Source organism: Nicotiana tabacum, chromosome 11, assembly GCF_000715075.1.
Source record: "Nicotiana tabacum cultivar K326 chromosome 11, ASM71507v2, whole genome shotgun sequence".
NCBI classification, from domain to species: domain Eukaryota; kingdom Viridiplantae; phylum Streptophyta; class Magnoliopsida; order Solanales; family Solanaceae; genus Nicotiana; species Nicotiana tabacum.
In genome coordinates this window covers 153,896,433-153,968,521 of record NC_134090.1, presented here as the reverse complement: position 1 = coordinate 153,968,521, position 72,089 = coordinate 153,896,433, and the positions used below count along the sequence as shown (strand labels likewise).

The 72,089-nt window shown below is 39.6% G+C and overlaps 2 protein-coding genes across 3 annotated transcripts; both read right to left on the bottom strand.

Moving 5' to 3' along the window:
• Positions 1–23,226: 23,226 nt before the first annotated feature.
• Positions 23,227–23,838, bottom strand: LOC107766269 (uncharacterized). Its single transcript, XM_016585019.1, has one exon. It carries the CDS (start codon positions 23,836–23,838, stop codon positions 23,227–23,229), a length of 612 nt encoding a protein of 203 aa, XP_016440505.1.
• A 14,144-nt stretch (positions 23,839–37,982) lies between these two features.
• Positions 37,983–44,063, bottom strand: LOC107803040 (small ribosomal subunit protein bS6m-like). 2 transcript variants are annotated; one of them, XM_016626636.2, is made up of 3 exons: positions 43,862–44,063; positions 39,787–39,999; positions 37,983–38,448 (listed from the first exon to the last, which is right to left on the bottom strand). In XM_016626636.2, exons 2-3 carry the CDS (start codon positions 39,967–39,969, stop codon positions 38,179–38,181), a joined length of 453 nt encoding a protein of 150 aa, XP_016482122.1. In that variant the 5' UTR covers positions 39,970–39,999; positions 43,862–44,063; the 3' UTR covers positions 37,983–38,178. The 2 variants fall into 2 exon arrangements, with proteins under 2 accessions (XP_016482122.1, XP_075081691.1); XM_075225590.1 differs by having other exon boundaries at positions 39,787–39,995; positions 43,862–44,000.
• Positions 44,064–72,089: the final 28,026 nt, after the last annotated feature.

The window sequence follows — 72,089 nt, the reverse complement described above, 5'->3', positions numbered from 1 at the left end:
TACATTTCTATGGTAATATTTCATGGATTAAGACTGAAATTAAAGGAGTTAAAGGGCTAAAATTGAAGAACTAGGGCTTGAGAAATTGGACTTTTGATTTGGGATTTGGAAAACCATTTGGGGTCGGATTTGAGAACTTTTGATATGTATGAACTCGTGGGCCTTCGAGAAGTGGGCCCGGGGCTCGGGTTTTTGCTAATTTCGGGATTTTAGGTATGTTTCGATTGTTTTCGCTTGGGCTTTGTTCCCTTAGCATATTGTGACATATTCATTCTGATTTTGGATAGATTCAACGTGTGTGGAGGCCGATTTGAGAGGCAAAGGTATCACGAGCTAGAGATTTAGCCTGATGCTCTAAGGGTTTGAAACCCCGAATTTACACATCGTAGTGCTATATTGATGTGACGACCCGGCCAGTCGTCTTAAGAATTAATGCCACAATCCCCTATTAACTGCTTTCCCCAAGTTTAATTCTGCTAATTTGATTCACCGGGATGTTCGGTTGTGAGTTTCGGAGAGTTTTGGGACACTTAGTCCCTAAATGAGAGCTTAAGTGTTGGGAAGTTGACCGTAGTCGGAACAGTGTGAAGACGGACTCGAATGGAAATCCGACAGTTTCGTTAGCTCCATTGGGTGATTTTGGGGTTAGGAGCGTGTTCAGAATGTGTTTTGGAGGTCCGTAGCTAATTTAGGCTTGAAATGTCGAAAGTTGAAATTTTGGAAGTTTCCGGTTTGATAGTGAGATTTGGATCCGAGGGTGGGAATGGAATTTCGAAAATTGCATTAGTCCCGTTATGTCATTTTGGGTGTGCGTGCAAAGTTTCAGGTCATTTGGACGAGGTTTGGTAGACTTTTCAATCGAAATTGTGTTTTTAGAGTTTTTGGAATTTTAAGCTTGAATTCGATGAAAAATAGGTGTTTTGATGTTGTTTATGGCTTTCCGAAGGTTAGAACAAGTTTGAATGATGTTATGGGATATGTTCGTAGGTTTGGTTGAGGTCCCGGGGCCCTCAGGTGTGTTTCAGATGCTCAACGGGTCATTTTGAGTTGTTAAAGAGTTGCAGAAATTCAGGTTCAGGTGTTGCAGACTTTTCTTCATCGCGATCGCAGCCATCCATTCGCGATCGCATAGTGTAATTCAGGGGAGGGGGGTTTCCAATTCCTTCTCCGCAATCACATCACTTGACTCGTGATCGCATAACACTGCCTCATTCCTCTTTCGCGTTCGCGTGGTAGAAACTGAGCCGGTGGCACAGTAGCCCAATTTCTTCTTTGCGTACGCGTGTCTTCAACCGCGATCGCGTAAGGCCATCTCTTCCTCTTTCGTGAACACGTGCCTCCTGTCACGTTCGCGTAGGCCATTTCCTGGAGCCTTCATTTTTACTCTTCGCGATCGCAGGCCTTCTTTCGCGATCGCGATGTACAATACACCTAGGCAGATATAAGATTTCAAAATCGAGGGTTTAGCCATTTTTATCAAAACTTAAGCTTGGGAGCTCGAATTTGAGGGATTTTCATAGATATCGATTGGGTAACGATTCTAAACTCCTTTTTGCTTGTAACCCACTAATCTAAGCATGGATTCCTCCTTTAATTTCGGATTTTGAATGAAAATTTGATAAAACTTCTTAGGCCAAATTATTGGGTTTTGATGGGGCATTTGACATCAGATTTGGATAATTTTAGTCTGGTTGGACTCGATAGAGTACGAGGTTTCTGAAAATATAAATTTCACCCAATTCCGAGACGTGGTCCTGAGAGGCGTTTTGGTCATTTTACATAATTTCGTGTATTAGCTTAGAATTTTATTGTAGAATCGGCTTATTGAAGTGTTATTTACATTATGAAATGGAATTGAATAGAGTTGGGCCATTTGGAGTCGGATACTCGTGGCAAAAGCATGGTTTCTAGTTGATTTTGAGCCGGTTCGAGGTAAGTGGCTTGTCTAACCTTGTGTGGGGGACCTTCCGCTTAGGATATGATATATTTGATAATTGAAATGCCTTGTACGTGAGGTGACGAGCGCGTACTTGAGCTAATTATTGAAAATCCGGTTTTTTCCTTAAGTGTTTCAATTGAGTTCTTTTTCCTATTTTATTCTACTTGTGAATTCAACCTGTTGCTAGTTTAGAGAAGCATGTTTAGTTGACCTAATTGCCTATTTGCTTAAATTGCCTTAATTGCACTATGTGGAGCATGTTAAGCTAGAATTAACTGTTTACTTGGTACGAAATTTATCTTAATTGGGTATTCTTGTATTGTTGCTGTGTGTTTTACTTTGGGACTACAGGACGGTATCCCGAGAGATCCCCTGTACATATTTATGATCTGGACTGAGGTGCGGGATACCAAGAGATCCCTGACACGTATATTGAGGATACCAAGAGATCCTTGGCACATATATTGAGGATACCAAGAGATCCCTGGTTATCATCCTTGTTGTGAGCGGTATTTCCTTGTGTTTGCCTTATTTCTGTTTCCGTTACTGTGTCCTTATTATCCTGTGCGGATTCTTACTATAGATTCTCATTTATACTGTTTATTATCTTGTCGATTTATTATTTATTTATCTCAGTAGGGCCCTGACCTTCCTCGTCACTACCCGACCGAGGTTAGGCTTGACACTTATTAAGTACCGTTGTGGTGTACTCATGCCCCTTTCTGCGCATGTTTTTTTTCATGTGCAGATCCAGGTACCTCTGCATAGGTTTACCATCCTTGAGGCAGGGAGAACTTTTGGAGACTTCGAGGTACATCTTCCGCGTCCGCAGACCGAAGAGTCTCCATCTTTATTCTATCTTGTAGTGTTAGCCCTTCTATCATACTGTTGATGTAGACATTCCGGAGTTAGAGCATTTTACTATATTTCTTCTAGCTTGTGTTCTCGTGAGTTTTCGGGTTTTAGGGATAGTGATGTAGAAGTTGAGATGTTGTGCTGTATATGTCGAGCGACATCCTATATACCGCTTTCACTTGGTTATTCTTAGCTTTTAATTTACCTTTCCACAAGTTTATATTTACTTTTTCGCATTGTTAGGCTTACCTAGTCGTAGAGACTAGGTGCCGTCACGACAGTTCACGGAGGGCGAACTGGGGTCATGACAAGTTGGTATCAGTGCCCTAGGTTCATAGGAGTCACGGAACACAAGCCAGTTTATTATAGTCTCGCTGATCGGCACGAGGATGTCTGTACTTATCTACGAGAGGTTGTGTAACTGTTAGGAAAAATCTTCACTTCATTTGATTTCCTTGTCGTGCGATATTTTGACATCACAATTCTAAACTTCTATATTCTATCCTCTCACAGATGGTGAGTACACGTGCTACTCGAGATGATCAGGCACCCGCGCCCCCTACTGCAGCCATCAGAGGCCAGGGCCGGGGTAGAGGCCGAGGGCGCGCACGTGGTGCAGCGAGAGCACCTGTGCGAGCTGCCGCCGAGGTACCACCAGCAGATCCAGCCGGAGTCTAGGCACCTGACACACCTACTGCTACTACTACTCTAGCCCTTCAGGAGACTCTATCACAGTTCATGAGTATGTACACCACTTTGGCTCAGGCAGGGTTGCTTCCCCTTGCTGCAGCCACATCCCAAGTGGGGGGATGAGCACAAACTCCCGCCGCCCGCACTCTTGAGCAGCGAGTGCATGTTGAGCAGGTCCTTGAGATTATTCTTGCACCGCCTGTACTGCCGGTTCAGCCCGAGGACAGGGCAGCTGCTTCCGAGGATGAGCAGCTGAGGCTTGAGAGGTTCAAGAAGTACAAGCCTCCTGTATTCAGTAGTCTAGCATCAGAGGATGCTCTGGGATTTCTTGATGAGTGTTACCGCATTCTCCGTACTATGGGTATTTCTGGATCGAGCGGGGTTTCTTTCACTACCTTCCAGCTTCGAGGAGCTGCCTATGAGTGGTGGTGCACCTTTGAGTTAGACAGTCCAGATGAGGCTGCTTCACTGACTTGGGCTCAGTTTTCAGATCTGTTCCTAAGGGAGTATGTTCCTTAGAGCCTTAGGGACGCATGGCGCGCAGAGTTTGAGCATTTGCGCCAGGGTGCTATGACTGTTTCAGAGTATGCTGTTTGTTATACCAGTTTGGCTAAGCATGCACCAGCCTTGGTTGCTATTGTTCGCGAGAGGGTTCGCCGGTTTATTGAGGGCCTTATTCCTAGCATCAGATCTAGCATGGCTCATGAGTTGGAGATGGATATTTCTTACCAGCAGGTGGTGAGCATTGCTAGGAGGATTGAGGGTATGCATTCTAGGGAGAAAGAGGAGAGGGAGGCCAAGAGGTCTCGAGAGTTGGGCCATTATTCTAGTGCCCGTACCCCAACTGCAGGTCGTCATGGTAGGGGTTATATGAGTCGCCCTGTTCCTTCAGCTCTTCCAACAGCCAGTGGTATTCCAGCTCCTCCTAGACCTCAGGAGCCTTATTATGCACCTCCGGTTTCTAGCGCGCCTCCTGTGCGGGGTGTTTTCAGAGGTCAGTCCAGCAGATCTGGCCCTAGCCAGTCACATCCACCACGTCCTCCCAGAGCTTGTTTTGAGTATGGTAACACACACCACGTGGTGAGGGATTGCCCTAGACTTGGGAGGAGTACACCTCTACAGACTTCTCAAACACAACGTGCCTCGCAAAGTTCTCAGGCTATGGTTACAGTTCCAGTTGCTACCCCACCTGCTCAGCCAGCTAGAGGTGGAGGTCGGGGAGGTAGAGGTCACCCTAGAGGGGGATGCCAGGCCAGATACTATGCCCTTCCTTCCCGTATCGAGGTTGTTGCCTCCGATTCTATCATCACAGGTATTATATTGGTTTGTCACATAGATGTATCGGTTCTATTCGATCCAGGCTCTACTTACTCTTATGTGTCTTCTTATTTTGCTCCGCATTTGGGTGTACCTCGGGATTCTTTGGGTTCCCCTGTTTTTGTTTCTACTCCTATGGGAGATTCTCTTGTTGTGGACCGCATTTATCGGTCGTGTTTGGTTGCTCTTAGTGGTTTTAAGACCAGAGCCGACCTATTGTTACTTAGCATGGTTGATTTTGATATTATCTTGGGCATGGACTGGTTGTCGCCCCATTATGCTATTCTTGATTGTCATCCAAAACCGTGACGCTGGCTATGCCAGGTGTACCACGTATTGAATGGAGGGGTACTTTAGATTACACTCCTAGTAGAGTTATTTCTTTTCTTAAAGCTCAGCGTATGGTTGAGAAGGGGTGTGACGCGTATTTAGTTTATGTGAGAGATATCAGTATTGATACCCCTTCAGTTGATTCAGTCCCAGTAGTACGGGATTTTCCCGATGTGTTTCCAGCTGATCTTCCAGGCATGCCGCCTGATAGAGATATTGATTTTGGCATTGATCTATTACCGGGAACTCGGCCTATTTCTATTTCTCCATATCGTATGGCTCTTGTTGAGTTGAAGTAGTTGAAGGATCAGTTACAGGAATTGCTTGATAAGGATTTTATTTGACCCAGTGTTTCACCTTAGGTGCTCCTGTCTTGTTTGTGAAGAGAAATGATGGTTCTATGTGTATGTGTATCGATTATCGCCAGTTGAACAAGGTTACAGTGAAGAACCGTTATCCTTTGCCTCGCATTGATGATTTGTTTGACCAGTTTTAGGGTGCACGGGTTTTTTCTAAGATTGATTTACGCTCATGGTACCAGCAGTTGAAGATTTAGGAGCCAGATATCCCGAAGACTGTCTTCGGACTCGGTATGGTTATTACGAGTTTCTTGTTATGTCATTTGGGCTGACAAATGCCCCAGCATCTTTTATGCATTTGATGCACAGTGTGTTCCGGCCATATCTTGACTCGTTCGTCATTGTTTTTATTGATGATATTTTGGTGTATTCCCAGAGTCGGGAAGATCATGAGCAACACCTGAGGATCGTGCTTCAAACTCTGAGAGAGAAGAAATTATATGCGAAGTTCTCGAAATGTGAGTTTTGGTTGGATTCAGTGGCATTCTTAGGCCACGTGGTATCGAGTGAGGGCATTCGGGTAGATCCAAAGAAGGTAGAGGCCGTGTAGAGTTGGCCCAAACCATCCTCAGCTATAGAGATTCGCAGTTTCCTTGGCTTGGCGGGCTACTACCGTCGTTTTGTGGAGGGGTTTTCATCAATTGCAACCCCTATGACTAGATTGACCCATAAGGGTGCTCCATTTCAGTGGACAGAGGAGTGTGAGGCGAGCTTTCAAAAGCTCAAGACAGTAGTAAGCTTTGACTACTGCCCCAATTTTGATATTGCATACTGGTTCAGGGTCTTATAAAGTCTATTGTGATGTCTCGAGGGTTGAACTTGGAGCAGTGTTGATGCAGGACGGTAGGGTCATTGCCTACGCGTCCAGACAGTTGAAGATACATGAGAAGAACTACCCTGTTCATGACCTTGAGTTAGCTGCCATTGTTCACGCCCTAAAGATTTGGCGCCATTATTTATATGGGTTCCCTGTGAGATTTATATTGACCATTGGAGCTTGCAGCATTTGTTCAAGCAAAAGGACCTAAATTTGTGCTAGAGGAGGTGGTTGGAGTTGCTAAAGGATTATGAAATCACTATTTTATATCACTCGGGCAAGGCCAATGTGGTGGTCGATGCTTTGAGTCACCGAGCAGAGAGTTTAGGGAGTTTGGCATATTTACCAGCATCAGAGAGGCCTATGGCGATGGATGTTCAGGCCTTAGCCAGCCAGTTTGTGAGATTGGATCTTTCGGAGCCCAGTCGGGTTCTAGCTTGCATGGTTTCTCGGTCTTCCTTATTTGATCGTATCAGGGAGCGGCAGTATGATGACCCTCATTTGCTTGTCCTCAAGGACAAGGTTCAGCGTGGTGATGCCATAGATGTGACCATTGGCGAGGACGGAGTATTGAGGATGCAGGGTCGGGTTTGTATACCCAATATTGATGGGCTTCGGGAGCTGATTCTAGAGGAGGCCCACAGTTCGCGGTATTCCATTCATCCGAGTGCCGCGAAGATGTACCAGGACTTGAGGCAACACTATTGGTGGAGGCGGATGAAGAAACTTATAGTTGGGTTTGTAGCTCGGTGCCTCAATTGTCAGTAGGTGAAGTATGAGCACCAGAAACCGAGTGGATTGCCTCAGCAGATAGAGATTCCGGAGTGGAAGTGGGAGCATATCACCATAGATTTTGTATCTGGACTCCCACGAACTTTGAAGAAGTTCGATGCCATTTGGGTTATTGTGGATCGGCTGACCAAGTCCGCTCATTTCATTCCTGTGTGTACCACTTATTCCTCGGAACGGTTGGCAGAAATTTATATCCACGAGATTGTCCGTTTGCATGGTATTCCAGTTTCCATCATTTCAGACAGGGGTACTCAGTTCAAATCATGGTTCTGGAGGGCCTTTCAGCAGGAGTTAGGTACTCGGGTGGAGTTGAACACGACATTTCACCTTCAGACGGACGGGCAGTCCGAGCGCACTATTCAGATTCTTGAGGATATGCTCCGTGCGTGTGTGATGGAGTTTGGGGGTTCTTGGGATCAGTTCTTGCCATTGGCAGAGTTTGCTTACAACAACAATTATCAGTCTAGCATTCAGATGGCACCATATGAGGCTTTGCATGGTAGGCGGTGTAGATCTACGGTGGGTTGGTTCGAGCCGGGTGAGGCTAGATTATTGGGCACAAATTTGGTTTAGGATGCTTTAAAGAAGGTTAAGGTGATTCAGGATAGGATCCGTACAGCCCAGTCCAAACAAAAGAGCTATGTGGACCGGAAGGTTCGTGATGTTTCCTATATGGTTGGAGAGCGGGTTCTACTTCGTGTTTCGCCTATGAAGGGCGTCATGAGATTTGGGAAGAAAGGGAAGTTGAGTCCGAGGTTTATTGGCCCTTTTGAGATATTGAGGCGTGTTGGGGAAGTTGCTTATGAGCTTGCCTTACCTCCCAGCTTAGCATGAGTTCATACGATATTTCATGTTTCGATGCTCTGGAGATATCACAGCGATCCGTCACACGTATTAGATATCACGGCGATCCGTTGCACGTATTGGATTTAAGTTCAGTCCAGTTGGACAAGGATCTATCTTATATTGAGGAGCCAGTAGCTATATCGGACAGGCAGGTCAGAAAGTTGAGGTCAAAGAGCATTGCATCGGTGAAGGTTCAATGGCGGGGCCAACCGGTCGAGGAGGCGACCTGGGAAACCAAGCAGGATATGCGCAGCTGTTACCCTCATCTTTTCACTACTTCAGGCATGTCTCTATGCTCGTTCGAAAATGAATAAATGTTTAAGTGTAGGAGGATGTGACGACCCGACCGGTTGTCTTAAGAATTAATCCCCCGATCCCCTATTAACTGCTTTCCCCAAGTTTAATTCTGCTAATTTGATTTGCCGGGATGTTCGGTTGTGAGTTTCGGAGAGTTTTGGGACACTTAGTCCCTAAATGAGAGCTTAAGTGTTGGAAAGTTGACCGTAGTCGGAACAGTGTGAATATGGCCTCGGAATAGAAATATGACGGTTCCGTTAGCTCTGTTGGGTGATTTTGGGGTTAGGAGCGTGTTCGGAATGTGTTTTGGAGGTCCGTAGCTAATTTAGGCTTGAAATGCCGAAAGTTGAAATTTTGGAAGTTTCCGGTTCGATAGTGAGATTTGGATCCGAGGGTCGAAATGGAATTCCGATAGTTGTAATAGTTCTGTTATGTCATTTTGGGTGTGCGTGCAAAGTTTCAGGTCATTCAGAAGAGGTTTGGTAAACTTTTCGATCGAAATTATGTTTTTAGAGTTTTTGAAATTTTAAGCTTGAATTTAATGAAAATTAGGTGTTTTGATGTTGTTTATGGCGTTCCGAAGGTTGGAACAAGTTTGAATGATGTCATGGGATATGTTCGTAGGTTTGGTTGAGGTCCCCGGGGCCTCGGGTATGTTTCGGATGCTCAACGGGTCATTTTGAGTTGTTAAAAAGTTGCAGAAATTCAGGTTCAAGTGTTGCAGACTTTTCTTCATCGCGATCGCAGCCATCCATTCGCGATTGCATAGTGTAATTCCAGGGGGGGGGGTTCAATTCCTTCTCCGTGATCGCATAACACTGCCTCATTCCTCTTTCCCGTTCGCGTGGTAGAAACTGAGCCGGTGGCACAGTAGCCCAATTTCTTCTTCGCGTTCGTGTGTCTTCAACCGCGATCGCGTAAGGCCATCTCTTCCTCTTTCGTGAATGCGTGCCTCCTGTCGCATTCGCGTAGGCCATTTCCTGGAGCCTTTATTTTTACTCTTCGTGATTGCAGGCCTTCTTTCGCGATCGCGATGTACAATACACCTAGGCAAATATAAGATTTCAAAATCGAGGGTTTAGCCATTTTTATCAAAACTTAAGCTTGGGAGCTCGGATTTGAGCGAGATTTTAAGGAATTTTTAGAGATATCGATTGGGTAACGATTCTAAACTCCTTTTTGCTTGTAACCCACTAATCTAAGCATGAATTCCTCCTTTAATTTCGGATTTTGAATGAAAATTTGATAAAACTTCTTAGGCCGAATTATTGGGTTTTGATGGGGCATTTGATATCGGATTTGGATAATTTTAGTATGGTTGGACTCGTGAGAGTACGAGGTTTCTGAAAATATAAATTTCACCCGATTCCAAGACGTGGTCGCGAGGGGCATTTTGGTCATTTTACATAATTTCGCGTATTAGCTTAGAATTTTATTGTAGAATCGGCTTCTTGAAGTATTATTTACATTATGAAATGGAATTGAATAGAGTTGGGCCATTTGGAGTCGGATACTCATGGCAAAAGCATGGTTTCTAGTTGATTTTGAGCCGGCTTGAGGTAAGTGGGTTGTCTAACCTTGTGTGTGGGACCTTCCCCTTAGGATAATTGATATATTTGATAATTGAAAATGCCCTATGAATTATATTTGAAATGCTACTTATGAAGGCATATAAGCAAGTATATTATAATGGAGAAGTTGAAAATAGTGGAAAATTGCTATGTAGAACAATTTAATGAAATTAAATAATTTAATATTTTTGTTTCATGTATATTACACTGGAGGTATATATTTTTAAACCATAATGTCCAGTATTTAATAATGCACGTGAATAATCCAGAATATTTTATCCTAAATTCGTCCAATTTTGGTTACTCCCTATAAAATTTGCTGGAAATGCTACTTTTGAAGGGATATAAGACAGTATATTATGATGCATAAGTGGAAAAATGGTGGAAACTTGGTATCTAGAATAATTTACTGGAATTAATTAATTTAATATTTTATTTCCTGTATATTACACTGGAGGTATATATTTTTAAACATTAATGTTCAGTATTTAATACTGGACATGAATAATCCATATTTTTTATCCTAAATTCGTCCAATTTTGCTTACTCCCTATGAATTATGCTGGAAATTTTGCTTATGAAGACATATAAGCAAGTATGTTATAATGGAGAAGTTGAAAATAGTGGAAAATTATTATGTAGAACAATTTATTGAAATTAAATAATTTAATATTTTGTTATACTAGAGGTATATATTTTTAAACCATAATGTCTAGTATTTAATAATGCACGTGAATAATCCAGAATATTTTATCCTAAATTCGTCCAATTTTGGTTACTCCCTATAAAATTTGCTGGAAATGCTACTTTTGAAAGGATATAAGCAAGTATTTTATAATTGAGAAGTGCAAAATAGTGAAAACTTGGTATCTAGAACAACTTACTGTAATAAAATAATTTAATATCTTGTATCTTGTATATTACACTGGAGGTATATATTTTTAAACATTAATATCCAGTATTTACTACTGGACGTGAATAATCCAGAATTTTTTATCCTAAATTTGTCCAATTTTGCTTACTCGCTATAAATTATGCTGGAAATGCTACTTATGAAGGCATATAAGCTAGTATATTATAACGGAGAAGTCGAAAATAGTGGAAACTTGGTATCTAGAACAATTTATTGGAATAAAAATAATTTAATATTTTGTTTCCTGGAGGTATATATTTTTATGGCATATGATATAAGTCACTCTACTATAGCTGCCTATAATATTTAATCATTTCGTCAGTACTTCATTACTATTGGGTACAGTCTTTTATGCATTTTTAGCCACAAATTATATTATACGTTGGGAGTTGTGTTAAACTAACAATTATATTTATAATAAGTTGGATATCATAATTTTACAGGATTATACTCATTAAGTATACTGGAGTCTAATTTTTATTTATTTGTGTAATTTTAGTTCATGTATATTATGCTGCATCTATATCAAATACAAGTATTTTCTCCAGTATTTTTAACCAGAATGTATACAATAAATTATATTATGCTGCAGATATATCATATGCAAGTATATTGATTTATGCATAACCAATTTTGCTTACTCCCTATGAATTATGCTGGGAATGCTACTTATGAAGGCATATAAGCAAGTATATTTTATTGGAGAAGTTGAAAATAGTAGAAAATTGGTATGTAGAACAATTTGTTGAAATTAAATAATTTAATATTTTATTTCATGTATATTACACTGGAGGTATATATTTTTAAACCATAATGTCTAGTATTTAATAATGCATGTGAATAATCCAGAATATTTTATCCTAAATTCGACCAATTTTGATTAATCCGTATAAAATATGCTGGAAATGCTACTTTTGAAGGGATATAAACCAGTATTTTATAATTGAGAAGTGCAAAATAATGAAAACTTGGTATCTAGATCAATTTACTAGATTTGAATAATTTAATATTTTATTTCTTATATATTACACTGGAGGTATATATTTTTAAACATTAATATCCAGTATTTAATACTGGACGTGAATAATCCAGAATTTTTTATCCTAAATTCGTCCAATTTTGCTTAGTCGCTATAAATTATGCTGGAAATGCTACTTATGAAGCCATACAAGCCAGTATATTATAATGGAGAAGTCAAAATGGTGGAAACTTATTATCTAGAATAATTTACTCGAATTAAATAATTTAATATTTTTGTTTCCTGTATATCTCCAGTATTTTTAACCCAAATGTGTACAATAAATTATATTATGCTGCAGATATATCATATGCAAGTATATTGATTTATGCATAATAAGTTTGATTTCATAGGTTGCTTCCTGGAAATTCTAATTATGAAGCGATATAAATCAGACTAGAGCAATTAGTATTTTATCATATAATAGCTATTATATGACATTATTATATGAGGTGACATACAATTCACTCTAGTGTACTTGCCTATAATATTTCATTATTAGCTATAATATTTCATCATTACCTATGAATTTCATTAAGTAACCATTGGGTGCAGTTTTTCTATGCATTTTTAATCACAAATTATATTATATGCGTGGGAGTTGTATCACAGTAATTAGAGCATTTATACTTATACATTATGCTCTAATTTTGATTTTTTTTCTATATCTTATACTGGAGTTCTAAATATATAATAAGAAATATGGAAAACTCGGAATTTTTTTATCCAAAATAAATTGCTGGAATATCATACACATTGCTTTGTGTTTCGTAATAAATATGGTATTTTATGACGAAACATGCACATAAATCTAATTTAGTTTTCTATAATATTTTATTATTTCGTCTATATTTAATTACTTTATTAGGTGCAGTGTTTGATGCATTTTTAACCACTAAAATTAATTTATATTTTACATTGGGAGTTTTGTTACAGTAATAATTACATTTTCACTCTTTTCATTAAATTGTGATTCATGAATCTTTATGTTTATCCCTGACGTTCAATTTGCCTTCAGTCTTTTCATATACAGTTTAAAAAAATTCCGCTATATAAGGAGGGTATTGTTTCCCTATTTATTCACACAAACTCATCTGGTTTTATACACAAAACAGAAAAAACAACGAAAAATGGATGCCGCAATCAAAACAATAATTGATGAAATGAAAGAAGATATCATTGAAGCATTTGAGATCAAGTTTGATGAGTTCATTGAGAAGTATGAAAGAGATTTAAGAAAACTCAAGGACAAGCTCGATAGGCTGGAGAGGATTGTACGATATGGGGTTAATGGTGGCAGTATAGACGATAGTTCCTTTGACTCTAATGACATGGGGATGATTAGTTTTTTATTTTTATGCTTTTTTTTGTGTTTTTGTGTGTGATGACGGGTCATCACTTGTTGTGATATGAAATTTTGTGTTCTAAGGCCTTAAAAACCTCTTTTAGCATCACCTCGATTTGGGTGTGCAGTCCGGGTGCGTAGCCGAAAAGCCTAGATGTGAAAATCTGTGAAAAATGATAAATTTTGACTATAAAATGAGCTAATTTGACTTCAGTCAATATTTTGGGTAAACGGACCCGGACCCATAATTTGATGGTCCCGGAGGGTCCTTAGGAAAATATGGGACTTGGGCATATGCCCGAAATCGAATTCTGAGGTCCCAAGCCCGAGGAATGAATTTTCAAAGAAAATTATTTTCTGAAAATTGTTTAAAGAAATTTGAAATGAAAATTTATTAGAACGTGATGGTATCGGGCCCGTATTTTGGTTCCGGCGTCCGGTACAGGTCTTATATATGACTTAAGATATTTCTGTAAAATTTGGTGAAAAACGGATGTCATTTGACGTGATTCGGACCTAGATTGCTAAAGTTGATGTGTTAAGAAGTTTGAGAAAATTCTTTGATTTTGAGGTTTAATTCGTTGTTATTGAGGTTATTTTGGTGATTTTATTACATGAATAAGTTCGTATGATGTTTTTGAGGTTGTGTGTATATTTGGTTTTGAACCCCGAGGGCTCGGGTGAGTTTTGGATAGGCCACGGGTTGCATTTTGAACTTGGAAATTGCAGAAAAATTTTGCTGGTATGAATAGGCCTGCAGGCTTCGCATTGGCTCGCAAATGTGAGCTCGCAAATGCGAAGGCTGGATAGCAAATGCGAAACCAGCCCAAGCCTGCCTTGGCTCGCAAATGCGAGGTTTTCTTCGCAAATGCGAAGGTTTGCCTATTGGCCAGAGATCGCAAATACGATGTTTTCTTCGCAAATGTGAAGGTCACAAATGCGACAATAGTTTCGCAAATGCGAATGTTTGGGATTTCTGAAGGGTTCGCAAATGCGAACTCTGTTTTGCATTTCCCAGTTTATCAGAGGTCGGGGTTCGCAATTCCCATACCTGCAACCTACATCTTTTGTACTTAACCGATTTTAAAACCCATTTTTCATATTCCCTCAAACATAAACACACTTAGGCGATTTTTCAAGGATTCCTTCTTCTCCAAATCAATTGTAAGTCATTTTAAACTAGTTTTCTTCAATCATTAACATCTTTTAACATGATTTCAACTTAAAATCAAAGATTTTCATGGGGGAAATTGGGTGTCTTGGGTAGAACCTAGGGTTTTCAAAAATTGGGGATTTGGACCTTGATTTGAGGTCCGATTTCAAAATGAATCATATATTTGGGTTCATGGGGGAATGGGTAATCAGGTTTTGGTCTGAACCTCGGGTTTTGACCATATGGGCCTGGAGGCGATTTTTGACTTTTTGGGTAAAACTGTGGAAAACTCACTTTCATTCATTGGGGTTGATTCATTTAGCGTTTATTGACGTAATTAAACATTTTGTGGCTAAATATGAGCGAATTGGCGGTGGAATCAAGGGGTAAAACTATAATTGAACTTTGAGTTGTGTTCGAGACATCGAGGTAAGTGTTTGGTCTAACCTTAGCTTGAGGGATTAGGAGTTGTGTCCTATTTGCTAATTGCTTCTTGTTGAGTACGACGTATGGGCATGGTAACGAGTATCTATACGTTGGTGTCGAGCATGACTGTGAGTCTTAAATTGATATTTGTTGTGTTCCTAAATGATTCTACAGATGCTTTAATTGATGATTCTCGATATTGGGCAAGAATTTAGTTTATTTTTCGTGGAATTTATTTATGACTGAGTATCATTATTAATTGAGCTGAGTAGAAGTTGAGTTAAGATTGGTTATAGCTGATTTTCCTTTGCCGGGATGTTTGTTTCGATATTGTTGTTCCCTTGCCGGGAAGTTATTATACTATTTTGTTCCCTTGCCGGGAAGTTATTATATTTCTTTGTTCCCTTGCCGGGATTTCCTTGTGCTTTTGTATTGGCTTGAAATGGGAGCGAGTGGTACGCCTACCACAAGTTGTAATGAAATGGGAGCGGGTGGTACGCCTACCACAAGATTTAATGAAATGGGAGCGGGTGGTACGCCTACCACAAGATTTAATGAAATGGGAGCAGTTGGTACGCCTACCACGAGATATGAGAAATGGGATCGGGTTGCACGCCTGCAACAAGATGTGAACCAAAAATGAAGTCTGCCACTGTTTTCTTTATTCTTGTTAGAAGTAACTTTTGGCTTCTTTATAATTCCCTTGATATTTTGTTTTTATCTGTTATTTCCCCGAAGCATGTTTCCCCCTTCCCAGCTTTTATTGCTTGTATTAGTTTATTTCCCGCTATATATATATATATATATATATATATATATATATATATATATATATATATATATATATATAACTGCTCCTGGTTTATCTGGAGTCTGGTCCTAGCCTCGTCACTACCTCGTCGGGTTAGGCCAGGCACTTACCAGCATATGGGGTTGGTTGTGCTGATACTACACTCTGCACTCTATGCAGATACCGGAGCAGTACTTGGTTAGCAGCAGTAGGGGAGCCAGCCTACAGTCCACCGAGACTCCGAGGTAGCCCTGCCGGGGTCTCTTTTATCAATTTTTATGTTTTGTTAGCATTTGTACTCGAGACAGACTATGTTCTTTTCTTTCAAACACTTATTTGTAGTAATCATAGATAGTCCGTGAATGTTGTGACACCAGTTTTTGGGTAGAGGCATATGTGGAGTTTCTTATTATTTTTGGTTCATTTTATCTAAGTCTTCCGCTTAATCTCATATTCCGCTGTTTAAATGTTATTATATCGAAATTGTTAATGAATATAAAATAGGTAAAAAGATAAATTGTGCAATTGATTGGCTTGCCTAGCTCGTACTAATAGGCGCCATCACGACTCCCGAGGGTGGGAATTCTAGTCGTGACAAGTTGGTATCAGAGCCCTAGGTTACATAGGTCTCACAATTCACGGACAAGCTTAGTAGAGTCTGAGGGATCAGTATGGAGATGTCTATATTTATCCCCAGAGGCTACAGAGTTAGGAAAACTTCACATTTGTACTTTCTTGTCGTGCGGTTCTGTTTCTCAATGCTAATTGAACCTCTACTCTATTCTTTTGCAGATGGCTAGAACACGTGCTTCCTCATCCACCGCTTAGCAGCCCGAGCCCCCAGCAGCAGCTCCCACGAGGGCAAAGGGCGAGGCTGTGCTAGAGGCCGAGGTAGGGGCATATCTCAGCCCCGAGAAGTAGCACCAGTAGCGGAGCCTCAGGTTGATTTTGATGAGAAGGTTCCGGCCCCAACTGTTCTGGTGGCCCAGCTCAGGTCCCAGAGGGGTTTATTGCTACCCCAATTCTTCAGGATGCTCTGGTCCGATTAGTGGGCCTCATGGAGAGTGTCACCCGAGCAGGCTTGCTTCCTATAGCACCAGCCATCTCTCAAGCTGGAGGAGGGGCTTAGACTCCTGCTACTCGCACTCCAGAGCAGGTAGCTCCTCAGATTCAGACTCCAACGGTTCAGCCAGTTGGAGTAGTACAGCCGGGTGTGGTAGCTCAAACCGGTAATGAAGCAGCTATGTCTGCTGATGCTTTGTGGAGGCTGGATAGGTTCACCAAGCTCTTCACATCTACTTTCAGTAATGCATCTACTGAGGATCCCTATGATTATCTAGACAGTTGCCACGAGGTTCTCAGGAACATGGGTACTGTTGAGACCAATGGGGTCGATCTTGCTACATTTCGCTTGTCTGGATCCACCAAGACCTGGTGGAAGGATTTCTGTTTGGCTAGACCAGTCGGATCACCATCTTTGACTTGGGAGCAGTTTACACAGTTATTTCTAGAGAAGTTTCTCCCCATTACTTAGAGAGAGGCCTATCGGAGGCAGTTTGATCGCCTCCAGCAGGGTTCCATGACGGTTACCCAGTATGAGACCAGATTCATCGACTTGGCTCGCCATGCTCTTATCATACTTCCTACCGAGAGAGAGAGAGAGAGAGTGAGGAGGTTTATTGATGGACTTATTCAGCCGATTCATCTTCAGATGGCTAGGGAGACTAGGAGTGAGATATCTTTTCAGGAGGAAGCCAATGTGGCCAGGAGAGTGGAGATGGTTCTGTCACATGGAGGTGGTCATGGGTCGGATAAGAGGCCCCGTCATTCAGGAAGATTTAGTGGTACCTCGTCTGGAGGTAGAGATTCGTATGGTAGAGGCCATTCCCCTAGGCCTTTCCAATCAGCACTTCAGGCTTCTCACGGTGCTTCAGGTAGTCGTGGTCCTCAGATGTAATATCCTGATTAGTAGTCCTACAGTGCACCACTAGCAGCTATCAGTGCACCACCGCTTCAGAGTTTCTAGGGTCGTCAGCCCCAGCAGTCGAGGGCTTGTTTCACTTGTGGCGACACGAGACACATTGCTAGGTATTGCCCTCGAGCTTCGAGCAGTTCTCCGCATCAGGGTTCCCGTGCTATGGATCAGGAACCAGGTGCCCCACAGGCCGCCCAGCCAGCTAGAGGTGGGGGTAGAGGTACTAGAGGTGGAGGTAGAGGTGCTAGAGGTGGAGCTCAGACCGCTAGAGGTGGAGGCCAGCCAGCAGTAGGTCGTCCCAGAGATGTGGTTCAGGGTGGTGGGGCCTAGCCCCGATGTTATGCTCTCCCAGCCAGGCTTGAGGCTAAGGCTTCAGATGCAGTTATTACAGGTACGGTTTTGGTTTGTGATAGAGATGCTTTAGTGTTATTTGATCCAGGGTCTACATATTCGTATGTGTCATCTTATTTTGCACCGTATCTAGTCATGCCTAGTGATTCACTAAGTATTCCTGTTTATGTGTCTACACCGTTGGGTGATTCTATTGTGGTTGATCGAGTTCATTGTTCGTGTATTGTGGTGATTGGGGGTTTTGAGACTCGTGTAGATTTGTTGCTTTTATACATGGTCGATTTCGATGTTATATTGGGGATGGATTGGTTATCACCTTACCATGCTATCTTGGACTGTCATGCCAAGACAGTGACCTTAGCTTTACCAGTTATGCCCCATTTAGAGTGGAGAGGGACTTCCGGTCATTCTGCTCATAGTGTTATCTCTTATGTGAAGGCTCGGTGTATGGTCGAAAAGGGGTGTTTAGCCTACTTAGCATATGTTCGTGATTCGAGCGCTAAGGTTTCTTCTATTGATTCTGTGCCCATTTTTCGTGAGTTTCCTGATGTTTTCCCTTCAGACTTGCAGGGTATGCCGCCCGACAGGGATATTGACTTTTGCATTGATTTGGCTCCGGGCACTCAGCCTATTTCTATTTCGCTGTATCGTATGGCCACGCCTGAGTTGAAAGAGTTGAAGGAACAGTTGCAAGACTTGCTTGAGAAGGGTTTTATTAGACCTAATGTTTCGCCTTGGGGTGTGACCGTGTTGTTTGTTAAGAAAAAGGATGGTTCGATGAGAATGTGTATTGATTACCGGCAGTTGAACAAGTTTACAATCAAGAATAAGTATCCATTGCCGAGGATTGATGATTTGTTTGACCAGCTTCAAGGTGCCAAGTTTTAAAGATTGATTTGAGATCTGTCTACCATCAGTTGAGGATTAGGGCATCTGATGTCCCTAAGATAGCTTTTCGCACTCGGTACGGGCATTATGAGTTCTTAGTTATGTCATTCGGGCTGACAAATGACCCAGCAACTTCGCCGGAAAGCCTAGATGTGAAAATCTGTGAAAAATGATAAATTTTGACTGTAAAATGAGCTAATTTGATTTCGGTCAACATTTTGGGTAAACGGACTAGGACCCATGATTTGACGGTCCCGAAGGGTCCGTAGGAAAATATGGGACTTGGGCGTATGCCCGAAATCGAATTCCGAGGTCCCAAGCCCGAGGAATGAATTTTCAAAGAAAATTATTTTCTGAAATTGTTTAAAGAAATTTGGAATGAAAATTTATTAGAACGTGATGGTATCGGGCCCGTATTTTGGTTCCGGCTCCCGGTACAGGTCATATATATGACTTAAGACATTTTTGTAAAATTTGGTGAAAACGGATGTCATTTGACGTGATTCGGACCTAGATTGCTAAAGTTGATGTTTTAATAAGTTTGAGAAAATTCTATGATTTTGAGGTTTAATTCGTTGTTATTGAGATTATTTTGGTGATTTTATTACACGAATAAGTTCGTATGATATTTTTGAGGTTGTGTGTATATTTGGTTTGGAGCCCCGAGGGGTCGGGTGAGTTCTGGATAGGCCACGGGTTGCATTTTGAACTTAGAAATTGCAGAAAAATTTTGCTGGTATGAACAGGCCTGCAGGCTTCACACAAATGCGAAGGCTGGATCGCAAATGCGAGGTTTTCTTCGCAAATGTGAAGGTTTGCCTATTGGCCAGGGATCGCAAATGCGAAGGACGCAAATGCGACAATAGTTCCGCAAATGCGAATGTTTGGAATTTCTGAAGGGTTCGCAGTTTCGCATTTCCCAGCTTATCAGAGGTCGGGTTTCGCAATTCCCATACCTGCAACCTACAACTTTTGTACTTAACCGATTTTAAAACCCATTTTTCATATTCTCTCAAACATAAACACACTTAGGCGATTTTTCAAGGATTCCTTCTTCTCCAAATCAATTGTAAGTCATTTTTAACTAGTTTTCTTCAATCATTAACATCTTTTAACATGATTTCAACTTAAAAGTAAAGATTTTCATGGGGGAAATTGGGTGTCTTAGGTAGAACCTAGGTTTTTAAAAAATTGAGGATTTGGACCTTGATTTGAGGTCCGATTTTAAAACGAATCATATATTTGGGTTCGTGGGGGAATGGGTAATCGGGTTTTGGTCCGAACCTCGGGTTTTGACCATGTAAGCCCGGGGGCGATTGTTGACTTTTTGGGTAAAACTTTGGAAAACTCACTTTCATGCATTGGGGTTGATTCATTTAGCGTTTATTGATGTAATTAAGTAATTGTGGCTAGATACGTGCGAATTGGCGGTGAAATCAAGGGGCAAAGCTATAATTGAACTTTGAGCTGTGTTCGAGGCATCGAGGTAAGTGTTTGGTCTAACCCTTACTTGAGGGATTAGGAGTTATGTCCTATTTTCTAATTGTTTCTTGTTGAGTACGACATATAGGCATGGTGACGAGTATCTATACGTTGGTGTCGAGTATGACCGTGGGTCTTAAATTGATATTTGTTGTGTTCCTAAATGATTCTACGGATGCTTTAATTGATGATTCTCGATATTGGGCAAGGATTTAGTTTATTTTTCGCAGAATTTATTTATGACTGATTATCGGTATTAATTGAGTTGAGTAGAAGTTGAGTTAAGATTGGTTATAACTGATTTTCCCTTGCTGGGATGTTTGTTTCGATATTGTTGTTCCCTTGCCAGGAAGTTATTATACTATTTTATTCCCTTACCGGGAAGTTATTATATTGCTTTGTTTTCTTGCCGGGATTTCCTTGTGCTTTTGTATTGGCTTGAAATGAGAGCGGGTGGTACGTCTACCACAAGTTGTAATGAAATGGGAGCGGGTGGTACACCTACCACAAGATTTAATGAAATGGGAGCGGGTGGTACTCCTACCACAAGATTTAATTAAATGGGAGCGGGTGGTATGCCTACCACAAGATTTAATGAAATGGCAGCAGGTGGTAAGCCTACCACGAGATACGAGAAATGGGATCGGGTTGCACGCCTGCAACAAGATGTGAACCAAAATGAAGTCTGCCACTGTTTTCTTTATCCTTGTTAGAAGTAACTTTTGGCTTCTTTATAATTCTCTTGATATTTTATTTTTATCTGTTATTTCGCCGAAACATGTTTACCCCTTCCCAGCTTTTATTGCTTGTATCAGTTTATTTCCCACCATGTATATATATAACTGCACAAGTTTATCTGGAGTCTGGTCCTAGCCTCGTCACTACCTCGCCGGGGTTAGGCCAGGCACTTACCAGCATATGGGGTCAGTTGTGCTGATACTACACTCTGCACTCTGTGCAGATACCGGAGCAGCACTTGGTCTGCATCAGTATGGGAGCTAGCCTACAGTCCACCGAGACTCTGAGGTAGCCCTGCAGGCGTCCTCAGGCTCGACGTCTCTTCTATCAATTTTTATGTTCTGTTATCATTTGTACTCGAGACAGATTATGTTCTTTTCTTTCAAACACTTATTTGTAGTAATCATAGATAGTCCGTGAATGTTGTGACACCAGTTTCTGGGTAGAGGCATATGTGGAGTTTCTTATTATTTTTGGTCCGTTTTATCTAAGTCTTCCGCTTAATCTCATATTCCGCTGTTTAAATGTTATTATATCGAAATTGTTAAATAAAATGGGTAAAAAGGTAAATTGTGCAATTGATTGGCTTTCCTCGCTCGTACTAGTAGGCGCCATCACGACTCCCGAGGGTGGGAATCCGGGTCACGACATTGTGCCAGTAGACTATGTTTTTTGTGGAAGTATTTGGTATCTAAAAGACGGCAATGTAATATTATTTTATATTAATATAAAATATTTTTGTTTAAGCCTTTATCTACCTTATTTTTTATCATAATTCCTCTTCAAATTCAAGAAAAAGCTAAATAATGACTATACTTTTACGGTTAGATATGTGAAAAAATCACAATCCTACATATACTATTGGAAGCTATATAACCCAGTGTATTATAATGGAGAGAAGTCTAAAATAGTGCAAAATTGGTATCTAGAACAAGTTAGTGGAATTAAATAATTTAAAATTTTGTTTCATGTATATTTTGTTGGATGTGTATATTGCAAAATCATAATGTCCCTACAAAAGATGTGCACAATCCTGATTTTTTACCCTAAGTTTGACCAATTTATTAATTGAAATAAAGTTGTAAAGATTGAAGATTATAATTTTGATGGTGTGTTTTTAAGTATAATATGTTAAATTTAATAATTTTTGCTGATGCAACTCTTGTTGGAGTTCTTATTTTGCTTGTTCCTGTAAATTATGCTGGAAAAAGTACTTATTAATCCATATAGGCCAGTATATTATTATGGAGATGTGTAAAACAGTGAAAAATTCCTTCTTGAAATTCAAGAAATAGCTGAATAATTACTAAACTTTTACGGTTAGATTTATGAACACAATCCAACATAATGGAGAGAAGTGTAAAATAGTGCAAAATTGGTATCTAGAACAAGTTAGTGGAATTAAATAATTTAAAATTTTGTTTCCTGTATATTTTGCTGGATGTATATATTGCGAAACCATAATGTCCCTACAAAAGATGTGCACAATCCATATTTTTTGCCCTAAGTTTGACCAATTTATTAATTGAAATAAAATTGTAAGGATTGAAGATTATAATATCAATGATGTGTTTTTAAGAATAATATGTTAAATTTAATAATTTTTGTTGATGCATCTCTTGTTGGAGTTCTTATTTTGCTTCCTGTAAATTATGCTGGAAAAACTACTTATTAATCCATATAGGCCAGTACATTATTATGGAGATGTGTAAAACAATGGAAAATTTCCTCTTTAAATTCAAGAAAAATTTGAATAATTACTAAACTTTTACGGTTAGATATGTGAACACAATCCAACATAATGGAGAGAAGTGTAAAATATTGCAAAATTGGTATCTAAAACAACTTACTGGAATTAAATAATTTAAAATTTTGTTTCTTGTATGTTTTGCTGGAGGTATATATTGCAAAACTATAATTTTCAGTATTTTATACTGGATGTTCAGAATCCAGATTTTTAACCTAAGTTTGCTGATGCAATTCTTGTTGGAGTTTTATTTTAGTTGTTTTCTGTAAATTATGCTGGAAAATCTAGTTATTAAGCTATAAAGGCCAGTATATTATAATGGAGATGGGTAAGACAATGGAAAAATTGTATATACTATAATTTGCTTGAATTAAATAATTTAAAAGTTTGTTTCTTGCATATTACTCTGGAGGTATATCGCTTGAAAGTATAATCTATCGTATTTTCTACTGAATGTGCACAATGCAGATTTTTTTTAGCACCAAATCAAGAAACAAAAAAAATAGACTAATAATATTTTGAAAAACAAGAATACCGAACAAATTATTCGGGATTACAATCAGTTTTTCGTATGGGCCAATGCAACTTTATTGTATATAATCAATCATTTGTTTCCTGTATTTTCTTGCATAAGGATGAACTACAACAGAATTTGTGCAATTTATTTTGTTATGCCCATATCTTTTGCAACGACCACATCTTGGTTCCTTCTTGAATTTTGTACTAGAAACATGTCGATTCTTCTCTCTTCTTCCTAGCATTACTTTTGCATCTGGAGGCTTAGTGATTTCTGATTTAACATTGTCTGGTATAACCCATGTTGTTGAATCACCTACCGAATTTACTTGTCTTTCATATGTTTTCAACCAAAAGTCCCTTGAATAATAGGCTGAGCAAAAGGCCGATTTCTTTTGATATATACTGTCAATTGCAGCAATTGCATGTCCACAGGGTATCTCATCTAGCTGAAATTCAGAACAATCACATGTTCTTTTGTCTAGATCAACAATAAATTCCATACCCCCTTCTTTGACATTGAATTTTAGTCGATCAATAGGCAATACTCTAAATGTAAAAGCTAGTTTAATTTTTTCTTCCAATGTTGCTTCTACCCAATTTGATATCTCACGGAATATTCCTTCTGCAGTTGTCCTTCTTTCATAGAACCAACTTTGCAATTTTTCTTGTATAAAATCCATCATTGTTAAAAGTGGCAATTCTCTTGCACATCTCAAAACATTATTCATTGACTCAACAATATTTGTTGTTAACATATCATATCATCGTCTCGGACAATGTGAATGAACCCATCTTCCTGGTGGTTCCTCCATCAAATAATTGAATGTTTTCTTATCAACAACAGCTATTTGGGACATGAAGTCATCAAATTCTGATTGAAGATATACTCTTGCAGCACTTTGAAAGAGGTTTATTACAGTGTTTCTCACTCTTCTTTGCTTTAGATTCTTTTCTAAATGATATATGCAAATACCATGATAGCACTCAGGGAAAACTTTTGCAATTTCATTTGCAATGGCCTTGTGTCGATCTAACAAAAACATTAAATCTTTACGAATCCCAATTACTTTTCTTAATTCTCTGAAATACCATTCATATGATTTGTTATTTTCTGAATCCGCTATGCCAAATGCTATAGGGAATATTTGGTTATTTGCATCTTTTGTAACAGCCACTAACAGAACACCTATATATTTATTTTTTAGAAATGTTCCATCAACAACAATAAGTGGTCTACAATACTTCCACCCAGAAATTGATGCCTCATTCATAAAAAACATGCAAAGCAAACCTGTTAGATTGAAAAGTAAATAACATTCAGTTATACCATATGACAAGCTGAATAGTAATAACATAGTGGACAACAAGCTTAAAGACGACAAACTTCCATTAAAATATACTGAAATCAAAGAAAACTCAAGTATTATATACTGCATTAAAAATCATAATAAAAAAAGAAGACAAATAATCACTCAAAAAAAGTAATGACAAATAAAACAAAGTTCTAGGTTAAACAAGAATCATCCAGTATAATATACTAGAGAGAAAGCTTACACACGGCAGACGTCCAGTAAAATATACTGGAATCAAACAAAACTCAACTACGTTATAATATTCATCCAGTATAACATACTGGAGGACCTACATTTACATGAGATTTCAGTATAATATACTGGACAAAATTTATTACTAAATTTAATAAACAAAAAACATTAGCAAAAACCATACTCAAAAGACAGATTTCCCGTAAAAAATATTACACCATATTTATATATGAAGGCAACGATATTTTAATCAAACATAAGAAATACCTCTTTTCTGCATCTCTCTGAATATTAGTATATGATCCTGGATTTTTTTGTTCGATCATATACAAATATGATGGCAGCTGCTCATAATTCTGTTAAGTTGTTCCTTTTAATAAAGATAACCCTTTTTGAATAGCATGCCATGCTTTTCCATAACCAACATCTATTCCATGTGCTCTTTTCATTTCTGAAATGACAAATTTAGGCTTTACTTCAGTAGCTATGTCCCTTAAAATGTCAATCATATAATCCCTAATTACATTTGAAGTTGCTTGTCTTTGATGTGACTTTCTAATATCAACCGAGTACTCATGTGTTCTCTGAAATTTAACTATTTTAAAAAGTGTTGATTCCTTAATTCTTGAACCTCGAACAGTCCAACCATACTTTTCATCAGTACATACCAAAGAGTATCTTGTGTTACTTGACCTCTCAACATAGAACTCAAAGTGCTCCTTTATAGCTGCTAAGCATAAACATCTAATCAAAGCATTTTTGTTTGAAAAACAGATCCGAGTTTTACATCATCCAATGATGCATTTTCCTTTAGTATTATTGATGGGGATTCTTTTGCTTTTCCTTTTGCTTTCCTTTTTCTTCCTTCAATAGTGTCTAGTGATTCAACGTTTTGATCTTCCACAGGAATTACAATTTCATTTTCTATTGTAATGTCATAAATTGGCATTGTGACGACCCGGCCAGTCGTCTCATGAGTTACCGCTTTGTTTTCCCCTATTTTAGATTCTTTATGCTTTGTTATCCGTATTTTATGTGATCGGGTTGATTAGTTCGAGTTCGAAGAGGATTTAGTAAGAAATGAGACACTTAGTCTCTTTTAAGAAGGCTTAAGTTGGAAAAGTCAACCGGATATTGACTTATGTGTTAGAAGGCTCGGAAATGATTTCTGATGGTTCGGTTAGCTTCGGGAGCTGATTTGTGACTTAGGAGCACGATCGGAATGGGGTTTGGAGTTGTAGAGAAGATTTAGGCTTAAATTGGCGAAGTTGATATTTTGGCGGTTCTGGTTGATAGGCGAGATTTTGATATAGGGGTCGGAATAGAATTCTGAGAGTGGCAATAGCTACGTTGTGTCATTTGGGATGTGTGCGCAAAATTTTAGGTCATTCGGATGAGATTTGATAGACTTTTCGATCGAAAGCATAATTTAAGAGTTCTTGGAGTTCTTAGGCTTGAATCCCCTGTTAAATTGGTGATTTGATGTTGTTGTGAGCGTCTCGAGGTTTTGAACAAGTTTGAACGATGTCATGGGATGTGTTGGTACAATTAGTTTGAGGTTCCGGGAGTTCCGGGTAGGTTCTGGGTAGGTTCCGAGATGTTTTAGGCCGAAAATCATAACTGTAGCAGGTCCAGAAGGGTTGCAGGCCTCGGAACTCACCCGCACGGACCGCACAAAAAGGAGTGCGGCCGCGGTATGTGCGGCACGAACCGCACAAAATGAAGTGCGACCGCGGTGGTTTTGTGCGGGCCGCGGTGGTTTTGTGCGGACTGCGGTGCTTTTGCGCGGACCGCGGTGGTTCTGTGCGGATCGTGGAGGCCGAGATCTGAGGGGTACTCTATAAATATGAAGTTTTGGGTTTTATTTAATATTTTGACCTAGAGAGCTCGGATTTTGACGATTTTTCGAAGGTTTTACAAGAAATTCATCGGGGTAAGTGATTCTAACTCAGATTTGGCTAGAGTACATGAATCTATCATTGAATTCATCATTTAATTCATGATTTGGGATGAAATTTGGGAAAAAAATTGTGAAACTTTTCAAAAATATATAATGATGATTTGAAGGACCAAATGGTATCGGAATTGGATAATTTTGGTATAGTTAGACTCATGAGGGTATGTGGATTCTGAAAATGTAAATTTTACCCAATTTCGAGACGTAGGCCCAGGGCTCGGGTTTTCCTAATTTCGGGATTTTTGATATTTTTCGAATGTTTTCGCTTGGGCTTTGTTCACTTAGCATATTGTGACGTATTCGTTCTGATTTTGGATAGATTCGATGTGTGTGGAGGCCAATTCGAGGGGCAAAGGCATCGCGAGCTAGAGAATTAGTCGGTTCGAGGTGAGTAATGATTGTAAATGATGTACTGAGGGTTTGAAATCCCGGATTGCACATCGTAGTGCTATATTGAGGTGAGACACGCGCTGGATGATGAGTGTGAGGTCTTTTACTACTGAGGATTGTGACTTGGTCCGTCCCGATTGATGATTTTACCGCGTATTTGACCAAAATTTATTTGTTATCATCACAATTTGAGCTTATTGCCATATTTGGGCTTCGTGCCAACTATTTGAACCCTTCGGGGATTTTTATCACTATTTCCTCACTGCTTTGACTTATTATTTGAACTCACTCCTGTTGATGTCTATTGTTTTACAAACTCAGCCACTTTTACTCAGATTTGAAAACTTATATGATATTTCTAAATGATGCTTTGGGCTGAGAACTACTGTTTTACTAATTCCCGAGGGGCTTGTGATGATTTTCGGACTGAGTGAGGTCGAGGGCCATATATGAGGATATGTTGAGTGATGTGAGGCCGAGTGCCGAGTGATGATGCCACGAGGTGGCTTGATATAACGCTTGAGCCGTAAGCGGCCCCTCCGGAGTCTGCACACCCACAGTGAGCGCGAGTACCCATTATGATCTGAGAGTGAGCCCGAGGGGCTGATACTGTTTTGAGCGATTGATATTGTGCCCGAGGGGCGGATTTCTACTTGTTATTTACCTGTTAATTTACTTGTTTTACTTGTTTTAAAAAGGGATATCATTTGATTTCTTCATTGATTTACTGCTCTAAGTGATTTTACTGCTTGATATGGAATTGCTTTGTGCCTTTACGTGTTTTCATACTTTCAACCATTATTTATAATTGTTACTCACTGAGTCGGATGCACCATGTGTGCAGATTCAGGCATCGCAGAGTTCGCTCCTAAGTGCTAATTCTCCCAGTCCAGGCAGTGATTCGGAGACTACGAGGTAGTTGTTGGTGTTCGCAGCCCCGTGCCTCTCTTATCTTATCATTTTCATGTTTGTTAGAACTATTGTATCAGATTTAGTATTCAGTAGACTTGTATCCGAATTTCTTAGTTGCTCATGACTTGTGACACCCCTGTTTGGGCTATGCCGGAATGGTTCTTACTAAGGTTATCGTTAATTCCGCAAATTATGGATATTATATCATGCTTTAGAACTATTTATGATATTTAACTATTTAAAAGAGGTGTTGTTTGGTTTGGCTGTCCTTGTCTTCATGAGAGGCGCCATCACGACCGGGTTCAGGAATTGGGTCATGACAAGTTGGTATCAGAGCCTAGGTTACTTAGGTCTCACGAGTCATGAGCAGGTTTAGTAGAGTCTCGCGGATCGGTACGGAGACGTCTGTATTTATCCTCGAGAGGTTGCAGAACCTTTAGGAAAAACTTCATATTCTTGAAATTCTTGTCGTACGAGCTTGTGGTCCGAGTACTAAACTTTTGTTATCTTATTCTCTCACAGATGGTGAGGAGGTGAGCTACCAGACGCGGTGGGCGACCACCAGTGCCACCAGCGGAGGCCACCAGAGGTCGTGAAAGCGGTCGTGGTCGTGGCAGAGGCAGAGCAGCAAGGAGAACACCTGTAGATCCACCAGCTGCCCTAGCTCCGCATCAGGCTCCAACTATGGATGCTCCAGCAGCACCAGTTCAGGCACCAGTTGTGCCCATCGTGATTCCGGGTCTTCAGGAGGCCTTGGCTCAGATCTTATCAGTTTGCACTGGCCTGGCTCAGGCAGTTTCATCCACTACAGCAGGAGCTACTTCACAGGCCGGGAGAGGCAATCAGACCCCCGTTGCTCGCACACCTGAGCAGGCAGTGCAGGGACTACAAACACCTGGGGCACCTCCAACTCAGCCGGTTGCACCAGCTCAGGGGTTTGTTGTGCCAGTTATGCCGGATGATGAGCAACGTCGTCTTGAGAGGTTGGTAGACTCCAACCTCCATCATTCAGTGGTGCTAAGGGCGAGGATGCCCAGGGTTTTCTTGATAAGTGTCAGCGGATGCTCCGTACAACAGGGATTCTTGAGACTAGTGGTGTGGCATTTATCACCTTTCAGTTTACTGGGGCTGCTTTCATATGGTGGGAGGCGTATGAGAGGCGTAGGCCGGTTGGAGTAGCGCCCCTTACTTGGCATGAGTTCTCCACTCTCTTTTTAGAGAAGTATGTACCGCGGTCTCACAGAGAGGAGTTGCGTAGGTAGTTTGAGTGGTTGCGATAAGGGGATATGACTGTGTCACAGTATGAGTCGAGGTTTCTGAGTTGGCTCATCATGCCGTTTGGATGGTCCCGACAGATCGTGAGAGGATCATGAGATTTGTTGATGACCTTAACTATCATCTTCGTATTCTTATGACTCGAGAGAGGGTGTTGGGTGCTACGTTCAAGGAGGTGGTTGATATCGCTCGCGAGATTGAGACGGTTCGTCGTCAGGATCGAGAGGAGAGGGAGGATAAGAGGCCTCGAGGATCTGGCAGTTATAGTGGTGCTCCTTCGAGGGGCCAGTTTCAGCATGGTAGAGGTCGTTCTTTCAGGCCTGCTCAGTCAGCCCGCCTAGAGTATCGCAGGGCATCTTCAGGTCGTGGTTATCATGGGTCACAGCAGGGTCAGCCTTCACTCAGCGCCCTTCCAGCCCAGAGTTCATCTTGTGCCCCGTCAGCTCAAGGTTCTTCTATGCCGAGTGCATCAGCTGGTCACTCTGGTGCGAGGGATTCCCTTCAGTCCCCTTCTCCTGCACCTGGGAGTTGTTTTGAGTGTGGAGAGTTTGGACATGTGTGGAGGCAGTGTCCTCATAGTAATTCTAGTTCATCTCAGCAGAGGGGTCAGCCCTCGACTTCTACTCCAGTTACCTCACCACCCGCCCAGCCAGCTAGGGGTAGAGGTCAGGTAGCCAGGGGTCGCCCTAGAGGGGGAGGTCTATCACGGGGCGGTCAGGCCCGTTTCTATACACTTCTAGGCAGGCCAAACGCTGTCATTACAGGTATTGTTTCAGTCTGCCACAGAGATGCCTCTGTATTATTTTATCCCGGTTCCATCTTTTCTTATGTGACATCATACTTTGCTCGTTATTTGGGTACACCCCATGAATTCTTGCTTTACTTGTTCATGTATCTACCCCGGTGGGTGATATTGTTGTTGTAGACCATGTGTACAGGTCATGTGTGGTGACTATTGGGGGTCTGGAGACCCAAGTGGATCTATTTCTATTGAGCATGGTGGATTTTGATGTCATTTTGGGCATGGATTGGTTATCTCCATGTCGTGCTATTCTAGACTGTCATGCTAAGACAGTCACTTTGGCTATGCCGGGGTGTACCGCGGATAGAGTGGCGTGGTGTGACTGATTATGTTTCTAGTAGAGTGATATCTTTCTTGAAGGCCCAACGTATGGTTGGGAAGGGTTGTCTTTCATATCTAGCGTTTGTGAGGGATGTTGGAGTTGAGACTCCTAGTATCGATTCTATCCCAGTTGTGAGGGATTTTCCCGATATGTTTCCTGCAGACATCCGGGCATGTCATCGGACAGGGATATTGATTTTGGTATTGACCTAGTGTCGGGCACTCAGCCCATTTCTATTCCGCCATATCGCATGGCACCAGCAGAGTTGAAGGAATTGAAAGAACAACTTCAGGAACGCCTAGATAAGGGGTTCATTCGGCCTAGTGTATCACCTTGGGGTGCACCGATTTTGTTTGTGAAGAAGAAGGGTGGCACGATAATAATGTGCATTGATTATAGTCAATTGAACAAAGTAACAATTAAGAACAAGTATCATTTGCCTTGCATTGATGATTTATTTGATCAGCTTCAGGGAGCGAGAGTGTTCTCCAAGATTGATCTCCGTTCCGATTTTCACCAGTTAAAGATCAGGGATTCAGATATTCTTAAGACTGCCTTCAGGACTAGATATGGTCATTATGAGTTCCTTGTGATGTCTTTCGGGCTAACCAATGCCCCAGCAGCATTCATGCATTTGATGAACAGCGTGTTCCGACCTTATCTGGATTCGTTCGTTATTGTATTCATTGATGATATTCTGGTGTACTCGCATAGTCAGGAGGAGCACGCGGAGAATTTGAGAGTTGTGTTGCAGAGATTGAGGGAGGAGAAACTTTATGCAAAATTCTCCAAGTGTGAGTTTTGGCTCAGTTCAGTGGCTTTCTTGGGACACGTGGTGTCTAGTGAGGGTATTCAGGTTGATCCAAAGAAGATAGAGGTGGTTCAGAGTTGGCCTAGACCATCCTCAGCCACAGAGATTCGTAGCTTTCTTAGGTTGGCAGGCTATTATCGTCGGTTTATTCAAGGATTCTCATCCATTGCATTGCCCTTGACCAAGTTGCCTCAGAAGGGTGCTCCATTTGTATGGTCGGACGAGTGTGTGGAGAACTTTCGGAGGCTCAAGACAGCTTTGACCACAGCTCCAGTATTGGTTTTGCCATCAACTTCAGGTTCATATACCGTATACTGTGATGCTTCGAGAGTTGGGAATTGTTGTGTATTAATGCAAAAGGGTAGAGTTATTGCTTATTCTTCTCGTCAGTTGAAGCCCCATGAGAAGAACTACCATGTTCATGATTTGGAGTTGGCTTCCATAGTTCATGCATTGAAGATTTGGAGGCATTATTTGTATGGTGTATCTTGTGAGGTATTCACCGATCATCGCAGTGTTCAGCATTTGTTCAAGCAAAAGGATCTTAATTTGAGGCAGCAGAGATGGTTGGAGTTTCTTAAGGATTATGATATCACCATATTGTATCATCCGGGAAAGGTCAATGTAGTGGCCGATGCATTGAGCCAAAAGGCAGTGAGTATGAGGAGTTTGACATATATTCCAGTTGGGGAGAGACCTCTTGTAGTTGATGTTCAGGCCTTGGACAATCGGTTCGTGAGGTTGGATATTTCGGAGTCCAGTTGGGTGTTGGCATGTGTGGTTTCTCGGTCTTTCTTATATGATCGCATCAGAGAGCGCCAGTATGATGATCCGCATTTGCTTGTCCTTAAGGACAAGGTTCAGCATGATGATGCCAGATATGTGACCATCAGTGACGATGGTGTGTTGAGGATGCAGGGCCGGATTTGTATGCCCAATATGGATGGGCTTAGAGAGTTGATTCTAGAGGAGGCCCATAGCTCGCGGTATTCTATCCATCCGGGTTTCGCGAAGATGTACCAGGATTTGAGGCAGCACTATTGGTGGAGAAGAATGAAGAAAGATATTGTGGGATTTGTAGCTCGGTGTCTCAACTATCAGCAGGTAAAATATGAGCATTAGAGACCGGGTAGCTTGCTTCAGCAGATGGTTATTCCTGAGTGGAAGTGGGAGAGGATCACTATGGACTTTGTGGTTGGACTTCCTCGGACTTTGAAGAAGTTTGATGCTATTTGGGTGATTGTGGATCGGCTGACCAAGTCTGCGCACTTCATTCCTGTGTGTATTACTTATTCTTCATAGTGGTTAGCAGAAATATATATCCGGGAGATTGTTCGACTGCATGGTTCCAGTTTCTATTATTTCAGATTGGGGTACTCAATTTACTTCCCAGTTTTGGAAGTCTGTTCAGCGAGAGTTGGGCACTCAGGTGGAGTTGAGCACAATTTTTCACCCTCAGACGAACGGGCAGTCCGAGCATACTATTCAGATATTGGAAGACATGTTGTGTGCTTATGTTATTGATTTCGGAGGTTCATGGGATAAGTTTCTACCGCTTGTAGAGTTTGCTTACAACAACAGCTACCGGTCGAGTATTCAGATGGCTCTATATGAGGCTTTTTATGGGAGGCGGTGTAGATCTCTAGTTGGTTGGCTCGAGCCTGGTGAGGTTAGGTTATTGGGGACAGATTTGGTTCAGTATGCCTTAGAGAATGTGAAGGTGATTCAGGAGAGGCTTCGTACAGCGCAGTCGCAACAGAAGAGTTATGCGGACCGGAAGGTTCGAAATGTGTCCTACATGGTTGGTGAGAAGGTTTTGCTGAAGGTTTCACCCATGAAGGGTGTTATGAGATTTGGGAAGAAAGGAAAGTTGAGTCCGCAGTTCATTGGGCCTTTTGAGGTGCTTCGGAGGAGTGGGGAGGTGGCTTATGAGCTTGCTTTGCCACCTAGCATGTCGAGTGTACATCCGGTATTTTATGTTTCTATGCTCCGGAAGTATATTGGGGATCCGTCTCATGTTTTGGACTTCAACATGGTTCGGTTGGATGATGATTTGACCTATGATGTGGAGCCAGTAGGAATTTTGGGTCGTCAGGTTCGAAAGTTGAGGTCAAAGGATATAGCTTCAATGAAAGTGCAGTGGAGAGGTCGGCCCGTGGAGGAGGCTACCTGCGAGACCGAGCGGGAGATGCGGAGCAGATATCCTCACCTGTTTGAGGCTTCAGATATGTTTCTTGACTTGTTCGAGGACGAACGTTTGTTTAAGTTGGGGAGGATGTGATGACCCGACCAGTCATCTCATGAGTTACTGCTCCGTTTTCCCATATTTTAACTTCTTTACCCTTCGTTATCCGTGTTTTATGTGATCAGGTTGATTAGTTCGAGTTCGGAGAGGATTTGGTAAGAAATGAGACACTTAGTCTCTTTTAAGAAGGCTTAAGTTGAAAAAGTCAACCAGATGTTGACATATGTGTTAGAAGGCTCGGAAGTGAGTTCCGATGATTGGGTTAGCTTCGGGAGGTGATTTGTGACTTAGGAGCGTGATCGGAATTGGTTTTGGAGTTGTAGAGAAGATTTAGGCTTAAATTGGCGAAGTTGATATTTTGGCGGTTTCGGTTGATAGGCGAGATTTTGATATAGAGGTCAGAATAGAATTCAGAGAGTGGCAGTAGCTTCATTGTGTCATTTGAGATGTGTGTGCAAAATTTTAGGTCACTCGGACGAGATTTGATAGACTTTTCGATCGAAAGCATAATTTAAGAGTTCTTGGAGTTCTTAGGCTTGAATCCCCTATTAAATTGGTAATTTGATGTTGTTGTGAGCGTCCCGATGTTTTGAACAAGTTTGAACGATGTCATAGGATGTGTTGGTACAATTGGTTTGAGGTTCTAGGAGTTCCGGGTAGGTACTGGGTAGGTTCCGAGATGTTTTAGGCCGAAAATCATAGCTGTAGCAGGTCCAGAAGGGTTGCAGGCCTCGGAACTCACCCGCGCGGACCGCACAAAAAGGAGTGCAGCCGCGGTATGTGCGGCACAGACCGCACAAAATGAAGTGCGGCCACGGTGGTTTTGTGCGGGCCGCGGTGGTTTTGTGCGGGCCGCGGTGGTTTTGTGCGGGCCGCGGTGGTTTTGTGCGGACCGCGGTGCTTTTGTGTGGACCGCGGTAGTTCTGTGCGGATCGCGGAGGCTGAGATCTGAGGGGTACTCTATAAATACAAGGTTTTGGGTTTTATTTAATATTTTGACCTAGAGAGCTCGGATTTTGGCGATTTTTTGAAGGTTTTTCAAGAAATTCATCGAGGTAAGTGATTCTAACTCAGATTTGGCTGGAGTACATGAATCTATCATTGAATTCATCATTTAATTCATGATTTGGGATGGAATTTGGAAAGAAAATTGTGAAACCTTTCAAAAATATATAATAATGATTTGAAGGACCAAATGGTATTGGAATTGGATAATTTTGGTATGGTTAGACTCGTGAGGGTATGAGGATTCTGAAAATGTAAATTTTACCCGATTTCGAGATGTGGGCCCGGGGCTCGGGTTTTGCTAATTTTGGGATTTTTGATATTTTTCGAATGTTTTCGCTTGGGCTTTGTTCCCTTAGCAGATTGTGACGTATTTGTTCTGATTTTTGATAGATTCGACGTGCGTGGAGGCCAATTCGAGGGGCAAAGGCGTCGCGAGCTAGAGAATTAGCCGGTTCGAGGTGAGTAATGATTGTAAATGATGTCCTGAGGGTTTGAAACCCTGGGTTGCACATCGTAGTGCTATATTGAGGTGAGACACGCGCTGAATGATGAGCATGTGGTCTTTTACTAGTGGAGATTGTGACTTGGTCCGTCCCGATTGATGATTTTACCGCGTATTTGACCAAAATTTATTTGTTATCATCACGATTTGAGCTAATTGCCATATTTGGGCTTTGTGCCAACTATTTGAACCCTTCGGGGATTTTTATCACTATTTCCTCACTGCTTTGACTTATTATTTGAACTCACTCCTGTTGATGTCTACTGTTTTACAAACTCAGCCACTTTTACTCAAATTTGAAAACTTATATGATATTTCTAAATGATGCTTTGGGCTGAGAACTACTGTTTTACTAATGTCCGAGGGGCTTGTGATGATTTTCGGACTGAGTGAGGCCGAGGGCCATATATGAGGATATGTTGAGTGATGTGAGGCCGAGTGTCGAGTGATGTGAGGCCGAGTGCCCAGTGATGATGCCACGAGGTGACTTGATATAGCGCTTGGGCCGTAAGCGGCCCCTCCGGAGTCTGCACACCCACAGTGAGCGCGAGTACCCATTATGATCTGAGAGTGAGCCCGAGGGGCTGATACTGTTCTGAGCGATTGATACTGTGCCCGAGGGGCGGATTTCTACTTGTTATTTACCTGTTAATTTACTTGTTTTACTTGTTTTAAAAAGGGATATCATTTGATTTCTTCATTGATTTACTGCTTTAAGTGATTTTACTGCTTGATATGGAATTGCTTTGTACCTTTACGTGTTTTCATACTTTCAACCATTATTTATAATTGTTACTCACTGAGTCAGATTACTCACATTACTCCTTGCACCATGTGTGCAGATTCAGGCATCGCAGAGTCCGCTCCTGAGTGTTGATTCTCCCAGTCCAGGCAGTGATTCGGAGACTACGAGATAGCTGTTGGCGTTCGCAGCCCCGTGCCTCTCTTATCTTATCATTTTCATGTTTGTTAGAACTATTGTATCAGATTTAGTATTCAGTAGACTTGTATCCGAATTTCTTAGTTGCTCATGACTTGTGACACCCCTGTTTGGGCTGTGTCGGAATGGTTCTTACTGAGGTTATCATTAATTCCGCAAATTATGGATATTATATCATGCTTTAGAACTATTTATGATATTAACTGTTTAAAAGAGGTGTTCTGTTTGGTCTGGCTGGTCTTGTCTTCACGAGAGGTGTCATCACGACCGGGTTCGGGAATTGGGTTGTGACAGGCATCTCCTGCTCTTCTGCTATTTGAGATATCAGCATCACTTGTTCTTCTAGAACATATGTAGTTCTGTGCAATAATTGTTGATTGTCAATTTCCATTATTGCATTACCTTCTGGTTGTTGATTTTGTATTTCTGATATTTCAACAACAAATTTGGAACCTTTATAGTATGGATCATTTTTTAAAAGCATCATACACAAGGTGGGATCTTCATCTTTTGTCATTTGTATTCCCTTAGCAGTACCTAGGTTAATGTTAAGCCATACTTTTGCTTCAAACTTGTTGTTGTCGAACTTTATAACTTGAAAATTTTTACTCATGAATTCTTCAAATGAAGTCCCATCATTTATAAGAAAAAGCTTTGTTTTATGATCTAAGTACTTGTAATATGCTGTCCATTTGCCATCGAATGCGATAAGCAAGAAATTTGTATACATCCTGTATTTAATGAACCCAAATAATTAGATATTTAGAAGTAATATTATTTAAAAATATAACTCCAGTATAATAAGCTGGAATTATTTGAGATATTCATATTAATAAAGCAAATTCCAGCTTATTATTCTGGGGTTACTGCAGTCACACATACTTTAAGTAGAATATACTGGAAATGTCTAAGTTTTACATATTAAATTAACAAACGTCCAGTATTCTATACTGGTGTTTTGTTCTATAACATTTTATTTACTATTTTTTTATAGTAGTTTGGATGAAAGATACTTCCAGTGTAATACATTGTAGCTTTTTGAATTTTGTAGATTAATACAAAAAGCTCCGGCGTATTATACTTGGTTTTGTTCATTTTTGGAATCAAGCATTGTAAAACCATTTTATGAGATTTTTCCAGTATAATAAGCTGGAAGTATCTCAGCTTTAGATATTAATTTAGAAAGGTCCAGCAAATTATACTGGCGTTATGTTTTGCGGGATTTTATTTTATTTTTTGTGGTTTTGAACAATGTAGATTTTATTAGTTACGATCTAAATTCCAGAAAAGAAGGTATATAATACAAATAAGCACAGATTAATGCATTGAGAAAATTAGACATTAACACAGATTAAAGCATTAAAAACAAACTAGAAAATTCGAAGAATCAAAATTTTTTACTGATACTTTGAATTTTCTGGTTTGAATTACAAAGAGAAGAATCATAGATTATCACAAATCAATTTGTGATTGTAGAAGAAATTCAAACCAGTTAAATTCAAATAATCAGACAAATAATTGAGAGAGCTTACTTGGATTTGCAGATTGACGCCGCAAGATTGTGCTAAAGAAGAATATGAGGTCAAGTCGCGTAAATTTAATAAACAAAGTAAGGGTATTTTAGTCAACAAATTATTACCGTGCTAACTTCGCGGCTAAGTATCGTTGACCTTTGATTTTGTGGCTAAATTTGATTGACCAGGCGTAAAATCGGCCATTTATAAATTTTTCGCAAATTATTTTCATTCACATATCTTGATCCAAAAACTATTGATTAAGGGCGAAAAGATCATATCATTCAGAGAAAAACTCATCCACATCTAGTATTTACACAAAGCTGCAAAAATTTATCACATGATTAAGCAATAAATTAATATGAAAATCCATATTAATACCGTGATTAAGTGAAAAGTATATATTAAAAATGTGTGTTATACATTTATTTTTTTGGTGTAAACATCAAGTTCGAGTAAGTCTTTTTTCCGATATTTGGCTACAATGGATCAGCTCACTCCCAAGTTGGGTTTATTGATTAAACAAACTTTACCGTCTTTTTCATCCATGCGAATTTCCATGTGCTACCGAGTTTTGAAATCATACAGTGAACAGAGACTCATTGGTTAACAATCTGGATTATTTGAGAAAATTAAACTGTATATCTAGTTTCTAGGCAACAAAAGCCATGCACTAGAAAATTCTCAGACAGACTCCACATAGCTTCTTGGCAAACAATTATGTTCATTGAGATAGTACAATGATTGCTGACGAACAGGCAAAAAAAGTGTGAGCTCATAGTGAAATTCATCAGCCTTCTACACTTTGTTTCTCTCAGTTTCATCGGTTTCACCGTCGTCGTCGTCATCATCATCATCTTCTTCTTCTTCTTCTTCATCCTCATACAAGTTGCTTCTGAACGAACTTAGTTCAGCCTTGGAATCATCTTCACTCAAAAAGTCCGATCCAAATTTGACGTCTCGATGCTTAACCAAAAGCCAGCGGAGCAAGCGGTCTTCTTTGTTCAGGTAATGCAGCTCATTGTTTAAACTGGGTGGTGTCATCACTGTCATTTGCACCAGTTTACCCTAAGAAACATGCAATATCCTTGAATTTATTAAGAATAATCAAACACTGAGGACAGGCACTCAAATGTAAAGTTTGACAAAAGAAAAATTAACTTCTTTCGTGAAAACGCAGGAGAAAGTCCAATCCTTAAGCTCTCAGAGGTGTATTGTCATTTGTGCATCACAGAAGAATGGTCATTGCAACAGTCCCTAAAGGGCTAAAACTAATTTGGAGTTTGGTTTATCAGGCACCAAAATAATGGAAAGCAGCAGAAGAAGAAATGAGGCTGGGGATAAATAGCTCTCAAACTGCTAAAAGGGAAGAACTCTTGAAAGTGCTGGACAGAAAATTGAAAATTGGAACGACTAAAGGTCAAAATTACAAGCATGAATGAAATGCTTATGAGGGTTTCAAGGATTTATCTATAAAAATGCTCGAGATTCAATTAAATGTTTACTAACCAACAAAACAAATGGCAGATTCTCCAACGGACTATAATTTTGTAGTAGTTTCTTTGAATTGATCTAGTATCTTGATTTTAAATCTTTTTGCCAGGTACCTTGATTTTAAATCTTGATCTGAAACTAGTTTTCATTTAGCAAGATTGCCTATGTTTTTTATTCTTGATACAGTGAATAATTTTATCAAATACAGCAAATAATTTTATCAACAATGGGAAAAGCTTCCGTATACAAGAGATAAATCAAAAACTTGAGAATCTATATCCGAACATGAATCTCGATGAAAGATACCCAGTCACATATACAAATACGAACCTCAAGGGTGCACCAACAAGCTATCAAGTCAAGAGGTTATTCCTCAAATGTACAAAATCATTTTTTTAGATTATATCATTTTCAATCCCCTAAATGTGCATGTGTAATATGTGAGACTGTGTTAATTTACATCTAAATGTACACAAATATTATTCTACGACATGCAGCCATTTGAAAATTTTATCTTTTCGCCATCAAAAAAATGCAGCCATCTGAAAAATTCTTTTTCTTTTTTGAGCAAGGGGAGGAGGATAGTGCAAAAAAAAAGAGTCTGGGAAGTTTGTCCACTGCGGAATATGGGGATTAAAAGTAGGAATTTATCATATCTTTTATTAAACGGGCTTTTCCGATAAATGGCAGAATTTCATACATGGAAAAGGATAAGGTAAATATGGCAGTGATGATATGTCAATAGACTAATAGTTTTCTGCAGGGTTGTCCTTTGGGAATTTTGCAGGAAACCCCTTTGTTTTTCTGGGGACCCCACAGTTAAATGTTATGGGCCTTTCTGATAAATCATTTACCTATTAGGAAAAAAAGGGCTGATATAACATTACTGAAAGGATAGGCAGAAAGGCATACCTGATAGTATCTTCCATCTAGTTTCTTAATGCCATAACCCAGTTGAACAGTTCCAAATGACTTTAAATCTGCAAGCACACCATTTCTTCGATAAACATGCTTCCCGACCTTTACAACAAGGTCCATCAGAGCCTCGTTCTTTACATGGGGCTTCAGCAAAAGCATACAGTCGTAAAGTGGCATTTTTTGTGTCCTCTTGATTCAACCAACTTCCTGAATCACAAAATTGAACTGCATCAGACCATGGAACATGCAAAGCTAAGAGTCTAAGACAAGATGCACACTGCAACATGCCAACAAGATGACTAACGCCAACTCAAGCAAGAAATCCATTAATGGAAAACATAGTCCGAAACTCTGTAACACGTCATAATATTTTCTTAAAAGCATAGGCAGAAACTTCATAACATGTTGTGATATTTTCTTAGTAGCACAACTGAAGTTGGAAACATTTTTCAGATAAAGTAATATTTTATTGATATTCCAAGGATCCCCTTGGTATACAAATGGTTTACAAGACAAGATTCGTAAACATTTGAAGGAGAATAAAGAAGAATTCTCGTAAGAAATGTAAAAGCAGAACATAAAGGATGTTTCTTTCTTCTGTTAAACAACACAAGAAAATTCTAAACGTGACAAATCTGAATCATTTATGACACACACACCCGAGACAAAAAGAGTATGATAGATGCACAAGAGGGAAATATGAACAAAACATATAAAAAAGCAATAGATATCAACTTCCAATAAGGACCCATGAGAAATAACAGTTTGCACGTGCTCTGTATTTCCATATTTTATCTTTCAAGTCTCAATGTTTAAGAGGGTGTTTGGCTAAGCTTATAAGCTGGTCAAACTGGCTTATAAGCACTTTTTGGCTTATCTAATTAAAAGTGCTTATAAGTTAAGTGCTTATAAGCCAAAAACCATAAGTTCGTCTCCCCCAACTTATCAAATTTCAGCTTATAAGCACTTTAAGTTTGACCAAAATATTTACTATTTTATCCCTAAAATACTTCTTTTTAAAACAAAACTCTTCGTATACCCAGTTCTTCAGCTGCATATTATTAATTTCAGCACTTTTATCCAAACACATAACTGCTTATTTTTTAAATCAGTTTCAACACTTAAAAGTGCTTTTCAGTACCTAATGCTTATCAGCTACTCTAAATCATCTAAGCCAAACGGGCTCTAAAGATGGTCAAAAAATCTCACGCTCCCCCTAAGAAGTGATTGAAATTTTGTGATTTGCATGAACTAAAGGGATGATTGGAGATGTTGATATAAGGAAAACTCAAACAAACTACACCCTTTGATCTTGCTTTGGGTTAGCTTAGGATGCACTTCCTAATAATGGGTCAAAAGATCCACGGCAATAACTTATGACATCTTCCTATTTCATTCTGCGTAGCTTTAAGAACTACCTTAAATAGAAGGTGACAGACTCCAAATGCACCAAAATACAAACACGGTTTTTTTATTTCACTTTTTGCTATAGTACAATCTCTATAATTTAATTTAGAATATATTTAAGCTCTTAAAAAATAAATAAGTCAAACTAGAGTGACCATCTCCTAATACCAGAGAATGATAAAAACCCAAGAACTTAGTGTTCTGCTGAGGCTCATCAGTAGCAAAGGTTGACATTGGAAACCTTGAAATCAAGGAAGAATGGTTCTTAGAATAGAAGGCTGCTCAATCCAATAAAAACACCAGCAGCCTAGATGTAACTCGATCTCTATTTCTATAGAATATTCAAAAGTAGCACCAAAAAGGACGCTAGCGCAGAGTACAATATGTAATTGAATAATCGAATGTTGTACCAGTTAGAACTAACTTCTTCCTTTCTTTTTTCTGAGAAGGTAAAAGGCAGTTAGAACTAACTTTCTAACTTTGTTAAACTCTTTTTTTTTAACAAACTTTCTAACTTTGTCAAACTTTTGGAGCACCAAAGAAGTTCATGTAAGCATAAATGATTGGGTGCATTATGTGGAGCTATGTTTTAGTGTAGATTGTCCACTTGCTTGTATAGCACTTGTAAACTTAAGTTTTTCCTCCCCACCATCAAGAATATTTACCTTATCAAAATATAATATGGAATTGAATGGGGAGGCATGAAAATTAGCAGGTATAATATTTCTTTTTCTTTTTGATAAAGTAAATTTTTTATTGAAATCAAAAGCCACCGGCACTAAGATGGTGCTGAGCAATACAACTTCAAAGATTATAACAGCCATTCCTGCAAAGAGCTAACACATTCTATTAGTTTACCCTCATCAAACATATCAGTTAGATTATACCGTGAAGCTAAGTTACATAAGCATCTACACTTCAACATATCAATAGATATAGATTTGCTCTCAAACATATTTGTTTCTCTCCAAACTGTCCAAAAACCACAACATGGAGTTGATTTCCATATATTTATAGTAATATATTTAACCTTAATTATTTCCAAAATATACTATCACAACACATTGACAACTAGAAAGTAGACATTTGATCAACTTCATAAGTCGCAAGAGATGCCTTCACTTACCTAGCAAACCACTTTTAAAAAGTTTGTTTTTATGAAGTAACAAAATTCTATTGATGAAGGGTGCAAAAAAATACCTGTATACAATAAGAATACCAAAAAGTAGAAAACCTTACAAAAAGATATGATTTTCTACAAGTCACTCAATCTTCTATACAAATGAAAATTGTGCGGGTGCACCAAAAAGCGATAAGAGATAAGAGGCTACTCCTCAAGTATAAAAAATCATTTTCTACTCCTTCAAAAGCTCTCATATTTCTCTCCCTCCAAACCGTCCATATAAGTGCTAGAGCCACTAGTACTAAATGTATAAGTACTACTAGTACAGTATTCAAAGGAATTCCAATATATCTTCACATCAATCAATAAAAAGGAATCTAAACATGTGTCTTTGCCTGACAGCATATGGTACGAGCTAACTACTTTTTCTTCTCTCTGGTCAGAGTTCTACTAAATGGATTGTGAGTCACTGAGTCTGGTTTTATCGCACTCCATCTCGCTTTTAAAATTATACTATGGCACTAAAAAAATTCAATTGAGGGAAAATTGGCACATCCAGTGTCTTTACAGTGTCCAATTAAAGGACTCTAGTATCTCATGACCAGGACAAAAGTTAAAAGTCTGAAAGAAAAAGAAAAAAAAAGCTGAAAGACAATTGCCCCACAGATTATTGTTGTTTTGTATTCCACGAATGTCGGTTTTGGACAAGAACAAGATAGGAAATTGACATTTATTCTAAATCAAAAAATGAATTCTTCCAGTACTGGTAATTTTTATTAGGCAGGGGAGGACATGAAGGACATGATTTAACATACACTTAAAGAAGAATCATGTAAAATATTGCTACCCCTTTCAAATGTAATCCAGTTCAAGGTATGCAACGAAAGCACAATCTATTAATGCGAGTATCGTTGGTCAAAAGGTTTAGATGAATAAGATTATAGAAATAACAATAGGAGTTAATGCTTAGGTCCATGATTTAATGGTTTTCTTTAGCAAATTATTTGCCCCACTACAAGGTTTACTAACAGGATAATGGCAAGACTCTCTGAAAATACAACAAAAAATTAAGAATTTTTGTTGTTAGAAATACCAAATAATTCCCTAATTCTCTCATCCTAGCTTTGAGGATTCACGTTATATCTCCGGTAGAGATTCACTGAAACTCTACAAATTGACAACGACATGAACTGTGAATTCGTCCTTACTATAACTATTTATAAACCAACAAAGACACATTTTTATGAACAGTCATTTTAACAAAACATTCTTTCATGAAAAGCCGCATCATTTCAAGTGATACCTTTTTGAACATATCATTTCAAAAACATAGTTACATAGATCAGAAAAAAGGAACTTCTTCATACTGGAAGCTCACAGATACTAATTTTTAGCTGTCAGAAACTTCATATCATCGCTAATCGAACTATTTTAGCTTTAAATTCTAGCAATTTAAACCTCAGAATTTGCATTTACACAAGTGTTGGTTGCCTATATGTATTTCTACTAGAGTATAAGAGAGAATGATAACTGGAGTACCTGCAATGGAGGTCAGTGCGATTGCGAGATCGCCGGAGATTAACTCAGTCAGTTCAGTGAGTGGGTTTGAAGTCGGACTCAGGGGAGTTATTCGGCCTACTAGGTTTTTACTTCTCGTTCGGAAGTCGTATTGACCCTCAAACTTTTAGCGAAGATGCAATTTCGTCCTTCTAAATCTCAAATTGCGCCCGCAACATCCAATTGTTTTTTATGTTTATATTTGGATAAGTTAAAATAGTTTTGTTACTGCCCATGCCAAAAAGTACGTGCCCAAATGAATATAATTTGTGTTTAAATATTCGAAAATATGAATTTTGTATATTTATATGCTCACTTACTTTAATTATTTCTTATTGTTTCCATCGATAAATACTATTTTTATTTTATGTAACAAAGTTTGAGTTGTTACGGAGCTTAACAAAAAAAGAATTTTTTTTGACAATAGATATTTATGTGGTTAAAATATTCTTAAGAATAAAATGATAATTTTAGGTTAGCTATTTTCGAATTTAGAAAGTTGTCATTCTTCTTAAAATGAACTAAAAAAGAAATATTTATCACATAAAAATGGAACAAATGAAGTACTAGTAGTTAATGAGATGCTTACAGCGTTATTCAAAAGTTTTGGGTTAAAGGATATCAAGTAATCGGTAAGCAAATAAATTTGAACAATGTCATAAGGATGATAACTATCTATCTATATGTATCTATATTATTATACAAGTATGAATACAACGTCGGTTTACAAAAATAACCTTATAATATTAAGTATGATAACTCATAATAAAAGGATATAACCGGAATTCTAGATATTAACCTTATAATCCTATTAATTTTAGGACATAATACTACATGTTAATATTTAGGACTTTAAAATTAACTAATTTTTGGTTATTAAATCTTTCCTTGTTGAACTAGGTAAGAATTCATAAATAAAAACATTAAATTTAACCTTGTATTGGAAGAACTTAAAGAGAGAATAGCCTAAATACGTATGGAAAGGCTTTGAAAAAATTTGGATTTAAAAAAATCGAAAGATTATAAACTCAAGAGTCCACTTTGACTCAACGTTTTAAAAACTAATAATAGTATATATATATATATTTTACCTTCTTTATTTATATTAGAGATATATATTTATATTAGAAATTGAAGGAATGTTTTTTTTTACTTTGAACAAAATACAGTTCCTTCATAAAAGTTGTAGTTGCATTTTATGTCGATTTTAATTAAAATTAGTTTTAAGATTATTTTATTTTATTTTTTGTTTGATCTTCATGATTTTTTCTATCTTTAATTATTTAAATATAATCAACATTTAACATTTACAAAAAAATTATTTACTTTTCATATCATAAATCAAACATGTTGTTTAATGCAAAATTTACCTGAGTTTTCAACATACCATATAATATTAAGTATAATAACTCATATTAAAAGGACATAACCGAAATTCTAGATACTAGCCTCATAATCCTATCAATTTTAGGACATAATACTACACGTTAGGAATTCTATTAGTATAATTACTTCCGGGCTATCTAATTCATATAAAATTGAACAAGTAAATGTCTTTAGTCATGTAATCCTATTACTTTTAGAATATACTTCTTAAAAATTCCTATTAATAATTTAATTTTAAAACGTATTATAATGTCCCATTACTAATTTAACTTGTGAATGTATTATATTGTCCAAATTTATTTAGAAAAAAGAGAGCCTATATTATTATAAAAACATAAATACAATATTAATATACCAAAGTAGCCCTAAAATATTAAACGGAAGAACTCATAAGGAAAGGATATAACTGCAATAACTTATTTTTTGGACTACAATACCTTCTACACTAATTTTTAATATTTAAGATTTTAAAATTAATAAATTTTGGTCTATTAAATACTTACTAAAAATATGTAGGAAGGTTTAATAAAATTAATTTCATAAGAATCCTCCGTATTGGCAATACATTATCACTCCATAATATCCAATACCAAAAAAATAAAATTAATATTAAATGGACCGCATAAAGAGTCGAAACTGAGGGGGGGGGGAATACTCCCACGCTAATATATTTTAATATTAGATTTGAACTATTTTCCTACTCAAATAATATATTTTTTTATTAATTTTTTGTATAATATTTAAAAATTCCCAATTATTAAATAACAACTAAGAAAATATTTAAGAATATAAATGTGTGAGAAAGAAAAAAAATCGTTGGTAAGAGTCAATACCACTAATGATTCTACAGACGTAATGATCTAAAAGTGAAATGTCATATCAATATTTTATTCTTTGAAAATAAAATTTATTGTGGATAAAATTATAATTAATATTAAATATTCAAAACAAGAGATGAACTAATATTAAGATCTGATCAGCATATAATAAATTATTTTTTATGTTAAAACCAAATAATTAAATCTTTTAATTTTATTTAGCAAGAGAATTCAATTCAATTATTTTTTAAATTCATCATATGAGTAAAATTCTTATTCAAGTTAAAAAAAATCTTAGGGAACATAAATTTATTCCATAAAAAGAGCGTTAGAACACAAAGTAAAAATGTTAGTATATTATTAAGAATCAAAATGATATACAAGTGTCTGAAGAAGCACAGTCAAAGCTAAATCCTAAAAACGAACAAGCTTTCAAGACTATATTATAAAGAGTTGACTCTGCTATAACGAGACTATTCTTTGTAGATGCCTCCGGCGGAATCGAAATAATATTTCTATGTCATGCATTACTTGCAAATATCATACCAAGAGGCATGAAGCTGTTAACAATAATAGCAAGTGGTGTGCCACCAACTATTTTATTGTGGAACCACCCACTTTAGATTTGATATACCTCTTCAAACAACTTAAATAACCATCACAAATATATCAAAGCAGAGCAATGATGCTAAATTTATAAGGAAAACAAAATTGATAATATGTGATGAAACACTTGTGGCCAAGTGTCAAATGATAGAAAAAAATGCCCAGAGTTCTAGAGATATATTGGATATTAATGAACCGTTTGATCATCATTTAGATGATTATTGTATTATTATACATAAAATTTCTTTAATTAAATAAATTTTATTGTTCCTTCATATAAATAAATATTTAAATCATCACGTGTCATTATTAACGTGCAACGCACGTTGATAGATACTAGTATTTTAAAACGTTAAGAAGCAAATTTGAGGAAATATATATATATTGGTTAAATTAGATTAATCATGCTAGTAACATTAGTTCATGGACACCATCAACATGTTAAGTTTGTTTGCTTAATATTTTATTTTATTTTATTTGCTATCATTTGAAATTCATTCTAGCTTTATTAACAGTTACGTCACACCATTTAATGCAACAATGTGTTAGATGTCTTGAGAGTAAAATTTGTTGACCAACTCAAATCCAGACGTCCGAAATAATATAACATATGCATCAAACTAACAATTAATTTGGTTATCATTTAGACAAGGTTAATCTGAAATTTGAACATGATTGTTGTGTTGAAATCATCCAAGGTAATGACAAATGTCAATAATTTCTTATGTAAAAATAGCACGGTATAGCCAGTTTTCGGACTGGTCTTTCAAAAATAGCCAGCGTTTACCAAGTCAATGAAAAATAGCCACTATTTTGTTGCAACAGAGACCGGTCCAGTAGAATATACTGGAGTTCGGTGCACCTGTGTATGAACTCCAGCATATTATGCTGGACCGGTATACTTTGCTGGCTCCAGTATTATATACTAGAGACTGGAGCACTGGTGCTCCAAACTCCAGTATATTATGCTGGACCGATATACTTGCTGGAACTCCAGTATATTATGCTGGAGTTCTAGTTTACTTATGCTGGAACTCCATCATATTATGTTGCAGTTCCAGCATACTTATCCTGGAACTCCAGTATAATATGATGGAGTTTAAGTATACTTATGCTGGAACTCCAGCATAATATACTGGCGTATTTTCCGGGTTTTGAACAGTATTTTAGCCCAGATTTATCTTTACATGAAAAGTGGCTAAATTTCGATTACTTTTAAAATTGGGTTATTTTTAAACGACCAGTTATAAATCTGGCTATTTTTTAATTCCTCCCATTTCTTATTCATCACGATTGATATCATAGGATGAGGTACTCGTTAATTTTAATGAACTAGTTACGATGAGCCCGGGCAAATAGTCAAAGTTGAAAGTCTTCTTTTCCTCCTCTACGTATTAATGAAGTATATATATTACATCTATTAGCTAAATATATAGTTGGGTATGTGAATATTTAAATTAATTCTTTTGAATAGCTTAAATGCTCATTAAATTCAAGCAAAGTTTAAAGAATTTGCTTCTTCTTTTTTCTAGACAAAAGCTAAATTTTCTTAAAATTTTAATTGACTCAAATGTTGCAGCTTTACGAATGAAAGCTCGTTATAATATAATCAAACTTTATCTTAAACTTTATAATATATATATATATATATATATATATATATATATATATATATATATATATATATATATATATATATATAATTTTGCTTTGGAGCTATTCTTATAAAGTTTTAGAGTTAGAAAATTTTGATCTAAGGTCAAACTATATATTTTTACCTTTTTTTCTACATAAAGTTGATTAATGGTTTTTTATATTTTGTTTAGGTAAGGTTGTCGGGTTTGTAGCACTTTGACATTAGTTTTTTGTTTCTTTTTATGCCTTTTTTTTATAACTAAACTTTCATGGATCCTTATTTTTTTTAAAAAAAATAAAATAAGTTTATGTTGGATTTTTTACCATCTCATTCTCCGTTAATCCTGTATATTTTTGTATTTGACAGCGCTAATCAGCAAAGCAAAGTTGTAACCAAATTTATGTTTTCGATTTTTTTTTTTGTTGGACAGATTTTGGCCATCTGATGTGGTTTCAAAAGAATCATATTTTTCTTTGGATAACTATTATCTTGTCAGAATTTTTCTTTACCGTTCTTCAATTTCTATGGCTTTATCTATCTTTTGTTTTGGGGTTTTATTTGTTTGCATGAATTTGGTTATTTTTCATGCCTTGGAATGTTATTTTAGTTATGAAACCTTTTAAAATCAATATTTTCATGCCTTGGAATGTTATTTTAGTTATGAAACCTTTTAAAATCGATATTTTCCTTGAAGAACTGGTATCATGTGTTTGACTCAAAAGATATTAAAACCTTTTTGAACAAATCAATCAAAGATGAAAGGGTAAATTTTAGCTAAATATAATAATCTCTAGAAAGAATAATAGGTAAACAGAAGATGGTCGTTAAGTTTCTTTTTATTCAAGAATAATAATATCCCTCCTTTGTTACAAGGTTATCGTTCCCCTTTTATACTAAGAGAGAAATTCTTTTAAATTGTAAAAGACAAAATACAAGGAATATTCGACGGAATATTCCTAATACCCCCTAATGGGCTTATACTATTACAAGGGTCGTACAGTTTCTTCTTTGCCTTAAGGTCGTCTCCCTCGGGATGCCGACTCAAAGAGACCCCGTCGTTTGTCGTACTCGTCTTTGGTCGTGGTCGGTCAAATTTGGACTCATACAGTTAGTCCTTCCGCTTGTCGGGGTTGCAACCGGGTGCGTCCTCAATGAGAGGACTTCATGCATTCTTATGGAGAAATTTAATCTGTTGAAACATTACGGCGTGGCCAACAAGGGACGCTCAGCGTATTCAGCAAGACATCGAGTGATACACTTTACCGGGAAGTGATGTCAGCTTCACGTGCGTCATCATCACGTAGGTTTTCGAGGCAGGAATTGACGGCTTGATGCTTCGATTCTTGCGCTGCTTTGTGACCTTCCGCCTCGATTCTGGCACCACCCAACCCTATAAATAGGTGAAGGGTTTGATTTTTCAAAAACTTTGGCCATTTCACTCTTGATAACTTCTTTCACTCTTCCTAATTTGCTCCCATATCCTTCTGTTTCTTCTTACATTCTTCGTTTGAAGCTTTTTCTTCCTTCTTCCTTTTGTGTTAACATTCCTTTGAACGATATTGTAAGCACGTGATTTTTTCCCTATATGAGAATTACTCCCAAAAAATTTCAAAAATAAAATAATTTTTCTTTGGTGTGCAATTTGGTGATATTTTGTGATATTTTTGAATAATTATTTGTATTTGTCTGTGTATGTTTATTTGTTAAATTAATAAAAATACAAAAAAATGTCGCATTTTGCATGTAGGATTTAATCCTACAATTATTAGTAATTAAGTTTGTTTTACAAAAGATGAAAAATTACAAAATAGGCATCGTTTGCATTTTTAGCATTTAATGTCCAAATATACAATTTTATGCTTAATTATTACTTAATTGTGTGTTAATTGTTATTGGGAGTTAATTTGCGCTTTTATAACTTAATTCTTAATAATAGTTTAAGTATTTTTATAATTTAGTTTTAGAAAAATAAAAGAAGAAAAGAGAGCAAAAATATAAAGAAAGTCGGAATTGAGCCTCTTCTTCAAATTCAAGCCACAAGTCCAAAAAATGGCCCAACCTTCCCCACGACCCGGTCCATTTCAAACCGAGTCGACCCAATCCATAACCCAAATACCCAACACCCCCCTATCTTGTAAAACAAAACAAAAGAAAAAAAACAAAACCCTAAAAAAACCTAAACCATCCGCCGCCACCCCTCCCTATCTTCTTCTTCCCCAAGCATCCAAACACCCCTCCCATGGCTGCCCTTTACCCTCCATTATCACGTCCAAATGACCCCTCACGGCTTCATCTTCACCCTCACCATGGACGACCCAGTTGCGTCTTCATCTTCTCCATGTCGAGCTCAAAAAGCTCATCCATGGCTGCTCCTCCTCCTTCGTTCTTCGTCGAGCTTTAACCAACGTTGCTGCTTCTTCTTCCTCACTTCAAGACTGCTGCTGCTGCTCGTCGAAGCTCCTGCTGCGTCGCTGTTGTTTCTTCTCCTCCGAGCTGCTGCTTCTCCGCCATGGACGAGCACGCACAGCTGCTCACGTTTCTGCTTCGGCTTGCTGCGTCGCCTTCACGCTTTTGTTTTCTTGCTGCTTCTTCTATGGCCAAAGAAGCCCAGTTGTGGTTGCTTCATCTTCTTCGTTGTTCGTCGTTTCATTTCCGGTTAGTTGGTTTTTGAATCTCATTTATTGTCCGTAATTTTGTTTGATATTTTTCGGATCCGAAATCGTTAAATGTTTGTTTCGTTCATTATTTTGTGAATTTTTCAGTTTGTTTCATGTTTGTTTTATCGTTCTTGTTTATTGTTTAGGTAAAAGTTGTTAGTTTAATGTTGGTTAGATACAAATTGAAGTTTAATTAATTGTTTCTTCAATTTGTTTCATGTATTTTATGTATTTTCCAGAAATTGTTAATATTGTTAAGTTCAAGTTTAAATTTATAATTGTTTCTTCTTAGGTTTTGTTTTGTTATTTGCCTAAAAGAATTTAGTTGTAATAGGGAAGTATGTTGGTTTAATCATTTGAATTCGTCATGTTGTTTAAAATGAATTTAATTCATGTTCGTACTTTGTTTGGTTGATCTTGAATCCGAAATTTGTATAGTTTGATTTTCTTGTTTATTTATCATTTATGATTATTTCTTGAGTTTGTCTCATAATCTTGTTTAAGTTTAATATAGGAATTGTTTGTTGTAATGTTGTTAGAGTTGATTTTAAGTTCAAATGATTATTGAATTTAGAAATCTGAATATACTTGTTTGTTGTTGTTGTTGTTGAATCTGAAAGTAGGTTTGTTTGTTGCTAAAAATATTGTTCAATCAAAATTTTAGTTGTTCTTTGTTGTTCAATTTGTGTTCATGTGATATTGTTGTTGTGTTGTTCATCCATGTTCATATGATTTGTTGTTTGAATTTGTGTAGAAATTGGTCATATTGGCTATATTTTGGTTGAGTTTGATTAATTGATTGGTTATAGCTGATGAGGGTAGTTTGGTAAATTGTAGTACGTCCGGGGGGGGGGGGGGTAAAATAGTAATTGCAATAAGGTCGGAGGGGTAGTTTAGGAATTATACATTTTGTAAATTTTTATGTTAAGCATGATGGACAAAAGGTAATGAGGTGTAGGTGATATAGTTGTTTAATATAAATGGGGGACAAGACAAAATATAGTGGAGGAGAATATGGTAATTGTTTATGGTAAGCATGAGGGACAAAATATAATGGGGTGGGGGTGATATATTTATTTAATGTAATGGGGATGAGTGGGAAGAATAATGGGTTTGGTAGGAAAAAGTATTGATTTATTAGTTAATTAAAAGGTTTGGGAATGTGTTATATATAGGAAGTCTTGAAACATGGGACAGAGATAGACAAGAGGAGAATACAGAAGAAAATTTTAATAGAGAGGAAATTCCGAAAAATACTAAGACTTCAGAAAATAAAAAGAAAAACATTGTGGAAATTAGAAGAGAGAGTAGTACACACCTGATAAATATTCTGATATACGGGTTTAGAAATGAAGGGTTAAACATTAATTAGCCTTTCAAATCTGAAAATTCCCTTGGTTTCTGTCCGTTTTTTGTTGACAGTGTTTCTGAATTTTATTTTGATTTTTAAATCTGTCACTGGGATTTCTGTTGACTGGATTGCTGGTTATTATTGTTGTTGCTGTGTTACGTACTTCGTGGCTGACTTTCTTCTTCTTATATTGGCAATACCAGGTACACAACTGTAATTTTGGCCTTTTGTAAGCTGAAAGTGAAGAATGGAAGTTTAAATTTTTAATTTAGTTTTTTTTTAATTAATTGCATTTAGATTATTCATGTATTATTATTCTGTAAATCACTGTCATTTGGCATAACTAGGCATGTTATAGCGATATATTAAATAACGCCTTAACCGGATTATTAAGAAATATATTTAAGCCTGATTACTAATTAAAACTGTTTAATAATCAAAATAGAAGAAATAACGTAAAAAATGGCGTTATTGAATCAGTTTGGCAAAAATTGACTAAGTTCCTTATTCATAAGGTTTTTTGTCAACATTAAGTTAATCAGAATCATGTAGTTAATTTCAGTTAAAACATGAATTAGTTTGCGAATCAAGTATTAGGACATGAGGTGAATTAAAACAAGGTTAGTTAAGGTTAAATTGTTTAATTTTTAGAAATATGGTTTAGTAATCAAGTTTTTTTTTTCAATTTTCAGTATTTGTAAATAATTAATTTCAATAAGCTTAAGTCATACTAACAATATGAATTTTAATCCAACTATGGGATAATTAGTTTTTTATTTTATTTTATTGACAATTCCATGTTGTTTGTAATTATAATTTTAGTAATATTATTTTCCATTAATATTTATTTTAAATTAGTAATTAATATGTTATTTTTAAGTATGTAGAGATTGACTTCATAATTATAGACAAACTTAGTAATAATAAAGATGTAGTCATTAAAGGGTATTCATAAAATAAGGGAGGATCTCGCTAATAAATAAATAAATATAAATAATACAAAAATTGCAGTCCTCCAATCTTATTTATTTATTTTTTTTAATATAAGAAAATACCTAGATTCCGAGATGAGCGATTTAGTAAAATTCACAGTCCTACATAATAGTATCATAACGCGTAGTATTTTGGCGCATATTTAATAAGGTTATTTTCTTAAATACGGGTGTACATTTATGTAACCCAAATCATGATCTTGACGAAGTCAAAATGAGTCAACAAATCGTGGTTCGAGATGCGTTTTCACGACGTTGCAATTTTGTATAAAATAAATAATGATAAAAGCGGTTTTAAAAGTTAAATTTGCATATAAGTTCTTAATTGTTTAAAAATTAGATAAATGAGCCAAATATGACAATTGGGAGATCGTGCTAAAACCACGGAATTTGGGAATGCCTAATACCTTCTCCCGGGTTAACAGAATTCCTTATTCGGATTTCTGGTTCGCGGACTGTAATACAGAGTCATTCTTTTCCTCGATTCGGGATTAAAATTGGTGACTTGGGACACCCTAAGTCTCCCAAGTGGCGACTCTGAAATAAATAAATAAATCCCGTTTCGATTGTCCTTTAATTGGAAAAAACTCCCTTGTACCCTCGCGGGGGCGGAAAAAGGAGGTGTGACAGATATTATGCCGAGGTCTCGTCGTTCACATGAAGAGGTTCCTGAAGCCACCCCGTCGTCCAGATGCCCCCTTTTGGCGGCGAAGATACGGTGGTAGAAGAGGGTGACAGCCTTCCTACAGTAGAGGAGTTACTACTGAGGCATCCCTCATCCCAGAGTGAATTCCTCAAAGATCCCCCTCCTGCTTCGGACCCCGTATTCTATGAGATAGAGCAAGTTCATATTGATGCTCTTCGTGTAAAGTATGGCATTCCCGCTCATGTAGAAATGGTTCCTGTGCGGAGAGATTACGTGGATGTCCACAGACCTGGGTATTGCGCTTTCTATGATTACCCTTTTATGATCGGTTATCTCTTCCTCTCTTCCCCTTAGCGGAAGAATTTTGTAGGTTCTACCAAGTTTGTCCAACATAACTTTCTCCATATACGCTCATGGTACTTCTGCTATTGACCAAGTATGCAGAGTTGGCGGAGTGTAATGCTTTTGTCCACCACCTTTTGCACCTGTTCACGCCCGGCTTCCACAGGGGTACCATGGTGCATTTGAGGCTTCGTGGCACGAAAGGGCTGGTGGTTAGAACAGATGACCGGGCAAACCGTAAATTTTGGCACAAGTACTTCTATGTCAAAATCGACATGTCGTTTCTGATTCCGCCAGGTTCCCGGAGCGATGAAATGAGACTCGTAAATGTCACCGCCCGCTTTATTCTTCCTTCGTCTGTATTCATTTTAAAGTTTGTTTGTTTCTTGTTCGCAGCTCTGGGACGTCCGCCTTGCCCTATTGCGGATATCAAGGGTTGGGTAGCCTATCTGTTGCCTCATGCAGCAGAGACTCATGATTGGTCCGCTTTCGTGAGCATTACGGCCCTAGAGTCTCTTCTGGTAAATACTTTCCTTACCACTTCGTTGGTCGTACGACCTTGTTTATTAATACGATTCGTGATGACAGGTCGTGGAGCTTCCAGGCGGAGGGCGCCAGTCCCTACGTTTCGATAGGCCGTTGCTGTCGCAAACGCGCAATTTGTTTTGAGTGAGTCTGTTCGAGAGGGCCATCCTCAACCTATTCATTTAGAAGGTCTCTCTCAAGTCATGGTAGTGAGGGAGGAGGCCTCTTCAGTACCGACTTCACATCCTTGGGACGAGTCCTCTAACAGGGATGAGTCGCTATCGAGAAAACGGAGGAGGATGGAGCTTGGGAAAGGCATGGTCGTGGATGCTGACAGAAGCAAGACGTTGCAGACGATACCTGTGCCCACTTTTATTGTTGATGCCATCTTGTCGGGGAGGTCTCCCCGAGTGGAAGGAGCTCACCCAGGAGTCGGCTCGGTACGCTTAGCTGAGGGCGGTGCATCATCCAATGTTGGAGGTCGCCGGGTTGAGGGTGACGGCTCAGGCTCAGATGTCGACCCAGAGGATGTCAATGAGTTCGTGGGTCGCCATACTCATGTGGAGATCAGAACAGAAGGGTCTGATCGTCATATAGTCGTTCCGGGGGGCTACAACTTGTTGCTGAACTACGAGCAAGTGGCGTCTGCTCTAGCTCCTCTATGTGCTACCCCTGAGAATGAGGTACTTAGGGTGATGAGCGACGTGGAGTTGTCTTAGAAGGTCGCCGGTATGGCTTTACAGGTAGGTGCCTTTCCTCCCCTTTTCATTGGGTTTGTGTGATGATCGTCGTTTTGCATTATGTTTCTAACTTCTCCCCCTTTTTTGTCAGACCCTCATCATGGAGATTGAGCGAGAGCGTAGGGAGAGAAAATGAACGGGCCTTTATGAGAAGATGTCGTCCAAATATCAATAGTATCATGCTAAGCACTGTGCGATGGTCGACATTTATCATCAGGACCCTGAGTTTCAGTTATTTCGTGAGGGGCTCAAACAGCGGGAGGACCAACTAGAGCGTAAGATCGAGGAGTTGAAGGAGCGGGATTAGGAGCTCATGAAGGCTGTTGCTCGCAATAGTGAGCTCGAGTCTTCCTTTAAGGTAAAGGACAACGAACTTGAGTTGAGTAGGGGGTGATGGCCGAAAATGCCGACTTACAGGCAAAGGTGGCCGGTTTGACCATTAAGTTGAATGCGAAGGCAGCAGAGGTAGAGGGGCTTAAGGGCGAGCTGAGCGTTGGCACTGATAAGTTGGCGGCAGCTATTTCTGGAACCACATATTTGGAGAACGCCCTCCGCGTTTGCAGGTCAGAGCTGGCTGAAGAGAGGGAGTTCTCTGGTCGTAAGGTTGCAGGGCTCAAGGGGCGTGTCAAAGAATTAGAGGCAGAGCTGACTGCGTTAAATGGACAAATGGCCTTTCTGAGGGCGTAGGATGCAAGTCGACATTCTCAGCCTTCTACGTCTCGTGCCTCAGCCAATATGACCGTGCCCCATCATTTATATGAGTTGTGGGTCCTTGCGGAGGCTCGACTTGATGTGTGTAAGGCTTTTTATGCCAAGGGAAGGGTTACTGAGGTGGAGCTTCAGGTTGTGCACACCGAAGCTCGTGCAACTCGTGAGGCATGTAGATACGACCCCCTCACACCTGATGGGGATGACATCAACTCTGATGATGCGAACCTCCTTGCTTCGGATTCGTGGTACGAAGATGCTTACCCCACCGGGGATGATGTGTAATCTTTGTTTGTACTTGCTTTTGTTTTGGGGTTTTTGCGGGGGGCATACTTGAGCTTGTTTGTAAGGGCAAGTGTAAATAATATTTTGATGTAATGTAAAATTTATTTTGTCGATTTGTTCTTTCTTGCATTTGTCGAACCCATGTTATCGTTGATGACCTTTGCCATTGGGATGTTGCTTCAAACTGTCGTTGAAGTAGGATCCCGTCGTAGTTCGAGCGAGGTCGAACTCATATTATTGCCGATGGCCTTGGCCATTGGGATGTTGCTTCGAACTATCGTCGAAGTAAGATCCTGTCGTAGTTCGAACGAGGTCGAACTCATATTATCGTCGATGGCCTTGGCCATTGGGATATTGCTTCGAACTGTGGTCGAAGTAGGATGCCATCGTAGTTTGAATGAGGTCGAACTCATATTATCATCGATAACCTTGGCTATTAGGATGTTGCTTTGAACTGTTGTCGAAGTAGGATCCCGTCGTAGTTCGAATGAGGTCAAACTCATATTATCGTCAATGAACTTGGCCATTGGGATGTTGCTTCGAACTGTCATCAAAGTAGGATCCCGTCGTAGTTCGAACGAGGTCGAACTCATATTATCGTCGATGGCCTTGGCCATTGGGATGCTGCTTTGAATTGTCGTCGAAGCAGGATCCCGTCGTAGTTCAAATGAGGTAGAATTCATATTATCGTCGATGACCTTGGCCATTGGGATGTTGCTTCAAACTGTTGTCGAAGTAAGATCTCGTCGTAGTTCAAATGAGGTCGAACTTATATTATCATCGATGGCCTTGGCCATTTCTTGTTGGGGATTTGATCGTATTCCCGCAAGAAGATATGTCGACTTTGTTCATGCAAAGGAGGTTTGATTAAATTATTGTAAGAATCACATGTCGACTCTGCACATACAATGGAGATTCGATTAAATTCCTGTGAGAATCACATGTCGACTCTGCACATACAATAGAGATTCGATTATCTATATCCAGTCCCTTCATTACTTCACTCCGGAGATCATGTCGTCGGGTCAAGGTAATGAACAACACTTCGATCCTTGAGGCATTTCCCTTGATGCCTTGTTAAAAACTTCCCTGGGAAAACCCGATTGGGACAAAACCCGAGTGAGGGAAAAAGAGTATGACTTAGGTGACACCTTCTTTTAGAAGTGGAAGTACTTGAGATGGGCGATATTCTAGTTGTTTTGGAGTAGTTTTCCCCCCATTGTTTCTAATAGGAATGCTCCTTTGTTTGCTGCAGCTATGATTTTGTATGGTCTATCCCAGTTCGTTCCCAATTTTCCCTCATTAGGGTCTTTCGATGCTTGTGTTTTAGCTTTAAGGACGTAGTCTCCGACTTTGAGAGGTCGCACCTTGGCTCTCTTGTTGTAGTATCTTTCTACTTGCTGCTTCTGGGTTACCATTCTTATGTGGGCCATGTCTCTTCGTTCTTCCGCTTTATCCAGATCTTGTAGCCTACTTTCGTCGTTGCTTGGCCCGCTCTCGTTGGAGTATCTCAAATTGGGTTCTCCGACCTCGACGGGTATAACTACGTCAATCCCGTAGACCAGTGAATATGGCGTTTCTCCTGTGCTGGTTTTTGGCGTAGTACGGTATGCCCATAATACTTCTGGTAGTAGTTCAAGCCATAGCCCTTTAGCATCCTCAAGCTTCTTTTTCAATATATTCCATATTACTTTATTGGAGGATTCGGCTTGACCATTGGTGGCAAGGTGATATGGCGTGGAGAGTATTCGTTTAATGTGCCATTTTTCGAAAAACTTAGTCGTTCTCTTTCCGATGAAATAAGGTCCGTTGTCGCAGCTGATTTCTTTGGGGATGCCAAAACGACATATTATGTGTTTTCCATATGAATGCGATGACCTACTATTTACGTATCTGAGTATATGTACCTCCTTCCACCCATTTAGAAAAGTAATCAATTAAAACCAAAAGGAAGCGCACCTTGCCTCGTCCTGCTAGGAAGGGGCCAACTATGTCCATTCCACACTTTATGAATGGCCATGGTGAAGTGACGGAATGAAGGAGTTCCCCTGCTTGATGTATCATAGGGGTGTACTTTTGACATTGTTCACATCTCCTGACATAGTCCGCGACTTCTTTTTTCATGGTGGGCCAGTAGTACCCGGTGCGGATGAGGCATCGGATGAGGGCGCAGTTTCCCGTGTGGGCACCGCAATGACCTTCATGTACTTCTTCCAATACTCGCCTTGTTTGATTTGGCCCAAGATATTTGGCTAGGGGGCCGCCGAACATTCTTTTGTAGAGACCACCATTTACGAGGCAGTATCAAGTTGCCTGTACCCGGAGTTTTTTTGGCTTCTTTTTTATCTTGCGGGAGTGTTCCATCCTGCAAATATACTACGAGGCAGTTATGCCAGTCCCAAGTTAAGTTTATAGAATGTACCTTGACGTGGTCTATTGCATAATGGAGGAGGGTGACCACGTTTTCCTTGTTGATATTTTTGGTGGCCACAGGTAGTTTGGCGAGGCCATCTGCTTCGATATTTTGCGCCTTGGGTATTTGGTCGAGGCGACATTCATCGATTCTGGCAGTAGTTTGTGGATTTCCGACTGGTACTTTTGTAGTCTCTGCTCTTTGATTTGGAAAGTCCCTGTGACTTGGTTCACCACGAGTTGAGAATTGCAATGGAGTATGAGTCGCCGAGCGCCATATTTGAGGGCTAACTTCAAACCTGCAATCATAGCTTCATACTCGTCCTCATTGTTAGTCATCTCAGGGCATCGTATGGACTGGCGAATTACTTTGCCTGTAGGGATTTCGAGGATGAGTCCTAGTCCCGATCCCGAGGCATTAGAGGCACCGTCGTTGTATAGGACCCAGATGTCAGTATGTGTGGAAGTGCGGAGTGCTTCCTATTCTACTTTGGGCAATATTTCCATGCTGAAATCAGTGACGAAGTCGGCGAGCACCTGCGACTTAATGGCAGTTCGCGGTTGATACGTTATGTCGTGCTCGCTTAGTTCTATGGCCCACTTGGCTAGTCTACCTGATAGTTCGGGTTTGTGTAGGATACCTCTTAGGGGAAAGGTTGTCACCACCTTTATGGGGTGACATTGAAAGTACGGTCTAAGTTTCCGTGAAGCTACGACCAATGCCAGAGCTAGTTTTTCAAGGTGAGGGTACCTTGTTTTGGCATCGATTAAGGTTTTGCTGATATAGTAAATTGGAGATTGCATACCTTTATTTTCGTGGACCAAGATTGCTCTTACCGCAACTTCAGAAACTGCTAGATACACAAGTAGACATTCACCCGGGTCCGCTTTGGCGAGTAGTGGTGGCGAGGATAGATACGTTTTCAGTTTTCTCAGGGCATCGACGAATTCTTCGTTCCATTGCAGCCCGTGGTCTTTCCTTAGCACGTTGAAGAATTTGTGGCATCTATCCGAGGATCATGAAATGAACCTTGATAGGGCGGCTATTTAACCCGTTAATTTCTGTACCTATTTTTTGCTGGTCAGTATTTCTGGTATTGCATCGATGGCCCTGATTTGATCCGGGTTGACCTCGATTCCCCTTTGTGACACTAGGAAACCGAGGAACTTTCCTGAAGTTACGCCGAATGCGCACTTTTCAGAGTTTAGTTTCATCTCGTACTGCCTTTATATCTTGAAGGCTTCCTTCAGATGACCGATGTGATCCTCTTTCTTTGTCGACTACACTAGCATGTCGTCGATGTAAACCTCTATGGTCTTGTGCTTTCTTACATGTTTCTTGTCACTTGAGGAAAGGTCCTCCCACCAGTCTAGTAGCAATGGTGGAATGTTGCTGACCATACCGAATCTGGGGACCTCGTGCCTCATTTTCTGCAAAACAAAAAAGGTTAGGCCCTTCTCCCCCACCAGACTTAACTATTTGTACATTCATGATTAGCATATTGGCATTTAGTTCTCCAAATTAATGCACAGAACATGGTTTTGTCCATTGGGATTATGGAAACCCTGATGGACTTTTGGATAAGGCTCGTCTTAAAGGATCATTATGTGGACAGCATATTAATCCAACTAGATTTGACCCTGATGCATGCATAATTTTAATCAGAGTAAGGTTACTATGGGGGTCTAGATTGGTACCCTCAAGCCGACAACTTGAGGGGTAAAGGCACGGAACCGTCAACTACACCGCTGATCGACTAGTTTTACCGCAAATAAGCCTTTCCAAATTTAAGGATAATAAATTAGAAGAGCGCAACCACTCATCAAGCGTTGCTATAGGATTTAATACACACGAGTGGAATATGATGTTGAGCATGATTTATGCTGCAATAAAGAGCATGTTGTCAAGTATTTGCACGTAAGAAAATAAAAAATGTAGTATTTAAATAATTGAAGAGACAGTTACAGAAAAGAAAACAAGGAGACAAGTTAGTTACATGAATAAAGAAATCATAAATGCCAAAAATGCCACGCAAATCCTAAAAATTGTACACCAAGAAAATTTTATTTTATTTTTTGATTTCTTTTGGAGTAGTTTTCGTAAAGCAAACATCACGTGCTTACAGCTGCCCCTCTTTGTCCGAAAACACAAGAGTTTTCGTGCAAAGATAAAGTGAGCGGATACGAGCGATTTTTGCCCGTTGGAATACTCCGTGTGAAGCATTTTTTTGAAAAGGTTTAACCGAACCTTTGCTTCAAAGGTTTCCTACATATCCCTGGCTAAAAGGGAATCAGGTTAATGTAGACTACCATGGGACTACAATTTTGTTATTACTGCTGTTGCATGTTGTTACTACTGCTTACCGATCTCCTTGTTACACTGTGCTCAAAAGAAAACAAGAGGCTAGACTAAACTAGGAATTACAAAATCTTATCTATCTTCCACTCACTCTGGTTGCCTTGCTTTCTTGTCGGCTTGTGTTTCCTCTGGTGCTTTTCTTTCGAAAATTGTTGGGGATGACACTGGCCTTTTGCTTTTCTGAACACAAGTTTTATCATTTCGTTCTGTCTGCTGGGGACACTGCTTCCTACATTAAAGCTTGTTGTGCTGGGGATTTTTGTTGTAACCCTCCGCATTACTGACTTCTGATTTGATCTTGAAATGTATTCCTTTGTTCTGCGGGCGGGCTCCTGACTCCAACTTGACTTTTGAAAGATGACACAACCTCCATTCTCCAAGCGGGCTCCTGACTTCAACAGTAATTCAAAAATATAACAACTTCCATTCTACAGGCGGGCTCCTGACTTCTTCAACAATTTAAAAATATAACAACCTCCGTTCTACAGGCGGGCTCCTGACTTCTTCAACTTTTAAAATAAACAACCTCCGTTCTACAGGCGGGCTCCTGACTCCAACTTAAAATTTAACAACCTCCATTCTCCAGGCGGGCTCCTGACTCCAACTTAGAATTTAACAACCTCCGTTCTACAGGCGGGCTCCTCACTCCAACTTAAAATTTAACAACCTCCGTTCTACAGGCGGGCTCTCTCCAACTTAAAATTTAACAACCTCCATTCTACAGGCGGGCTCCTGGCTTCTCCAACTTAAAATATAACAACCTCCGTTCTACAGGCGGGCTCCTGACTCCAACTTAAAATTTAACAACCTCCATTCTCCAGGCGGGTTCCTGACTTCTCCAACTTAAAATATAACAACCTCCGTTCTACAGGCGGGCTCTTGACTCCAACTTAAAATTTAACAACCTCCATTCTCCAGGCGGGCTCCTGACTCCTTCAACTTTTAAAATAAACAACCTCCGTTCTACAGGAGGGCTCCTAACTCCAACTTAAAATTTAACAACCTCCATTCTACAGGCGGGCTCCTGACTTCAACAACTCCTTAAAAATAATTCAGCCTCCATTCTCCAGGAGGGCTCCTGACTTCAACAACTTTTTAAATGTAACACCTCCATTCTCCAGGCGGGCTCCTGACTTCAACAACTTCTTAAATTTTAACACCTACATTCTCCAAACGGGCTCCTGACTTCAACAACTTTCTTAAAATTTTAACACCTCCATTCTCCAGGCGAGCTCCTGACTTCAACAACAACTTTGAAAATAAATCAGCCTCCATTCTCCAGGCGGGCTCCTGACTTCAACAACTTCTAAAAAATAATTCAGCCTCCATTCTCCAGGCGGGCTCCTGACTTCAACAACTTCTTAAAATTTCAGCCTCCATTCTCCAGGCGGGCTCCTGACTTTAACAATTCCTTAAAATTTCAGCCTCTATTCTCCAGGCGGGCTCCTGACTTTAACAATTCCTTAAAATACAACACCTCCATTCTCCAGGCGTGCTCCTGACTTCAACAATTTGAATCATCTTCTTTCAACTACTTCCCTCAAAACTGGTGTTTTACTCCGCTGAAAACTGCCGGGGATAACACCGATATTTTATTCACAAATATGTTATTTTCCTTCTTCAAAGACTACTTCCTTTAAAGCTGGTGCCTTCCTTCCACTTGGAACTACTTTCCTCAAGCTTGTGTTTTCACTTTTCTGAAACCTGCCGTGGATAACACTGCTGGGGAATTATCTTCCTTCTTTAAGACTAGTTACTTTACTCCCTTTAACAATGGCGGGGATGATACTGATTCAAAGACCACTACCCTTAAAACTTGGGTTTTCTTGCTTCTTCCATGATTGCTTTCTTTAAAACTTGTATTGCTTTCTCTCGCATACTGCTGGGGATTTCACTTCTTTCAAAACTCATGTTATCTTCCCTCTTCCCTAAGTGGCTATCTGATTTCAAGAAAATTTTCGTAATGAGAGAAAATGTTCTGCCCCAGTTTGATAATCTTCTTTGTGCCATGTCTTCCCGCTGTCAATAAAATTTTATTTACCTGCTTCAAATCAAAGAAAACTTTGTTAGTTTAAAATATGGTGAGTGGTCGTGCCACTCCTGCCGGGGATGGTTTTCCCTTCTCCCTTTCCCTGCTTTGCGTTTTATTACAAAAACTTGCTGGGGAGGATATTATTCGTTGGGGATGATATTCCTGCTGGGGTGGTTTTTCTTTTCTCTTCCTTCCCTGCTCTGTGTTGTCCGACCATTGCGGAACTTGGTCGAGAATCTGTCGGAGTTGTTCCTGTATCTTGCAAATCTGCTGGGGATCCTCATAAACTTTTAACTATTGCTTTTCTGTTTTTCTCCAACTTCCCCTGGAAATTTGGTCCTCTTGGGATCTAGACCCATTCATCATTTGGTCTTTCGACCAACTTCTTTTTGCTTTGTCGCCTTATCTTTGGCCTGTCCTATTCGCATTTTGCTTTGCACCACTTTGGCAACTGGTAGTAAGCTCTGAAAATCCTTTTCAAAAACAAATTGCTGGGGAGGCAAAGTCTTTAAACCAAGAAATGAAAAAGTGATGATTTCAAAAATAGAAAAAGAAGAGGTCTTTCTGAACAAATACTGGGGAAAAAGAGAGAAAAGAACTTATCTGAATGGTACAACCGATCCCAACGATCATGTCGTGCATTCTGGATTAATCAACCCAGTCTATTTGTATCAATCAATCTTTCGGACGACCTCATCTTGCTGGGGATAAACAAACACTCAACTCTTTGCCAAACGCGGACCCTTTCCGCCAATCTTGCCTTGTCGCCTCATAGTGCCCTTTGAGGGGTTTTCACTAATAAGACTCTCTCATTTCTCTCAACTCCCGTCGCCTTATGGTTCCTGTGAAGGTTTTCACCGATAAGACTCTCTCATTTTATTTCTCTCAACTTCCGTCGCCTTATGGTGCCTGTTAAGGTTTTCACTGATAAGACTCTCTCATTTTATTTTATCTTTTCAGCTGGGGATTTGGAGTGTGGCCGATATGACTCTCTCTGCTGGGGATTCTTTCCGGCTATCAATTCATTTCCAGTCCATAATCCTCTTCTCTGTCGGGAATCGGGGTGCTATCCCCGACTTCCGTTTGCGTGACTTGGCACTTCTCGAATACTGATCGGGAGGTCTTTTTTGGACATCAATAGGGGTATTTGTGTATGGCTATAAGGAAAAGGGGTATCAAAAGTTCAAAATAATTTTGATGGGTAAAACAGTACAACTCTTGGAATCAAACTTTCTTACCAAAATTACAAACGCAAACTTCTGCCCCAGTTTTTCATGCTTGGGGATTTTTATTTTTTGTTACACTATGTTACATTATGCACACTATGTTACACTATGACCGAGCCGTGAGGTGCCTACGTATCCTTCTTTGAGGAATCAGGTCAAACGTAGTTCCCAATTCCTTTGTTTTTCTTGTTACCTTTCTTTTGTCTTTATTATCATTATTTTTCTCTTCTCTTTTCTTTCATTTTCATTAATGATTCCAAAAGAGGGATATGAAAGAATAAAAAAGGCTCAAAAGGGGAAGCAAAGGTTAAAGTGTTTGGATATAAGAAAGAATTGCCTCCGTCATTTCATTCTCCGCTAAATGCCAAGTACAAACAAACAACAATTACAATTAAAAGAAGTCATACATAATATCTCTTAACTGCGTCAGAATTGATAGCCATGTCGACGCATTTCCCTTCGATGTCTGTTAAACATAAAGCGCCATTGGATAACACTCTGGTTACAATGAATGGCCCTTGCCAATTCGGGCCGAACTTGCCCTTTGCCTCAGCCTGATGTGGGAGGATGCGTTTCAGCACTTGCTGGCCCACTTCAAACTTCCGGGGACGCACCCTTTTGTTGTATGCTCTTGCCATTCTCTTTTGATACAACTGTCCATGACACACAACTGCCAGTCTCTTTTCATCAATCAAGTTCAGCTGCTCCAAACGGGTTTTGACCCACTCGTCATCATCAATCTCAGCTTCAACGATAATCCGAAGGGATGTAATTTCAACTTCCGCCGGTATTATTGCTTCGGTTCCGTATACCAACAAATAAGGAGTTGACCCTACCGAAGTACGGACAGTAGTGCGATAACCTAACAATGCAAATGGTAATTTTTCATGCCATTGCCTCGAACCTTCTACCATTTTCCGAAGTATCTTTTTTATGTTTTTGTTGGCCGCTTCAACTGCTCCATTCGCCTTGGGATGATACGGGGTGGAATTGCGGTATGTAATCTTAAACTGCTGACATACTTCTTTCATCAAACGGCTGTTAAGATTAGCACCATTGTCCGTGATGATCACTTTCGGGATCCCAAATCTACAGATGATATGGGAGTGAACAAAATCTACCACTGCCTTCTTGGTTACCGACTTGAAAGTTTTAGATTCAACCCACTTAGTGAAATAATCGATGGTCACTATAATGAACCTATGACCGTTGGTAGCTGCCGGCTCAATAGGTCCGATGGCATCCATGCCCCAGGCAACAAATGGCCATGGTGCTGACATTGTATGCAATTCTGTCGGCGGAGAATGAATCAAATCTCCGTGTATCTGACACTTATGGCATTTCTGCACGAAACTGATACAATCACGCTCCATAGTGAGCCAATAGTACCCTGCTCGAAGAATCCTCTTTGCCAACACATATCCGCTCATATGTGGCTCACAAACTCCAGCATGTACCTCTGTCATAACTGTCGTGTCTTGACTAGCATCTATACATCTCAACAATCCCAAATCTAGGGTTCTTTTGTACACCACTCCTCCACTAAGGAAGAAACCATTTGCCAATCGTCGAATGACTCTCTTTTGATCTCCGGTGGCCTGCTCTGGGTATATCCCCATCCTGAGGTACTCCTTGACATCATAAAACCATGGCTTGCCATCCATTTCTTCCTCTATGATGTTGCAATAAGCATGCTGATCACGAACCTGGATATGCAACGGGTCAACATGAATTTTGTCTGGGTGGTGCAACATCGATGCTAAAGTGGCCAAAGCATCGACAACCTCATTGTGAACTCTTGGGATGTGTCTGAACTCCACTGATCGAAATCGCTTGCTCAGATCGTGCAAACATTGTCGATATGGTATGAGCTTCAAATTCCGTGTTTCCCATTCGCCCTGAATCTGATGCACCAGGAGGTCCGAGTCTCCCAAGACCAAAACGTCCTGGACATCCATGTCTGCAGCTAGCCATAGACCCAAAATGCATGCCTCATACTCAGCCATGTTGTTGGTACAATAGAAACGTAGCCGAGCCGTAGCAGGATAATGATGTCCTGTTTCAGAAATAAGTACCGCTCCTATTCCAACTCCCTTCGCATTTGAGGCTCCATCAAAGAAGAGCTTCCAACTTGGTTCCTCAGGTAATTCCAACTCATTTATATGCATCACTTCTTCATCAGGAAAATACGTCCTCAACGGTTCGTATTCTTCATCAACATGATTCTCAGCCAAGTGATCGGCCAGTGCTTGGTCTTTCATGGCCGTCCTCGTCACATAGACAATGTCGAACTCCGTGAGTAATATTTGCCATTTCGCTAACCTCCCTGTGGGCATAGGCTTTTGGAAAATATACTTCAGTGGATCCAAGCGTGAAATGAGATAAGTAGTATATGATGACAGATAATACTTCAATTTCTGGGCCACCCAAGTTAAGGAGCAACATGTCTTCTCGAGTTGAGTGTACTTAACCTCATATACTGTAAACTTTTTGCTGAGATAATAGATGGCTTTCTCCTTCCTTCCTGTAATATCGTGTTGTCTTAATACGCAGCCAAACGAATTCTCCAGGACCGTTAGATAAAGAATTAACGGTCTCCCCGGCTTAGGGGGAACCAACACAGGTGGATTTGATAAATATCCTTTGATTTGGTCAAATGCCTCCTGACATTCTGCCGTCTATTCTATCGCAGCATCTTTCTTCAGTAGCCGAAAAATGGGTTCACAAGTTGCTGTGAGTTGAGCAATAAATCTGCTGATGTAATTCAACCTTCCCAACAGACTCATTACTTCTGTCTTGTTCTTCAGCGGTGGCGAATCTTGGATAGATTTGATCTTTGACGGGTCCAGTTCAATACCTCGCCGACTGACGATGAATCCCAACAACTTTCCAGATGGAACACCAAATGCACATTTGGCCGGGTTGAGCTTAATATCATACCTTCGAAGTCTTTGGAAAAACTTCCTTAGGTCTGCTATGTGGTCTTCCTGATGCTTGGATTTTATGATCACATCGTCCACGTACACCTCAATCTCTTTATGGATCATGTCATGAAACACAGTGGTCATTGCTCTCATGTACGTTGCCCCAACATTCTTCAAACCAAATGGCATTACCCGGTAGCAATAAGTCCCCCACGGTGTAATGAATGCCATCTTTTCCGCATTTTCTTCATCCATCAGAATCTGATGATACCCAGCATAGCAATCTACAAAAGACCCGATGTCATGTCTGGCACAATTATCTATCAAGATATGGATGTTGGGTAATGGAAAGTTATCCTTTGGGCTTTCCCTGTTTAGATTGCGATAATCGACGCACACCCTGATCTTCCCATCTTTCTTCGGCACTGGTACCACATTAGCCAACCAATTAGGATATCGAGTGACTCGAATAACCTTTGCTTGTAGCTATTTGGTTACTTCTTCTTTAATCTTCACACTCATAGCTGTCTTGAACTTCCTCAATTTTTGCTTGACGGGAGGGCATGCCGGGTCAGTGGGCAATTTGTGAACTACTAAATTCATGCTAAACCCCGGCATGTCGTCATACGACCATGCAAAAACATTTTTGAACTCAATAAGTGCTTTGATTAGTTCTTCCCTGATATTTGGTGCAATGTGGATGCTTATTTTAGTTTCCCGGGTATCATCTGCATCCCCTAAATTGATGGCTTCTGTGTCATTTAAGTTGGGCTTAGATTTCTCTTCAAACTGGCTTAACTCTCTGTTTATCTCTTCGAAGGCTTCATCCTCATCGTATTCCAATTCATTATCATAATCGATCTCTTGTACAATTATTTCGGAATTAGATTGATTTTTTAGACCGAGTTGAAGATCCGTAGTGCATGCCATGTCATTAGAAGCAGTATGAAAAGAACTGTTTAGAAAGAGAAAAGAAGAAAACAGAATTAAAACAAAAATAAAGAGAGAAAACTTTCACTTTATTAAACTGCGGGATAACAGAGTTTCACACTTTCGCCGAATACAAAAAAAATAAAACAAAAACTGGATTACAACTCCGGAATAATCCAGAAAACAAGAAAGAAAAATCCAGAGCCTACTACCAAAACTCTCTCCGGGTAGGAAGAGGAGTAACTGTCCAATTGTTGACATTAGCCCTAGGCCCCACAAACTGTATGTCTACTTTACTGGAACCCTCTCCATCTTCTATCATGTTGACATCAGCGAACAGCCTTTCAAAGCCCTCATTCAAATCTCCATCTGGCCAGATTAGTGGTCCGAGAACTTTCGGGACCGACAACTTTCTGAAACCTGCTCTGACAAATGATCTGGATAGGTGCGGGATTGGTTTAGGAAGGACCCAGACTCTTTTCTTCAACTTGCGGGCCCGTTTTACATCCACTACGGTCGGCTTGAATCCTAGCCCAAAAGTATTCAGGTTCTTGGGTAAGGAAACTGGCTGGATAATACCCTGCAGATCAACCCCAAACCCTTTCCTGGTACAAACCCACTGTTTAACATTTCCGAGGCTATCATGAAGGTTACAGCTGCTATTCTGGGAAGTGGGACACCCCCACCCTCAGGAATTTTGTCTACTGAGACTGCGTCAAAAACCTGATAGACCCATGGGCCCTTGTCATCGTCGGTTTCTATGAAGGGCACAATGGCATCACTAACGGCATGTGTACCGTCATCCCCGTGTACCACAATCTCTTGCCTATCCCATTCAAATTTGACCATCTGATGCAGTGTAGAAGGCATTGCTTTGGCTGCGTGGATCCAGGGTCGCCCCAACAGAAAATTATACGACACCGCCACATCTATCACTTGAAATTCCATGGTGAACTCGACCGGACCAATTGTCAATTCTAGTATGATATCACCCACTGTGTCTGTACCGCCCCCATCAAAACCTCGGACGCAGACGCTATTCTTGTGAATCCTATCATCATCAACCTTCAGTTTGTTCAGAGTGGCCAAAGAACAGATATTGGCACTGGACCCATTATCAATCAGTACTCGAGTTACCATCGAGTCTTCGCATTTCACAGTCAGGTAGAGTGCTCTGTTGTGTTCTGTACCCTCTACTGGCAATTCATCGTCAGAAAACGTCACTCGGTTTACCTCGAAGATTTTATGCACTATTTTGTCCAAATGGTTCATTGAGTGCTTGTCCGGAACATGGGCTTCGTTCAGAATCTTCATTAATGCCCGACAATGATCTCTTGAATGGATCAACAAGGATAGCAACGAAATCTGGGCCGGGGTCTTCCTCAACTGCTCTACAATGGAGTAGTCCTATGCCTTCATCTTCTTCAAAAGCTCCTCTGCTTCCTCCTCCGTCACTGGCTTCTTTATTGTTACAGGATTGGCCCTTCTCAATTCTGCGGGAGCAAAACACCTTCCCGAACGAGTTAACCCCTGGGCCTCGCATACTTCTTCCACAACCTCCTTCCCCTTATGCATCACTGTCACTTGACTGTAGCTCCATGGTACATCTTTCTCACTTGTTATCGACAACTGCATTACTGGCCTGATAACAACTGGTTCTACGCGAGCCCCCTTCACAACCAACACTGGCGTGCTTGGTACTCCCTACAGCACTACCCTGACCGGCTCTGGCTTCTTCGCAACAACAGACGAACCTTTCCCCATTACCACAACTGGCTTGTCATCTACCCTTCCCAACTGTACCACTACCTTTCCACTGGTCGACTTTTCGTTTGGACTGGCACGAATCATCATTACCGTTTGTGAGGGTTTCTTAGGCTCTCCTCCTTCCTGCATTAGTTCGATCATGTGAGCCTTGTGGTGCACCGACAACGGGTTCTCATTGATGTTGGGTGCTTCTGGTGCCTGAACCTCGATCCTATTTGTGTCAATAAGATCTTGTATGACAGTCTTCAACTTCCAACACTTCTTAGTATCATGCCCGGGAGCCCCCGAACAATATTCACAGCTTACTGAGTGGTCCAGATTTTTGGGAAGGGGATTTGGCAATTTGGGCTCAACAGAACTCAATAGGCCTAACTGCCTCAATTTGTGGAACAGAGTAGTATAGGTTTCTCCCAGTAGAGTGAACGTTCTCGACCTCTGCACCCTTTCGTTCCTGAAAGCCTGATTTCCACGGAAACTTGGCCCTGAAGGATTCCTGTAGGCCCTTGGTGGTGGATATGTGCTTTACGGAGGTGGGTATATGTTTTGTGGGGGTGGATATGTATTCTGGGGAAACGGCGCAAGCCATTGTGGACGAGCCGGAGGCTGGGTGTAAGTTTGGGCGTTATGGACGGAGAAATGTGGCTCTTGTGGTGGATAATAGGGCTGTGGAGGGTCGTATGGAATGTGTGGATAATTTGGGTGATGGGTCTGGGTTGGTAGTGAGGGGAAGGACCTCTGGATCTGGACCAAGTACCTGCTTCGACTGTTGCGACCTCCTCTCTCTTCTTTTTCCCGAGCGCACCTCCCGTGCCGCTTTGGATAGCCTGAGTTGTGGCCTTGATTGCCGAATAACTCATTATCTTGTTGGACCTGAGTCCCTGTTCAACCATACCGCCCATTTTTACTACTTCATTGAATGATTTACCAACTGACGTCACCAGGTGACCAAAGTAAGTCGACTCCAAAGTTTGTAAGAAGTAGTCCACCATTTCACCTCCCCTCATTGGTGGATCGACTCTTGCTGCTTGTTCTCTCTAACGGAATCCGAATTCCCTGAAGCTCTCTCCAAGCTTTTTCTCAAGTTTCAACAGTGTGAGACGGTCAGGGACGATCTCAAGGTTATACTGGAAGTGACCTACAAATGCTTGTGCTAGATCATCCCATGTATACCACCTTCTAGGATCCTGCCTCGTGTACCATTCTAGTGCAGACCCGCTTAAACTTTGACCGAAATAAGCTATCAGCAGCTCATCCTTTCCACCTGCCCCTCTCATCTTACTACAGAAACCTCGTAGATGTGCCATGAGATCACCATGTCCCTCATATAGATCAAACTTTGGCATCTTAAAACCTGCCGGCAATTGAACACCAGGGAAGGGACACAGATCTTTATAGGCCACACTGACTTGGCTGCCCAATCCATGCATATTCCTGAAGGATTGCTCCAGGCTTTTCACTTTACGGAGCACTTCATCCTGCTCCGGATTCTTTACTGGCCTCTCAGTTTCTATCGAGAGCTGAAGGCGAGGGGTGTAAGTGTATGGCTCAGGTGCTTTGAAGGTGAGTTCGGGAGGATAGTATTGGTTGTCGTGAACTTGAAACACTGGTTCATCAGATGATTTTTGCAATGTGGCAGGTGGAGGTGCCACGAAAACAGGAACAGTTGGTGGAGGAGGGTTTTGTTTGGGTGGTGAAGCTTGGGGATTATAGAAAGTTTCCCCTTGATAGTATTGGGCAATGGGGAAGCTCGTTAATGGACCAGTGGGAGGGTGTTCCGGAGTCCGAGCCGGTGAGAGGGTAGGAGTAGGGGGAAGGGTTGGTGATATTTGTCCCCTAGCCCAGGCTAGGTGCATCCCAGCTATCTCTTG

Bases quoted from the DNA above. Each gene is read 5' to 3' on its own strand.
- LOC107766269 (XM_016585019.1), bottom strand. From the start codon at position 23,838: ATGGATTTTATACAAGAAAAATTGCAAAGTTGGTTCTATGAAAGAAGG.
- LOC107803040 (XM_016626636.2), bottom strand. From the start codon at position 39,969: ATGCCACTTTACGACTGTATGCTTTTGCTGAAGCCCCATGTAAAGAAC. The intron at 38,449-39,786 runs GTATGCCTTTCT...CATGTTTCTTAG, and splicing joins TAGATGGAAGATACTATCAG to GGTAAACTGGTGCAAATGAC.